We start from the raw sequence: 62,965 nt of genomic DNA on the forward strand, positions 1-62,965 counted from the left end.
GGTAGCAGGCAGGATGCCATTCACTTGAGGTTCTGGAGCAGGCAGAGAACAGGCTGCCAGGGCTGCAGGCAGGAGGGTTCCCCATGAGGGCACAGCACAAGGGAGCCCGTGTCAGAGTGTTCTAGCCTTCCTGTGGTGGTGCTCCTGTTACTCTGGGCACTTGTCAAAACTCACCCAAAGAGTGACTTGCACTGTCGTACTTTCGAAAATCAATACAACTTTTAAAAATCCTCTTCTTGACATAGCTTTTAAGATCCTCATTTCCAGTAAGGCTTTGAAGGGCAGCAACAGTATTCTAGAGTCACAGGGAACATTTTTATGCTAAGCTGCCATTTGTAATTCGGTCAAACTTTAATTACAAAAATGGAAAAGCATTGGATGCATCACTTCCCCCTAGATTTCCACCCCTCTCTAGTCACCTGCCCAGCCAGCACATCCAAGAGCATTGGTTAGCTTTTACATGAAATATGCTGTTTTCTGAGAACAAAGGTGGTCCAGCACACATTCCTCACAGGAAAACAGAGGAAGATGCAGCAGTAGTAACTGTCGTATTACAACCTCATGATTTTCTTTTTTTAAATATTCATTTTTTCTTGAATAAAGTTATTATTTCTACCATTAATGAAATGTTAAATATCTCTTACACAATAGAAGGTGTCTGTAAAATGAACATAATGAATATCAAACAGTTTAGTTAAACTGAATGTTTATAGAAACTTTATTCATAATTGCCAAAAAACTGCACCTGCACCTTTATTTTAAAAGTTTGGATTTTAAAAGATGAAATGCAAGTAATGACAAGTCTAATTATTCTGCCTAAAACAGAGTTCAAAAGCAGCTGCTCTGTGAAAGCACCCTTGCTTACAATCAGGCCTTAATGGTGGCTCTCAGATTTACGATGCATTAGCATCCCCCAACACTCTGGGCTGGTGCCACCCACCACCAGAACTTCTGACGCAGTGGACCCCGGTAGGGGTTCCAGAATCTGAGTTTTTTTGTAAATTCTAGGGTGTGGCTGCTGCAGCTGATCTGGGAACCCTGCTTGGAAAACCACTGCTCCAGGAACTGTGCAGCCATGAGGTGGTCCCAGTTTTTATCCTGGTTATCAGTAAATATGAGAAAACCAATTAATACTTTCCATTCTCAGAAACATTGAGCCATCTGGCCTTGGTAATGCTGGACACTCAGAATTAATTCCTAACCAAAGTGATGTAAGTCAGTTGGGGCTGCAGGGTTCATCTCTGGGCCTTCTGAATGGAGAAGTGGCCAAGTCCACAAGGTGATGGGGGTCACCTTCGTCCACTCAGACTCCCATCTAGGCAGGGACACTCAGAAACCCTTTCCTCGAGTTTTTCAAGTGCATCTTTGTAATGTTCAAACAATGTTCAGAGCGTTCTCCAGATGAGCTCACAGCCAGGTGGAGAGGGGAAGCAGGCCCTTGGCTGAGGGAGGCAGGAGCCTGGCTCCGGTCCAGCCAGCACCTTCTCTGCCTGCAAGAGGAAGCTGACGTCAGCCAGCCCACCTTCTAAGGGTGGACGCAGGGTGCCCTAATGAGCTAATCTGCAGAACTGCTGTGACCATGCCCGCAATCTCGCTGTTTGGAGACTTTGTCCAGAAAGCTCTTGAAACTCAAAAACAATGAGGACGTTCTCAAGGACAGGTGCATCAGCAGGAAACAGACGTGGTCTACAACCAGCACTCTTCTTCTGGATTAAATGACAACTCAGACCTCGCCTGCTTCTCTCTCCAGCCCCTGCACCCATATGGGGTTTCCCAATGCATGCCCCAGGGCAGAGTGTCAACCCTGCACTGTGCCAGCGCAGGACTGAGACCTGCACACAACCACAAAAAGGTGACTCTGCTTTAGCCACATACCAAATAACAGTCACCAGAATCATTAGTCGATAGGCTCATTGTACTTTTCTTTCCAAAATTTAGTACAATATTCAACTACCGATAAAATATTTTTAAACTCTTTTACATGCTAAAATCAATTTTCATACCATGAAGAGTAAATCTTAAGTTCTCATTGCATTCATTACAATAGACCTGCTTCCTGAGGAAATTCAAGAATAATACCTAGCAGTGACCAAGGTCACATATGAACCAAAGAAAAAGATGGCCCCAGGAGAAGAAACATAATCCAGTCATCACAGGCTTGTAAGGAAAAATTCACTGAGCTAAGATTCAATAACTATGTCCATTTGCACATTCACTTTTAAAGCATTTGACCCTTGCATTTTTTTGCACATTCTAACTGATAAATTATGGATGGATGGATGGATGAGGACGGATGAACTGATGGAGGGATCAATCAATCAATTGATTGGCAGATGGGTGGTTGGGTGGAAGGATGGATGGATGGAGAGATGGGTGGATGCTGGACAATGGAGCAGAGTCATCACTAGATGCAGAAGCAGATCAGCTGCCTCTCCTGTTCAGTAGCTGTATAAACTTGGTCAAGTCTCTTTAGCTCTCTGAGTTTCATTTCCACAATTTAATGAAATGATAGTTATTACTGCCCCACTGACTTTATAAGGTCTTTTTGAGGACCATGTTAAGTAATCAAAAAGCAAAGATTGTTATAATTACATTTATCCATTGGCTTCTTTTCTTTCTTATTACATTTGAAACCTGGACTAATGTGAACAAGCTTTGTCCAGTATTTGCAAGTGATCATTAGTACCCTATCTCAAGTCACTGGGTGACATGAAATTTTACAGAAAAGAGTCAGCCCTAAGGTAATAATAAGACCCCACAATTTATGAGGTGGTCTGAGGTGTCTGGCATTACTTCAAGTGCTTTGTTTGTAATCTCATTTAATCCACAAACAACCCTCTGAGGTAGGTACTACTATTGAACCCATTTTCCATGAATTAAGACAAGGCAAGACCCAGCAACTGGCCTGGGGTCATGCAGTTAGTAAGTGGCAGATTGAGGTGCCAGCCGAGCTGTCTGCCATTACAAGCCGGGAACTGTTACAAGCTCGCATTGGAGTCAAACACACCACAGGGGAGTTCTGCAAGCTCCAGACCTTACTGAGACTCACTAGCCTACTTTCTCATATGTAAAATGAGCATGGTTGATATTCCTATTTAAAACAATTTTAAGGATTAAATGAGATGACACATATAACCTGATTAGCATTTCACCTGGCACATAGAAAGAGCTAAAAAATATTCCAATTTGCTTTTGACACTTACCACTCTGGCTCTATTAAATTACAGAGCACAGACTAACCTGTAGGTATTAACATCCCCCAAGCCCAGCTGTTACCAAACAGAGCATGTAAATGTGAAAATATGTGCTGTGTGCTTGTGTAGGTGTGTATAAAATATGTGCACATGTATCTGTGCTGTGTGCTTGTGTATGTGTGTATAAATATGTGCACATGTATCTGTGTGTGCTTCTGTATGTGCATAGTGCATAAGTGTGTCTTTATGCTTGTGTATGTGTGCATGTTATAATTGTATGCATGTGTGCTGTGTGTACATGTATATAACTGTGTGCACGTGCACACATGTTGTGTATATTGATAGTCTGTGCATGTGTATAGGTATTTTTGCCTGTTGTGTATAAGCGTGTGCACAATCACATGTGTGCATATGTATGTGCTTATTTATGTGTATGAGTCTGTGCATGTGTATAAGTATGTATATGTGTGTAGGTGTTCACGTGTTTGCATACATATGTGCACATGTATACTTGTGCACATGCGTATGTGCAGGCTCACGCACTTTCCTTTGGCTGAGCTGCGATCATTATTAGCTGATCAAGAAGGAACTTTGAAGCAAAACCAAAAATGCTAATAAACTTGGGCAGCTGTGCTAGGAATTTAAATAAAATGTATTCCACATTCGGAAAACAGATTAAAAGCCTGTGGAATGTCCATTGAATGGCTAAGGAGGCGCTTTCTGAATCCTCCTCCAATTGCTGCTTTGTCAAACGCACCCAGGTCTTTGGTGATTTTACTGGAGACTAAATTTTCACAAATTAGCTGAGCTGCCTCTTCTTCCCCATTCTCTCAACAAGAACCAGTGGTTTCCCCACCAAGGCTAGGGAGCTAACATGCTCCTACCTGCTGTCCCTCCTCCTGACATCCTGACAGGCGGGGTACCTAATGAGACCGAGGAGACGCTTCCTGAACCCAGGTGGAAGCCAAGTACTCCACTGGTGTTTTAGTCATCTTTTTTGCTGCTGTGACTGAAAGACCCAACCACAACAAATATTTAAGGAAGAAAAGTTTATTTAAGAGCTCACAGTTTCAGAGGTCACAGCCCCTAGACAGCAGTCTCCATTCCCTAGGGCTCCAGGTGAGGCGGAACAACATGATAGAAGAGTATGGCAGAGGGAAGCAGTTCACATGATGGTCAGGAAGCAGAGAGAGAGGTCTCCACGCTCCAGATACAAAATATATACCCCCAAACCATGCCCCCAAGGCCCCACCTCCTCCAGCCACACCCCACGTGCCTCCAGTCACCGCTCAGTTGATCCCTATCAGGGGATAGGTCACTGACTGATTGGGTTAAGACTATAACCCAATCATTTCTGCTGACCCTTCTTGCATTGACACACGTGAGCTTTTGGAGAACACTTCACATCCAAACCATAACAACTGGCAACTTGGGCCAGCAGGGGAAGCCAAGCTTGCCTCTGACGGCAATGTGTGGGTGCCCCGACTGCAACCCCAGCTTCTCCCAACAGCCTGCACTTACACACTGGGTCCCCGTAGTTGTCAGAGCAAACGAGGTGACCAGCAGCCCAAAGCTGCACAGTCACTGTCACACCACTGTGTGGGTTGGCAGTGGAAGGTCTCAGGGAGCTAACCCACAGTGTCGCGGGCTGCCCTTGCCCTGGCCCTTCCCCCTGTTTTCCTGGGTTTGTGGGCCCCCCCTCCATCTGGACCCAGCAATGGAGGGCCAAGTCCTTCCCACAACACATCACTCTGTCCCTTCTTCCTTCCCCTTTTAGGGATCCCAGTGATGATGTGGGGCCACCTGGACGATCCAGGTCACTTTCCCTAGCATAAGGCCAGCTGAGCAGCACCTCCGCTCCCCTTCACCATGGCCAGACTTATTCACAGTTTCTGAGGATCAGGATGAGGACATTACTGTGGGCAGCAATTCACTCACCTCCTTCACGGAGGAAGAACTCTTCCTCCAGTAAGAACTCTGCTTGGGGGAAGCCTGACCCAGGGGAACCCACTCACAGGCAGGTGTTAATTGTTGCTTCACAGAGACACATAGGACCACTCCCATCATGGACACCTGGGCAAAGGTCAGCAAAAGGAATGGATCCCTAACTGTAGCCCTGAGGGTGGCAGAGCTACAGGAGGGAACATGCATCTTCAGGGGTGGGTGCTGGGAGTCCACAGCCTCTGCTGGCATCCCCCATCGCTGATTTGGTGACTCTCCTCTTGGGTACCGAGCACCAGGACAGGCAGCAGATGTCCTGTGTGCAGTGGAGCTCCCAGAGCTGCATTTGGTGTTATCCAAGGTCCCGAGGAATTAATGATGCAGCCCATGAGGACACAGGAAAGGCCACTGGGGGCTCTACAGTGCAGCGAGAGCCCTGCCCTTCCTCAGTGCCCTCCAGGGCCCAGCCACTGGGCAACTCTGCAGTACGCAGGTGAGGCCCACACCCTGTTTTAACTGCCATCTCCACCCCTTCCCTCCCACAGCCTTTACCATGGTGCCGGACATTCATGGAGAATCTTTATTCAATGTAGGCCTCAAAAAGGCCAAATGTTGCCAAGAATGGTCCAAAATGGGGCCATCTCAGCACAGAGGATCTCTGGGAAGGTGGGACCAGCACTTGCTTGCTGCTTCTGAGAGCAGCTCTCAGCAGCCTGGACCCTAAATGGAGATCATCACACCAGCCGGCTGGGTTGCTGTGAAGGTGGAGTTGAATGATATCAGATGTAAAGCAAGCACAGCCTAGTTGGTACCCCTTAAATGTTGGTTTTCTCTGCCTCCTGCAGTTACTCACAAATTATCAGCACTTGCTGAATCCTGAAATACTGAGAAGTTACTCAGAACCCACCATTCCAAACACTATGCTTGCTGGCTGAATCTTCCTCCAATTTGAGCAATCTCAAATAAAAACCATTTAGGGACGTGTGGATCTAAAGGAGGTGCCTGTGATCTGGCAGGCAGAGCCCCAGCACTGGGCCTGTTCCAACAGTGTGGGTTTCTCTCTCTCCAAAAGGGCCACAGTAGAAAGGAAGTCAGGTTTCCTTCTCTGTAACCCACCACACAAAGCAAAAATGATACAAAATAAACGCTAAACTCAGGGACCATAGGAAAGGCTCCCACACCCAAATAATAGATCATCAGAAACATAAACAAAGTGCTAGATTTGTGAAGGACACCCAGGGCCAGACAGAATGAGGGGCAGACTTACCTTACTGAGAAAATCTTAAATAACCTGGGAAGAAGCAGATGGCACAGAAGGGAGGAAGGCAGAGGTCCTGATGGGTGCTCAGGAGAAACAGTCAGCACCTAAGCATCCACCAGAGAGGATCCTAGACTGAGAGGACACAGGAGGGAAGCTACAGTGGGCCTCCCTCCGAGAGCTTCTCTGCAAGAGGCTCCAGGCCTGCCCTAGATTAGGAGCCCACGCAGGCAACACAGGGCCTCTCCTGGGACTGCCTCCTGCTATTCCTACCTAAACAGCAGGTCCAGATAGAGTGGCCCTGTTCAGAGCTGAACCGTACTCTGCAGTTCAAGTTCGTACACAGCTGTGCCTCAAGCAAGAAGCGGACGTACCCGGGAAAAGACCATCCAGAATGTGCCTTTGAAGAATTGCTCCAAAAAGCAGGAAAAAATTCATCAGGATAAAGACTTCTTAATATTCTCAATAAATTTAAAAGAAGACGGAATATACAAGTAACAGCTTTCAAAATAAAGATAAAATTAAACAACAGTAGAGGCTGAAATTGAAGATGAAGCCAAGCTGTTAGAGAAGTGAAAACTGAATGAGAGGAAGGAATTTGAGCCGACGGTGCCAAGAACACCAGAGAATGCAAGAGGACCACAGGAGAGGTGGTGGGGGTGAAGGAAAGACCCACGGTGCCAGCTGAAATTTGGTTGGCTCCAACAGACACGCTCATTTCTGTCATTCTCTCACCCATTCTTCCCAAAGTCCTTTGAATACCTGGCTTCTGACTCTGGGCAGACACGGGGCTCAGACTGTGGACCTCAGCCATAGGAGAGCCACCAGCTCCTAGGAAATTGGATCATGGCAGTGGGAGACAGGCTCAGAGCAAAGAAGTGAGCAGAGATACATCAGCTTTGGTGAAAAGGTTAAACCAGAGAAAGGAGAAATCAGGGGCCAGGAGACCTGCAGGAGAGGGGAACATGGAATAGAAAATCAATTCGATCAGAGCCCTGATGGAAGGTGGGCACAGCGGCCACATCAGTAGTTTCAGTCTCTCAGGAGACTGACACAGGAGGATCAAAAGTTTGAGGCCAACCTCAGCAACTTGGGCAAACTATGTGTTAAAATAAACGGGCCCTGCATGTACCTGGTAGAAAAAAATATAAAGTCCTGATGGAAGGAACACTTTCCTAAGGGAAAGGAAGTCCTGATCCCCAAAACCACTGGGGGAATGATACAGGGCTGTCAACAGCAAACTACATCCAGAGGAAATGACTGAATTTCAAAGTTAAAAAAAAATACCCTTAAGGACAGCAAAGCAGAAAGAGGAAATCAACTAACAAAGGGAAAATCCTGGCTGGCCAGAGATTCAGAGATTTCACACCACTGCTCAGCCCTAGAAGCCACAGCACAATCCAGCCCCACCCACCTTGGGCTTCAGGCACAGGGGCAGCCTGGGAAACCTCTTCGCACTGTGGAGTCCCTATAACCACAGGGCACTTCCATGTCCCTGGAGTCCCATGCCTGGCCAGGAATCTGCACTTAAAAAAGTATCAGAAAATAAGTGTCTGGAAAATCACCCTTTGAGAAACACGGGTACCCAGTGTTCTAGGGAGGAAGGACTCCATTCCAGCCCGATGCTTTGCTTCTGTAAGGGAACAGCATGGCAAGCTGAGCCCAGCCTAGGAACAGCCAAGCTAAGGCACTCTGGGGAAGCAAACAGAAGCCGGGAATGGGAACGGACTCACAGGGAGCTCAGGTATTTAAATACAGAATCCAGGGAGATCAGAGTTGTGGGATGAAAGCTGAAAGCAAGTGTTGGGTTTTTAAAAAAGAAACAATATTAAAAATATAACCAAAAAAATCCAGAGATCAGGAGAGAAGAGGGGAAAAGCTGCATATCCCCCCACCTTTCCCAGGTTGGGTGAATCAATACTATTCAGGGTTGATCAATCAAGAAATAGAAATGCAACTGATTTTCTAAAGTAAAAGCAACCACCATGAAAACTAGAGGAGCTTCAGTTTCTCCAAATACTGGGCATGCTCACTCTTTTCTCTCTTGCTTTCTCTTTGCTCTCTTCCCCCCACTTGAACACACACCAGATTGTGTACACAAAAGCTAGAAAGCAAAGGAGACACACACAAAATGCTACAGAAACAAATTCCAAAAAAAAAACAAAAAAAATGCATGATGATTTCTTAATTTACATGGGAAAGAATAGGTACAATTTCAATTGCCATTTTATAGACAATAATAAATAAATTGGACAAATTTATCTAAGAAAATATTTCATAGAAAAAATTAAAATTTGACCACTTGCTGGATGAAAAGGACATCTTTATTAAAGGACCCAGAAACGTTGAAAGTAAAGGAATGCCAAAAAAAAAAAAAAAAAGAATATCAGCAGTCAGCAAGGCGATGGGATGGAGAAGCCGGAAGCCTGCAGGCTAAGCTCCGCGGCCTGCACCCTCAGGATGCTTCCTGAGGCTCCACAGGCTCCCTGCCCTCCCTGCTGCATCTCCCTCCCGCCACCAGCCATCCAGCGTCCTGTGGGCTGGAGGTCTGCTCTCTGCCCTCATTCACACAGGAATGTCGGCCCACAAAGGGCAGATGTTTTCCTCTGCTCATGCCTATTGCCTAGCACCGCCCATGGCTGATTGCAGGAAATCACGTTTCCAAAAATGAATACAGAATAGGGACAACGTGAATCACAATTTTATAAAAGAGCCGACACAGGAAATCTATTAATGTAATTCACGTATTCATACATAAAAGAGAAAAATATGATGAATTACTTCAAAATAGAAAGTTTATAAAATCTAAAATTCTTTTCTGATTTTAAAAAGTAAACTTCAAGAAATGGACTGTGTTTGTTTTTAAACTGAGCACAGTTGTGTTTGCACATGCACGCACACACACCCGACAACAGCCATCTGATAGTGATGTTAGGAGGCACGGCCATACAAATAAAGAGAAGGCTCCCACCACCACTCATCTGTTTTTTAAGTCACCAATTAAGGCAACCCTTCAATTCAAGAAGTGACCAATCTTTAGCCCTTCCATCTTTCTAGAGGAGAATGGACATGTGCATTAAAAATTTTTAAGTAATTATTAAAATAACAGAAATAAAATGTTTACAAACCAATTGAGCATGGGAAATGAAATGAGGAATCAAGCAGAAGGCAAGAAATGAGAGAGAGAAAGCCAAAGGAAATTGCAATTGTGATTTACTATTATTTATTTATTACCACTTACTACTATTGTTATTATAAATTATGAAAATAAAATATTTACAACTGAACAATAAAGATGCATGTCTTACAGGACATAACCAAACCAACACTTAGGTAAAAGTAGAACCCTGGATGTGTAAGAAGAAAAACATAAAAGTATGATCCAAGCAGCCTGCTCAGGTAGGTGGACAGGAGCCAGAGAATGACCAGAGGCCGGATGGGAGAAGGACCTGACAGAGATGGTGCACAGGTGAGTAAAACAGAATAGGGCACATCTCAGGACACCAGCCTACTAGAAGTAGTGAAATATCAGTGAGCTTTGTCTATAGCATTGCTTTTCAAAAATCAATAGCCTGCCTGCAAGTAAGCAGATCAGCTGCATGCTGGCCAAGAACTTGCCATTCACAGAGCAAGAAACCACACCAGATTCAGGTTAGAGAAGCTGAGAAACAGGCAAACAGCTGAAGAACACGTAGTCAGCTGTGGACACAGGAGAGGGTCAGCACAGGTCACATGCCCGACATGGGACTGCAGCTGTCTAAAGATCAAAAAATCAAAATTGTTTAGAATTGGACAAAATTATTTTAAAATGTTCATATGGAAAGATGGTCAAGAAAAGTTTTTGGGAAATCTTTACTGACAGAGCACATTTTGAATCTACACAACTTAGAGCAATTGGGTGCACTACATAATGTGCTAAACTTCCAGAACACTGGCTGAAAAAAAAACAAAAAATCCTTTTGCAACATAGTAACTTAAAGAGTAATTTTTTGAAAAGGGCAACATGATGTAGACATGGGAATATTTAGGTGAGTAGGTGCAACACGATGGAGCCCAGAAGTCAGAAGCCACGCAGAACAGTGGGGGGAAAGAGGTCCCCAACCTGAGGGGGCAGAGGCAGCTCCACTCGCCACAGGAACCTCTCCCACCAGGGCAGGAGCATCCCAGCAGAAGCAAGAGTTTTCCTGGCAAATCCAGAGCATCTGAAAGGGCTTCATTGTGTAATAAATAAAGGAGAAGACTGAAAACTCTGGCTAATATTGGTAAATTCTGCAAAGTAAAAATTCCAAACACCAAATCAGTAGGAAATCACAGGGAAATGCAAATGACACCTAGGACAGGCCAGCGAGTTTCCAGAGGTGGGAAGTCCCCTCTGTTGGCTGTAACCTGATGAACCGAGGGGATGGCCAAGGAGGTCAGCAGGGTTCGAGGCAGGAACACAACACCCGTGAGCACTGGAAGTCCAGGCTGCAAAGTTGGCGCAGGTCTGCGCCCACCTGCTGCTCACCACAGCTTCTCCACGCAGGGAAGTCTGCAGAGGCACCGTCTGCCAGCCACTGCACGCTGGGCACAAGGAAGAGGGCACAGGGAGCGTTCCCCAAGAGGTAGGTGTTAGCCTGCAGCGCCATCTGGGACCCAGTCATCAAAGGGCCAGATCCCTGTCTTCTTCCACACCTCTCTCTCTCTCTCTCTCTCACACACACACACACACATCTACACACACCTACACAGATATCTACACATACCTACACCTATACACAGACACCCACTCACACCTACACACACCTAGAGACACACATATACCCCTACACACCTATATACACCTACCCACACACCTACACACAATAGACACATCTACACATACATCTACACAAACCTACAAACACCCACACACATACCTACACACACCTATGACACCCCTACATACACATCTACACACACCTATACACACCCACACATACCCTACCCCAAACACACCTATACACACACCTACACACACTCCCACTCAAACCTGTACACACACCTATACACAGCTACACACACTCACACACACACATACACACGAGTGTTTGCTCCAGATGACATGCAGAGAAGGCTCTCCCTGCACAAAGTCCTGGTGGTCACTCTTCCGCACGCCCTAGTTCTCCAGGTCAGTGAGGCACCGAGCCACAAAACAGCCACTGCTGGGGAGGGCAGGAGGCCCCTCCAGCAAGACTCCCTCCCTCCCTGCCCTCTTCCCTGAGCTAAGCTTGGACGCGCTCCTTCTGTTTGTAATACTGGGAAACAACTTCAACGTGTCTTCATGGAGGATAAGATAAATAAATTAGCTTCTGGATTAATTTTCAGCTGGTCAATTTTATGTATAAAGTCTCCAATAAAATGAAAGAAAATTCTAAGGAATGTGGACAGAAAGCCAGGTGGGGTGGTGTGTCAGTGCTACTCCTCAGGTGTGCGTGGGAGCAAGGTACAGGGGGCCAGCCCTGGTGAGCCTCGGGGACAAGTGGCCAGCCCCTGGAATCGGCTGGGGTGGGGCAGGGAAGGGGCAGAGCACTGAATCTAGTGCATTTTGTACTCTTTTATTTTTAATAATGAGCATGTCTGTCTTTTATGCTTTTTTTAAAAAAGGCTAATTTTGAAATCAAGAATAAACACTTCCTGGATACTTCCCCAGGATGTGAGTCTGTTCCAGGGGCACACCCGGGCCAGGAGGGCTGGCCGAGTGTGACAATACGCTTTCTAGACAGAGGAAAACAAGACTCCAAAATGGGCTGTTTCCTCATAACTAAGGCCACTCAGTGCGGCTCCTGGTTTGGGTACCCAAAGTCGCCCCCGATAACATTTTCCCCCTGGTTGTTACACAGAAGGGGTCTTAGGAAACCTTGCCCCATAAGGGCGTGGCCAGCAGCGCCTCTGTCTTTACAGGACTTCTTCCCCCATTGCTCATCTGTAGAACAACTGTCCAGGGTCCCAGGAACAGGGCCAGCACCCCTTTTCTCCACAGCGCAGGAGTATTTCACTTCCCATCCCGATCGCTCCCACCACGTGGGGGCTTCAAAGTGAAACTCCGAATTACAAGGGATAGTTCCCTGTGCTCAGCCACCCTTCACCCACCAGGAAGATTTTGAAAAGGCTTACACTTTAGGTTAAGTACCCAAACCAATCTACTGTGGCATTTTTACAAAAGAAATTAGAATTTCATCACCCGGGCTTGCAGAGCGCGAGCTGTATTCCGATACCCTTCCCTTACACAACATCAGCGGCGTGGTCATCTGCCTGTTGGTGAGTTTCCATTACTGGTAATTAAAAAACAAAACCCACTTCAGTTAGGGAAGACATACAACTCTTATCGGAGGACTGTGGATGTTCTTCTGAACAGTGAACAGACACGGAGATTAAATTTCAGAGAGAGATTTATTTTGTGCTATTGTCCCGTTATTCACCAGAGGATTGAGCAATGCGGGTAATCTGATCAGAATAATGCATAGGGACATATTTCAGAAAACCAATAATTGTGGCAGCGCTGAGCTCTGCAAGGTGCCAAAATAAAGTCCAGGATCACTCTCTCCCTTTTCCCCCCAATTCCTTAATCATGACTTGGTAACGCACCACAGTGCCGTCTGTTACAGCAGAAGCGGGTACAAATCACTATTGAGGTTCCAGGACTTGTTGTAATTTGAGATCCAAAGCACTTCTCTGGACCCAAAATCAAAATGATATGTCATAGATAAACCCTAGCAAGGTTTTACAGCTTTTATATCCCAAGGATTCTCTACTCTGGGCTAGGTCCTGCCAGTTGTTGTTGTTGTGTTTTTTTTTTTTTTAATGTTAAGTCAAACAATAGAAAAATTACCAAAACTGGCTATATTTAAATTCTGTTTACTTCTTTAACCTTTTGACTTACCTACATAAAAGGTAATCTTTCACAAACAAGTCCCAAACAGAATCACTGCCTATTTGCTTCCCCCAAGTCCTTATGGAATAAACAGAATCTGTAACAAGATCCCTTTAACCATTTTTTATTCTGCTCGTATTTGCAATGATTTTATAACGGACGGCTGGGTTGCCTCTCACATTATCACAATCAGTGCATCCTGGGATTAAAAACCATTTAGGGCCCAAGCCTTAAACAAACTCCCCACACAGCAGTATAATGAACATTATGCATTGTTTCTTTTTATTGTTGCTAGCTTTATTGGTTCGGCCAAGAAGCTGGGGAGTCGGGTCCTCATTTCTAAGCAGAGGAGAGACTGGCTTACCAACGAGCAAAGTGGCATCAAGCAAGATTGCACGGGGGCAGGGAAGGAAATGCATGAGGCCTTGATGGCCTCCTCCCCGTTCCATCATGAAATGGTCACACTAGAGACCTCTCCAGAGACGTTCCTGGAAATATTTCCTTTACAAACATGGACTAGTGTCTAAATTGCTCAAGAACAAATATGTTGAGTTGTTGAAAAATTGCATTAAGAAGAGCAAAGCAATCTAACAAGTGCCCAAGAAGTCTCCTGGTGGTGGAAGTTGACGGCAACTCTGGGGAAGTCTGTCCAGCAGACTGCAGAGAGATGGGCCAGGAAAAGTGCTGCTTCTCCCACCTGCAGTGTGTGGCCCCCAGCAGGCAGGGTGCCCCTACTCCACACAGGGAGAAGGCAGGGGATTCGACCGTGCTCAACTAAGAGTTCCACGGCCAGGTCAAAGATAGCAGCTGCCCTGCAGGGGTCAACTACTAGAGGTGACAAGTCACTCTTTGTGTTGTTATCCAAAGATGATTGGGCTTGGAATCAGATGAATCTGAATCTGGACAGTAAGACAGAGAAGATTTTAATAAGCATGTAGGGCCCCTGCCTTGCTCTTGTACACTAGCCTGCAAGTCTTCCTTGGTGAACAGTTTGCACAAGGAGAAAGCCCACACAGGAGCCAGCACTGATCTTCAGTTTATCCATGAAAACGAGAAAGGGGAGGTTCTGGGGGAAATCCTTCTGGAAATCCATGGGTTCTGGGGGAGCCCATGTCATTCAGGTTAATCCAGTCGGCCCACTTTCCAAGTAGAGGGTTCCTGTTATTTCATTATTTCCACTTCTCCACTCTGTGAACCAGGTCGACATTCTCATCATTCTCATTTTAGGTGACAAAAGTGGAGCTATGTGAAAATGTTGGCTGTGCTTCCGTTTTAACCAGGTAGAAGGAAAGGGTATCTGTTGTCACTGTGACTGCTTAACATTGAAAGGTCGTCTTGGTGTAGGAATATGTGAAGCATAAAAAAGAACCACCATAAATGACAAAATCATTGCCTTCAAGTTATATGACCACTAACATGGAAGCTCTCCGAATCAGTAGGAGCATTAAGTAGCCAAGACACTCAAATATCAAAAGAATCTGCTTATTAGAAGATATAATGGGAGAAGATTACCTTCATAAGAACAAATACGGACATAAAACACAAGCAAAAATTGTAACAAGGATTGTACAAAATTTGCAACAGGAAAACCACAAGTATTTCCTGAGCAGCACTGAAAATTTTTATAGAAATGTGCTGTTGTCATCAATGGGAAGACTGAATAGAGAAAGATGAATAGTTTTCCAGACTAATCTAAGAGACCAATGGAAGCACAGTCTCACCCCAGTGGGTATTGTTATGGCACCTAACAGAGTCATTCTGAAATTTATATCAAAATAAACAACAAAGAACTGGGGACACAAGAGCAGTCAGGGGGAACTTTCCCTGTCAAAAAGTCTCATTTAACTAATGACTTTTCCTTTAAAAGGGAGAATCACAAAACCACAGAAAGGATTCTAGGTACAAATATTCATATTTAATAAATACTGTTTAGAAAAATGCCTGTAAATAATGTAATGTCTGTAAATAACCAGATAGGTTATCGTCACGTGATATAACAAAATGAATTCCAGATGATGAAGATAATCCAGTAAGTAAATAAAAAAATAAATGTGTATGTTTTTAAAAATAAGACCTTAAAAATATCTTTAGGTTGTAAATTTTATCAGAGGAAATAAGATCTATTTTTTTACTCCAATGAATGTTGTAGAATGAATGAATTTGAAAATCCCAAAATAATGAAAAAAAAAATCACAAAGAAAGTATGAATTAATATGATAATTTTAAACATCTTTGGAAGTAACAGGCAACTAAATCTGCAAAGATTGCAAATAAGACTACCTAAGATCAATATTTTTAATACACAGGGATGGTATCAGTAAGACAAAGACTACTTGAGAAAAGCAGAGAGCACTGCATGTGAGGTTCGGGAGAGTTGTTCAGCTGCGGATGGAGGCACACCCAGGACTGTCGTGCAGGAGTGGACGACCAGCCCTCCTCTGCAGGGTCAGGTCTCCCCCAGCCACTCAGACACAGGGAGCATTGATCTGAATGCGTTTCAACATTCGGACACCACGGCTAGGGATGCTCTGCCTTCCCAAGCAGGATGTGCTGAGCCAAGCTTCGGCAAAACTGGCTTTGCAAACAGCCACGGTGCCAGGCTGCCTGGCTCACAATAGCCAAATATGTCTTTTTGCTTTTCTGAGAGGTCATCTATTTATCTTACATATAAATAAAAAATTGTTTTGAAGAAAGCATGATAAAATTTACTGTATTATCAATTTTATGATTAAGCTCTTCTGTCTCAAGAGCCTCCAGAACACACACACACAAACACACACGCACACAATCTAGCTCTTCAAATCTCTGATGGTGATGCAGGAGCTCTCATCATCCTTGCCTTCCAGCATAAGGAGGGAGGAGAGAACCACGGGAGGTGGGAAGCTGAGGAGTAAAGTAGTCAGAAAACCAAAAACAAATTACACTGTCCCATTTCCAGACAGCTGGGAAAGAACAAAAATACTTGAGGAAATAGGTACAAATGCAAAAGTAGATAAGAATGCAAAAACCGAAATGGTTTCCTTTAATAAGAGAAAACGACATAATAACACTAATTGCAGGGGAAGCCGAGTTTTAGATTTTGGGTTTGTATGTCTGGTTGCTAAAGGAATAGATCATCTTTTTTTAAAAATTGGAAAACAGGGTTCTTATTATTTTGCCTGAATTTTAACTGAATATGTTTCTCTCATCACTCTCCAAATCCTATTGAAATAAGTAAAGAAGCATATATTTTTAAATCCATTACAATATCGAGAGAAAAGAAGTACTGTCAATAGATCCAAACAAAAAGCATTCTAAAAAATACAGGGCATATAGAAATTGATCAGTGGTAAATTTCAAGAAACCAAGGTTGAAGCAATTCTAAATAAATAAATAAAGCATCTTCACGAAAGTGTTTTCCCAGCAGAACCTCAAAGACCACAAGATCAGAGGCGAAAAACAGTTCAGGTTACAAAAGGGCAACCCCAGAAATAACTCAAAGTTTACTCTCCAGAGTTGGCCCAAGGAGCCACATCTCCCTGTACTCACTCCCTCATCCCATCTGGGGGGCCTGTGACTCATGCTAAATGGTAGGAAGCAGGACAAAGTCCAGCTCCTCTGATGAAGAGATCACCTAGAGGGACCAAGGGTGCAGAAGCTAACTGCAGAGGAAGAAGCCCTGAGATTGCACGAGAGAATCCCAGCCATCCCAAGCCCAGCCCTGCCAAGCCCTGGGCACATGAGTGATCCACCCCACTGAGACCCCAGACAACGGCCGACTAGGCCACATCCCAGCCAGCAGAACTGCCCGGCTGAGCCTAGCATCCTGAGATCATGGAACAGGTAACGTGGCTCTCCTCAGTGGAACTCTGATGAGGAGATCCTCAGAGTGGGGTCTGTGGCCATCAATGCTGAGAGCTGCCCTCAAGGCACTCCGAGTGAGGGTTGCCAGCCCCAGCTGCTCGCATTCCCTGGAGGAAGCCTCACTGGCCATCCACGCGACTGCCCTGCCCATCATCAGGTCAGGGCCTCTGGTCAGAATTGGCATGCACTTCCAAGGTGGCCCAGGGCCAGCCCCAATACCGCATGACTGACAGCTGTCACAGTGGAGGAAAGCGGCATGGAAGAAAACTATCAATCACAGAGGGCGAGGGACAGGAATGATGGAAACAGAAGAAGACGCTACCAGAGTGACAGCAAAGTGCTCAGAAAATAAGATAGGAAGCCGATAGGGTGATTGTGAAGTTTCTAACAAAATTTATGAATGTAAAAATCAGGTTCCCAGGATAAAAATTTCAATAAAAAAGAAAAGCAAAGCTGGACATCAAATTAGGAAAGTGGAAAACCTGGAAGTCTCCCAAATCAACCCAAAAGGACAAAGGCAAAAAGGGTGAGAGAATTTTAGAGATAAGTTCTGAGGTGATCCAGGAGCTCTGCCACCATGACCAGAGCTTCCAGGGGACACAAGGGCTCAGGAAGGACTTCTCCCTGGTGAAAACGGCCTGAGCTCTGTTTTGTGTTGTCTTTTCTTATTGGAAGGGTTTGTCTGGGCTGCACAGGAAGAATGAAGAGTGACTCGGTCCCACATGCACCCAAAACCACCCAGGAAGGAAAGGGCAGACCACCTGCAGGGAGCTCTGTCCCTGGGCCTCCATGCCCGGTCTGCAAAGCCTAGTCCTGGGTGGTGGTGCAACAGGACAAGGACAGCTGCTTCTAGAATTTCACTCCTAGCCCAGTTCCCAGTCAGCCAGGCAGAAAAGGAAATTTACAGACATTCAGTGACTCAGAAACTTCACCAGCTATTCCAAAGAGTAACAGTGGCACGTTTTGGAAAATGAATACAATAAAGAAAATGATGGTGAGTATAAAAAATAATGGTGAGAAAAAATAGCCAAAATATACAATTTTAACAAGTAGACTTATTCTTATAACAGAGCCATAGTTGGTACGATTTCTAAAAGGTAGAAGTGCAATGCAAAGAATTAAAATAGAGAACTGAAACTATTCTTTCGACAAAGTATGTAAGATGGAGGGCTAGAAATCATGAACATGTCTTTTTACATCTGGGAAAGCTGAGATAGGTGTGGTGGTGCACGCCTATAATCCCAGTGTCTGGGGGAGCTAAGGCAGGAGGATTGCAAGTTCAAAGCCAGCCTCAACAACTTAGTGAGACCCTGTCTCTAAATAAAGTATAAGAAAGGCTGGGAGTGTGGCTCAGTAGTTAAGAGTCCCTGGGTTCAATCCACAGTACCAAACAAATAGATAGATAGATAGATAGATAGATAGATAGATAGATAGATAGATTTGAGACAAAAAGGATATTTAAGAAATTATATTTTATATCAAAGACCTTGATCAATAGTATAAGTGCATACTGATCAATAAAATATCAAAATATATAAAACAAAGTACATAAAACAGAATAATAGTATAATGTATAGTAAAGTATTTTATAAAACAGAACATATTTTTTAAAAAACAAGCAGAAGAAACTTTTCCATACAATGGGGTGAGATTTCAAGGTGCTCTTAAAAATGACAGAGTGAAACACAGGAGGAGAAGAAGACCAGGACACCACGTGAACTGAGGGAAAGGTACGGAGAGCTTCGTCCACAGCAAATGGAGAGTCTGTGTGTTCTTCAAACACTTGTGAAATATTTATTTGAAAACATGCCCATGTTTTTAGTGCATGAAGAAAACTCAGGAGATTCTGCAAAACCAGAAAGCACAGAGACCACATTTTACGAACCCACAGCAGTGAAACTAGAAATGAACAACCAAAGGCTGGCCCCAAAATGTCAACCTACTCAGAAATGTGGGACAGAACCTTTAAATAACTTATGAATGCAAGAGAAAATAAAAACTGAAATTAAAAATGCTTAATAATGAGAGTATTCCATGTTAAAACCCAGGGGCATGGGCAAAGCATTCCTCAGAGGAAAATTTTGAGCTTTGAATGCACTTTCAGAAAATAAGAAAAAGACAAAGTAAATTAAGCATTCAATCCAAGAAGTTTGAAAAATAACTCAAAAAATCTCAAGTAAAAGGAAGTAATTAATACTGTCAAGAACAGAGGCTCACATTTCTCCTATCACATTTTAGGTTTGGGGACCATCCCTTCCACCGAGAACAACTAAAAGCGATGATAACTTTTAATCACTTTAGCGACCTTCACTGGATGAAAAGATCACTGACACAGCGAGCAAATGCCGGGCAGACTCTGAGGAAAGCCAGCGCTCCGAGGGAAGGTGAGTCCCGGGTCCCCAGAATTGCTTAACCTAAGAAGTTGATGAGCTTGGAGTCCAAGGTTAAAGGGACAGAGTCAGGGTCCCTCCATGGTGGGCGAGTATCTGAAAACAAACTTAGCCTGTTACTTAGTGAATTCAAATACAAACAACGCCCGTCCAGGGGGCACAGTCTTAGGTATACACCCTGGAGCACCTCTGCAACCAAACTCCAGGAAAGGAACAATGGGCACAGCTGTGCTATATGTAGTAACAAAAAAAGTGAAGCAGCCCCAAAGTCCATCAAGGAGAGAAGGAATAAGTTGGAATTTGACAGCAAAGGAGTTCTTTGGGGACTGAGCCCAGCATAGCTGTACCCCCAACAGGGGCGCAGTCCACACACACACACACACACACACACACACACACACACACACACGTGGCTGAGCAGAAGAAGGGAGGACAAAGGCAGGCGTGGGTTGGGGGTGGGGCACCCCAAGGTTCACAGAGAAGGCTTGGCTGTGGAGGGAGCAGAGGCTGAGTTCTGGAGGAGGGCCGAGGAAACTGCTGGTTAGCAGCGCTGCTGGAGCACGCCTGTGCACGTGAGAGTGTGAGGGTGAATGTGTGTGAGCCTGTGTGTGCATCTGTGTCACAAGCAGTTATTATTGACTCAGTCTCAGGCAGAGTTAGAATCAATCAATCCTATATTATTGATGTTCATCACACTCCAGACACACATCCTAATTCTTAAGTCCTAATTGAGTCTATACCCAAGTCCGAGTCACTGGAACTCCATCAGGGTCGGAGGAGTCTGGTGCAGGGGGGACAACAGCTTACGGAGGTCTCCATCTCTCTGTCCAGTTCTTGTTATTCCCATCGCCCCCCAGAAGTCTGGGTTTTGAGTCCTAGTTCAGTTGTGCTTACAGCTGATAACTGGGTGAGGTCTGGGGTGTACACCCCGGGTGTAGATGCTTACATCACTAACTTAAGTCTTTCTAAGTTCTGCAGTTTATCTAAGTTTTGCAGTTCACATTACAACTTGGGCACATTGCTTATAGTCTTTTATCCAAACACAGACACTAATTAATATAATCAACAGCCAATAATCCTATAATATTTCTGGTGCTCATATCAGTCTGTTCGCACTTCTCTGTGTGTGATTTTCACAACACAAAGAAGGGGAAAGTTAAGAAATAATTGAGAAAGTATAAAAATACACCAACACTGAAAGATTTGAGCACCCGAGAAAAAGCGTTCCCAGTAAAGATGGATAACAGCCAAGACATTTTAAGTTAGCTCTGGTAAAACGAAAGGAGGCAGAGAACCGTGAAATCACACACAGCGTTGGCAATGCCCACCCTTGGAAACAACAAGATGTGCAACTTTGCACCCATTTTTTTACATTTTAAACATAATGTCTTTATTCATTGTGTTTAGTTACCTGGTTTTCTTCCAGGGTTTTGAGCTGTATGTGATTTGTTTACCTCCACTTCTGGTGGTATAGGTGCATGGTGTATAATTTCCCTCTTCTGTGGTTTAGTTTAGCTGCTTCCCACAAATTCTGGAACCCTAGGTTTTCCTTAGTATAATTTTAGAAATTTGGCAATTTTATTTATTTCCCCTTTGACCCAGCAGTTGTTTAATAGATGGTTTTCCTTTCCCAGGTAGAAGAGCGTATTTGTCTACCTTCTCATTAATCCCTACTTTTATCACACTTGGTGAGGGTGGTTTGCATTACTAACATTGTGTATTTTCTTATTAATTCCTCATTTTACTGCATTTAGTCAGTGAGGGAGGTTTGTCTTACTTACAATTTTGGAATTTATTGAGGTTTTCTTTGTGGTCTGATTGATGGCCATTTTCTGTGAACGTGTTCTTGAAAAGAGACCATGCTCTCTGTTATTCTCTATTAGATGGCTTTTCATTGCTGTGACCAAAATAGCCAATGAGAACAGCTCAGAAGAGGAACATTTTATTTGGGCTCACAGTTTCAAAGGTCTCAGTCTACGGTCAGCCCACTCCAATCCTCTGGGCCCAGGTGGCCAGGAAGCAGAGGGTAGGAGAGAGGATCCAGGGACAATGTACACCCAAGTCATGCCCAGCCAGGCAAGCAGGCCCTGGTCTCCATGTCCAGCCTCTGGGGAACATGGTGGTGACAGGTAGGCTTCAAAGGGCTCGGGCCGTCCTGCCCTATGGTCTGTGGTCGCAACCCACATGGCCTCTCAGCTTCCTAGTTGGGCTGAACTGCTTCCCTCCATTGTGCCTTCCCCCATGATGTTCTGCCTCACCTGGAGCCTGGAGCAATGGAGTCGGCTGGCCATGGACTCCTCTGAAACTGTGAGCCCAAAATAAACTTTCCTCCCAGAGGTGTTCTTGCTGGGGCATTTTGGTCACAGACAAATACTAACACAGAGGAGTAAAGAGTTTGAAATGCAGCAGTCTTCTTTCCTGCATCCTTCAGTCCCCTACCTAGTGAAGGTGGCAGACCAGGGTGTCCATATGTCTAGGCCTGGGAGAGGGAGTTGCCTGACTGTGTCTGCCTGTCTGCTTCTTCTCTTCCTCTGGTCTGTTCATTCCTTCCTCCCCTCCATGATGTTTTTTTTCTAGGTAAGGGTTGCTTCTGAATAAACTAATGTATGGATATTAATAACTATAATGTAATCACTGGAAATTGTGACCTTAAGTATTATAAAATGTCCTCTTTTCCCTTCATTTAATGCTTTTTGATTTGAATATGACCTTTTCTTTTATAAAAATAGCTTTCTTTCTACTAGTGTTTGCACCTTCACCCAGAGTCTTATCTGTTTTTCTCAGTTACTTGGCATTAGGCATAGCTTTAGGACAGAGCTCTGAGTTGTGATTTGCTCATTAGGCAATCAAACATCATTTTTAAAGTCAGTGAGTTGGGGCTAGGGATATGGCTCAGTGGTAGAGCCTTTGCCTAGCACGTGGGAGGTCCGTGTTCAATCCCTATCCCTGGGGAAAACAAAAGTAAAATAAAGCACTGAGTCAAACATTTTTATATTTTTGATATGAATAAATCAGTTTTACATCAGTTCCTCATATAGTTTCACGTAATGTTAGACACATATGCTTACCTGCAGGTGAGCAGGTGTATATGTATGCTACCATACAGACACATGCCTATACACAGGTATTCTCAGGGGTCCTTTTCTTTTTCTATTCTAGTATTTATTTTGGTATTAAGGAAGGCTTAGATTTTTCTTCTAGTGTTTCTTTTGTTATTAGTATCTTTTCGGATGCCCTGGTCTCCTCTTTCATTAGATTCACCAGCAATCTCAACTTGGATTTTGCAAGAGAATTTGGCCCTCAGTTATCAATAAAAAACAAAATATCTTTTCTAAAGCATCTAAGCTTGTATGAGGCTAGTACCATCCTCCAGAGAAAGGAAAAAAAAAATCACAACGTTTTCACTGTGGCTGAATTTCTTTCAGTATCCTGGCTGTGAATGGTCCTGTGTCATGAAAGCAGACATAAAATAGTGACTTTGCCCCTCTCCTGACCCTTTGTCCACCGTGGAATCATCAGACTCCTGGTTTTTCTTTTTTTTTTTTTTGTGACTCCTAATGGTCACAGAATTCTCCTACTTGACTTACCCACTGCACCAGTACTGTTCCACTTTCAGCTGGTACCCAGCGGGCAGCCTGGTACTTTCTTCTTACTCCTTCCTCCTTGCACTTTTTTTACACCACCTCTACCTTGTCAGAGCAGAGGACACACCCTCTGGTCCCTCCTTCCTGTCTGTACTCTGACTTCTGCAGCTGAATACCCCCAGTGACTTCGACACTTCCTGGCCCAGCTTCTCTCATCGTGGCACGATCCTCTCAAGTTCATTTTCTGAGTAATCCCTGGGAACATTTGCCCTGGAGCTCTGGAATGTTCCTTGCATTTATTCACGAATTTCGTACTTGAAGGAAAGCAGGCCTGGATATGAAACCAGTCACCTTCTCTTTACTTGATAAGTTTAAAATGGTGCTTTTTTGCATAAGACGTTTCTGTTGAAAAGATTGTTGCTGGTCTCATTTTCTTTCCCTTATAAGTTATTTACACATTTTGCCTGGATTCTCAAAAGCTGTTTGCCTTATCTTTGAAGTCCATTGCCTTTACTAGGATACATCTAGGGGTTTTCATTCTGGGTCAGTTTGCTCATGTACTGAGTGTCCTTTTCAATATGTAAAGACTTCTTTTATCTCAGGAAGTTTTATTAAATCAGAATTTGCATTTTGTTTTGTTCTCTTGCTTTGGCTTCATCTTTGGAGACTCCAGTTAAGTGTATTTTGGATCTCCTTTGTTTGGTTTCTGTATTTATCATTTCCTTTTCGATACTTTATCTGTTTCAATTTCTACTATGCCGTCTTCACATTTTCCCCTTTTCTATACTCTGTTCCCTTTCTAAGCCCTCCAGGTCTTCATTCGTTATTGCATGTCTTCCAGTTATGTCTGTATTGCTGAGATTCTTTCTTTTGTCCTCCTAAATCCTTCCTGAGATCTCCATTTCTTATCTTCCATCTTCTCTTTGTTTTCCTGTCTTGCTTCTCAGATCTAGTAATACCGTTTAATGCTGTTCTCTCGAGTTTCCAGTCATTATCTTAATTAAGCTTAGCTAATCTTGAATGGTGTGAAGACTGTGTGCCTGTGATCATATTTTTCTGGTGTGTCACCATGGTGTGTCATAATACTACTGAGCGTATTTTCATGTCTCTTGTAAGAGTTCAATCACGCCCCTTTAGGTTGCCCCTGGCTAAACTGCTTACCCAGTGGTGTCTTCTACCCTATTAGGAGCAGGCTGCCCTGGGTGGGACTCGAGTAGGCAGTTGGCAGGTTTGCTGTGCCTGCGTCAGGGCTGTCCTTATTGTCAGTGGCTCAGAATGTGGTGTTTGGGTATCTGCCTCTCTGTCTGGGAGCCAAACCCTGTGTGAAGAGGTCTTTGCAGGCCTAGTTTTCAGGGTACCACTGGCCCTGAGAGGTTGTATTTGGCTGTGAGGATGCTCACCGGGTGAGACTCCCTGCTGCACAGCCACCCTCTCTCCCTCTGCCCCTGGCCTACTCAATGGCCTCTGTGGCCCACCCCACAGCATGGTGGCTCTATCTATCTGGGTGTGATGCTGGTCCCTCTGAGTTCCCATGGGCTGGAGGGTCGCAGCACTCTGGGGCTGCAGTGCCCACATGTGTACCATTTCTGTGCTCACTCGTAGCTCTGAGTCCCGGAGGACCCTGGCCTGGCCCCGTGTGGCTGCCAGCCCGCATCCAGGGAGCCATTTCCTTAGGGACATTTGCAGCTTCCCCAGGTCCCAGGGCAGGCAGGCAGTCCCTCCCACACTCCTCACAGGCCCCTGACCTCTGCCTCTGCCTCTGCAAAGGGCATTTTGGCCACAGCCGCCGCGCTTGCCAGGGTCAGCCGTGCCTTCTCTGCCTCTGGTTTCTGTAGTCTGTACCATTCTTGTCCTTTGCTACCTTCTTCTGTTGATTTGGGTTTCAGAAAGCATCTCGGGGAGATCAAGATCCGCAATGAGGCCACGACTCCTACTCTATGGTCTGATAAATCTTTAAATGCGAACTGAATAAATAGATCACATATTCAAGTTCTTTTTTTTTTAACATTTCACAGTATTCTTAAGAAAATGCAGAAAATTGTCTGTAATTATCACAACATAGAGTCTGCCCACCCAGAGCAAATTTTTTTTCTCTTTCATCGTTCAAATCTTATTTTTATCTTTCTTGGCGATTTTTGTCATTTTCTTCTTTGGGTTTTCTATTATTCTTCATAATATTTTTCCTAGATACATCCTCTATTTTCTGTATTGTTTTGTAAATACAATTTCTTTTCTACTAATTGTGCTGATTATGGCTGATATGCAAGATTACTATTGATTTTTATATATTTATTTAGATCATCACATTTTTATTATGTATTTCCTTGGTTTGAGAAAATAAAAAGGAAAATAGATTTTTGGCAAAAAGATAAAAATCAAACATATTCATTTATTAAAATGAAATATCAATGGGGAATTTAGAGTAGCTGATTTTAACAATCGATTTTTAAATCAAAAGATCCTTTCTGTCTTATGGTTCATGTTCACCTTCAGGTGAATCACAACTGATTTAATCAGCAAACTTAATCAGGATAATTATGTAAGAATTTGATCCAGTGGTCTAAAATATCTTTGAAAATGATATAATTCTTTGTAAGAACAAGTGACTCTTTGAGTGAGATCTTGTAAATGGCCCCTTTGGAGATGTTCTGAAGAATTGTCTCTGTTTATATTCTGTTACTGGAATATGAATAAAAGTTTGCACATTAAAAAAAGAAATTCTTTGGGAAATTCAGCCAGCAGAGTTTTGATTATAATAATCTTGGACTTAAATAGTGAAAACACACTGCAGGCCATAGGAGCAGGCATCACCCACCCAGCTAGAAAAGCCCCTGGGCGTGGGTGTGCCCCCCCCCATGCAGGGTTGGCACCAGCGGCCCGAGACTTCGGCAGAGGCACCAGAGCTGCTGCCCGGCAGGCTGGCCGTTGTGAAGGGTGGGCAGCCTCAAAGGGCAGAGCCAGGCAGAGATGAAGTGGAAAGGGAGGTCCACCCGAGCAGAGGGTGGGAGAGGGGCGACGTGGGGCAACAGGGCCATGCCACTCTGCGCACAAATCCAGGGGTGAATCCAGCCAGATGGGAAGGAACCACATCTCCAGGAGGAACCAGGCAGCCAGCAGGACCAGGTGGACAGGGCCTGAAATAGCAGCTGTCAGCAAGTCACTCAAGGTTTGGCTTTCAGGTTCCTCTCAAACTCAGAAGCAATTCCAAACGGCCCTGTTGGAACCCGTGCATCCTCAGACCCGGCACCACCTTCTCTTGGATCCCAGGATGCACCAACCCTCAGGAATCAGAGGTGCAGAGCCAGAGAGTCCCCTCAGCTGTAAAATGAGACATTCAGAGGGGACCAGCTCTCCCGGCTCACTTCTGACCTGGCATCCTAGAAGCCTCCAAGATGCAAACTGGAATTTAGCTACTCACATTTATTCATCTTTTTAGAACTTTATTTAAATTTATTTTTAATATTTATTTTTTAGTTTTCGGTGGACACAACATTGTTATTTTATTTTTATGTGGCACTGAGGATCGAACCCAGCGCCCCACGCAAGCCAGGCGAGCGTGTTACCACTTGAGCCACATCCCCAGCCCTAAATTTATTTTTTAACTAAATCATAACAGTTGTACAAAAATTGTGGTGTTTCAATACATCTATACTCTGTGTAGTTTTCAAATTATGTTAAACACCTGTCCATCAGATATCTCTCATTTCTTATGGTGAAAGTATTCAAAATCCTCCCTTCTAGTTTTGGAAATGGCCAATACATCCTTATCTCCATCGCCCACTGTGCAACAGTGCAGCAGAACCTCTTGCTCCTACCTAGCTGGAATTCAGCACCTGTCAACGAAAGCCTTTTGCCACCCTGTCATCTCCCCCTCCTAGCCCCCTGGGATCCACCATTCTGCCCTCAGCTTCCGTAAGGTCAACCTTTTGGGATTCACAAAGGAGTGAGCTTGTGCAGCATCGTCTCCCTCTCTGGAGTGTTCTGTGTCCTTGACCACCTCCAGTTCCACCCACGGCGCTGCAGAAGATGGATGTTCACCCTTCTTTGCGGCTGAACAGTGTTCTGTTATGCGTATGCACAGGTTCCCTAATGCCCTTCCCCATCGCTGTGACTTAGCTGGTTCATTTCTACACTGCGGGGACAAATGTGGCTGTAGTCATGGGAGTACAGGGGTCTTCTTCCACATGTTGGTTCTTTTATCTGACAATTGTGCGTTGAGACTGAACTGTCACCAAGGCACTGGGCAAGCAGTCTTCAGACATGCACCTGAACAGGGTGGACTTGGTGTGTGTGAGTCACAGCTCACAAAAGCCACTCTTTCAGAAGAGTAAGCACAACAGCAGGCCTTGCTCGCTCTGTGATGCTCTCGGGATGAATGGGAAGGGAGGGCACAGTGTGGTGCTGATGCTGACAGAGGGTGGACCCGCCCCCTGGGCATCGTGAAGCCCTGCATGGCTGATAGTGTCCCTCTTAGCCACCCTGGGTCCTCTGTCAGGCCCACGAGGACCCTGGCTGGTAAAGGAAAAGGCAGCCCTCTCTGGGCTTCTCCAGCCTGGCAAGCGTCCAGCCCACTGCGAGAGCCAATTCCTTTCCCCCGCGTCTCTGTCACGTCCCCCAGGAAAACCGTTCCAGGAAGGCAAGCCACAGGGGGGTGGAGGGTGGGCGCAGTGACAGCATGAGAACCCTAAAATGGCCGCTTGTTACAACGCTTGCAATTATTTCAAATTTTGATTTTCATAATAACTTTTCATGGTTGTGTTGACCAGAGGGAAATTTTATTCCCAAATGTGCCCGTGTCAAATTTGCCATTATCTTCTAGAGGAAAAAAAATTCAAATGAAAAGGCTTTTAAAAGAGATAAAGTTTACTCATTGGAAATTAGAAATGAATATTTATTGTCAGATCTCGGTCTAGATTAAAACCTTTTATTTAACACCAGTTGCAAGTGTAAATTATTCACATGTTTACATTTCAATGACTTCTGTTCTCTAATGATTCCATTTTCTGGAGTGTATTAGTGGTGAGATAATGAAACGCCTCATCAGCTTGGGGTATTAAGCAAACAACTAACCTCAACTTTTTAAACAGTGACAAAAGCACAAAGTGGTCCCAACAATTTATTTTGTCAATTTCATGCAACACTCAGATAACTTCCCAAAACAGCAGCGCAGAGCAGGCTGCCAACGGGCGAGGCCAGTGTGCTCCAGTCTCCGGCCGGCAGGGACCACGGCCCATGCACGGCTCACACACAAATCACAGCTCTTGGCAAGATTAGGCTTTCCCAGCGGCAGAGTTAGGGAAGAAAAGATAAAAAAGAAAGAAAGAAAAAAAATCAAGACTAAGCACAAGGGTCCACTTCTCCAGAAGAGAGTAGTTCTTGCTCTTCAAATAACATTACATAAGGGCCCACCCCATTCTTCCCTCTCAGGCGATTGCTTAATGTTAAGAAACTTTATTGTTAACAGCCATAAATTCCCTCTGTGTATGTGTTCCAGGTTTGCAAAACCTTCACACTACATCATCCCATTCGGAGATGTACTCTTCCTGGAGTCTGGGTGTATCTGTGCACATTTAGAGATAAATGAATTTGTGCACTGAACTTTAAGGAAAAATTTGTAATTCCACGTGGGTACTTTACAAGTCCTCCAACAGCACCATGCTGCCCACACACTTCAGCTGCCCACCCTAGGACGTTTCACACGCCCTCTGCTGACAGATCCCCACTTGGATGGAAATGATGCTTCGTGCGCTTGCTTTTGTTACCGCAAGCTTCTCTGCTGGTCTCAAGTAAGCCGCAGAAATGCTCTCTTCAGAAATCGTAACAGGCATGTGGCCAAGGAGTTAAGACATAAAGTCTATCTTCAAAATATCCCTGATCCAGCAGGGAAAACAACATGTTCTAGAAATACAGGCTGAGGAAAGTCAGCAGGAGGGGGACTGACCAAGAGGGGGACAGGGAGGCTCTAGAAGCATCTTCTGAAGCAGAGATGGGCGTGGGGAGCTGGAGAGCTCCTTGTGGACTATCTCAAGAGTCCTTTAGGACAAGGAACCTCACCTCAGGGGCTGGAGGCCAGGAGGGACGCTGGGGAGGGGCAGATGCCAGAAGGAAATGCCCATGGTCTCCTCGACGTGGGCCACGTGTTTTGAGCCAAGGGGGTAATAGAGAAAAAGGCAAAGCATAGATTGGGCCAGATTCTAATCTTAAAGCTGGTCAGAATCAAAGGAGAGGAAGCTTAACCTTTTAAAGAGATTTTCTGGTAGTGTTCCTCCAAAAATAATGTGTGACATGAATTGAATGAGAAGGAACTTTGGTTAGGGATGCCAACTGGAATGGCCTTCTAACCACATCAAGGAAAAGTGACAGAGACCTCAGTTGGGGGTGGCAGGGACACAGGGGAGAGACAGCTATGGGGCTCCAGGAAGCTGGCGGAGGCTGGCTCCTAGCGGGTGCCGCCACATAGGAGGCTGCGGAGAGAGGGTGCACAGTGGACTCCAGACCCCACCTGGGCTGCTGGGAGCCCTGTGCTGCGTGGCCACAGGGAGGTGAGGGCTTGGCCCTGGCAGAGCCAAAGGTCAGTCTAACTCTGGGAGGAGACTGCAACAGTCCTAGCACACAGAGCAGAGCTCAGGAGAAGTCGGGCAGGCACATTGTTGCTGAACCTTCTGCACAGAAGTGACAATTGAGACCACAGGAGTGAGTGGGAAGCCCACCGGGGAAGGTATAGAGAAGGAGCTCCAGGGACCCAAGGATAGGGTGATCCAGGGGTGGGGGACCCAGGCAAGCTGCACTGGCGTAGCTGGCTGCAGCAGCAGAAGCCACTTCCAGACCTCGTGTCAGAGAAACGAAGAGACACCACTCCACTTGCATAAGTTCCAGGCACAGGCAGCAGACATTGATTCCACTTTTTAGTCCCCAAACTGACCTGGTGAACTTTTAAATCAAATGGGACCTAGGGTATGGAATACTGTTCACCAGATTCAAGTAACCTCTGCCCTCTCCTTGCGCGTGAACACGCAGCTTTTTAGCCAGCGCAAGGATCCACAAAAGCGCTTCCTCCAGGATGGAACTCTGGCATGCTCAGCAAGAGCAGCCCCCTGCTCCAGCCCCCACCCGCCCTGCCACAACATCAGAATTCTCTTCAGCTGGCCAGGAGTGCAGACCATTTCCAATTTACTTGCACATTTCTCTGACTCCACCTCTTCAAGTGTCTCTGAAGAACACATGACCCCAGGTCCCCCTGCAGCTTTGTCTCAGAAAACCCTCAGTGTGTAGTATCCAGTGCTGTCACAGGGCCCAACTCCATGCGCCTCCAGAGCCACGGCTGTGGTCTTGTTCACACACAAGGCTCTGTGTCACTTTATGGAGAAGGATCCTGCAGCAGAGTTAGACCAGACACAGGGTTAGCGAGTGGGAACAGGACTCTAACACCTGCTGCAAGGCTCTTCCCTGGCCTTATTCTCTCGTGTGGGGTGGCCGGGATGTTACCTGAACATTGCTGTAAGGCAATTCAGAAATTCTCACAAGGAAGTCACGAAGCAGGAACCTCTTGGTGTACAATTCACAGAGAAGGAATTCGTTATTTTTGGACAAGAGCAAACTCTAAAGATATAACTGGGTCCATGGGGAATGGTCATCCTTTTCCTTACAGTGACCCTTTAAATTAAGATTGGGGTCGCCCATGACAGCTAGCTTGGGAAAAAGACCCTGGATGGTTTTCCATGGCTCTTCCCTCCAGATCACCATCACAGTTCACTCTTCCTCTCCGGTCTTGACTGCTGGTTGCTTCTCCCCGAACTGAACTTCCCTCAGCACCTCTTCCTCCTCAGAGAGACCCTGCGTCCTGATTTTCCCAGGGCCGTCTTGGTTTCCACCTATTGCTCCAGAACAGAGACTTCTGTCACTTTCAAAAGAGCCCATAATAAATGAGGACACTGGCTGAAGTCATGCAAGCCGGCGTTAAGTGTGCCTTTGACTAGCCAGCCAGGAGGCTCATCAGGGGACATTTTCCTTCTGCCACCTGTGCCCACTTCTCAGGAAGCTGCATGTCTGTGTCCAAGGCCCGCACACTCCCACACGGGGTCACAACTGGAGCTCGGCTGTGCACTGGAGCCAATAGAAGCCTTTGTCCATGGAGCCGGCCAACGCCACTCACCAGTAGGAGAATCCTCGCAACAGGAAGTGTACTCCTCGTCGTCGTTCGGCTCTGACGGTTGTGTTTGTGCTTACACAGATCTACGATTTCACACTATGACTTTTGTTAGGCTGCTGTTCATACATAGAACTTGAATTTTTGTTCTTAATTTTGCATTTAAATTGCTTCCTATGTTTCCCATGGCCTACCTTCAATAAAAATATATGCTTGACAAATAGGTGCATGCATCCATTTAACAAATGTGTGTGAACTGAACTCTCTGTAAATATTGGCTGTGCAATAATGGATGAGATGGGCAGGGTCTCTCTTGTGTGTGGAGTAAGCTGAGAAGGGAAATCTGATGCAAATAATTCCTTAACTACAAATGTGACCTGGAAGCTGTGCAGGAGGAAGCCTTCCCAGGGACAGTAGTGCACAACTGAAATCCCAGCAGCTGAGGCAGGGGGATCCCAAGTTCAAAGCCAGCCTCAGTAACATAGTGAGGCTCTAAGCAACTCAGTGAGACTCTGTCTCTAGATAATATATAGAATAGGGCTGAGGATGTGGCTCAGCTGGAAGAAGAAGATGATGATGAAGAAGAAGGAGGAAGAGAAGGAGGAGGTTGCATACCTCAGCTTTGGTGGGAGAAGAGGTTAGAATCGAAAGGTCCTGAGGTGTAGTGAGTGGGATGAAGTCTGCCAGGAACAAACCTGGTGTGATATCCTGAAAGACAAATGTAACAGCTAATCCAGAGATGGGAACAAATAAGGACATCAGGGACACCACCAGAGGAGCAGTGTGTGGCCAACCCAGTCCCCGAATCTCGCCAAGTTCAGATTCTATCCTAAGAGTAGAAGGGTTTGATCGGAGCAGTGATCCTCACACCTGCTCTCCTCCACGGTCTCTGCTGCAGGGGTGGACAGAGCTCGGGGGGCACACCCTTGGACAGCAGACATGCTGTTCGGGGTGGCCCCAGGGGACCAGATCCCAGTGACAGTGGGGATGTAGAACAGGGTACGCCAGACACTGCTGGACAGGGGCCAGGTGCTAGCATTCACTCTTTACACCAGCTCACTGCCTGGCTGGCCCCACTGTGAAGCAGAGTGACCCTGGGTGGGAGGTGAACTGGCCCTGAAATGGTCCCCTGGGAGAAAAGGAGTTTGGCTTGGATGTCTCTGGCCTCAAGTGCCGTGACTTGCTGACACATCAGTCTAGGTCTTGGACTCAGGGTGAACTGGGTGCACTGCCTTGTAGACACCAGAGCCATGGGCTTCACGGGGTCCTCCTGGGCCATGCAGGGAAAAGAGCAGCTGGCCTGAGCACTTCCCCCCAACTGGCCCCATCAGGGAGAGGAGGAGGGTGCAGGGAGGAGAAGGAAGACAGAGGTGAAGTATGGCCACCATGGCGCGGCTACTGGAGTCCTCAGAGAGAGGACCTGCCCAGACACCTGGGGACAGTGGAGGTGGGAATCATCCTGGAGTGTATGGGGGCTGGGATGGCTGCCACAGGACGGCATGGGCCCTCGGATGGGCATGCGGGCCCGGAGGGGCGGGCTGTTTGCTGTACTGGATCTGCTGTGGGGGGAGGAAATAATGTGCTTCTGTCCTGCAAGGACCCAGCAGAGGACTGAAAGAACAGAGAGAAGAGAATAACAGGTGCTGCTCCTGAGAAGCCAGGGCCACGGAGGGAGGGGCCTCAGAACCTGTTCCGGGTTGCCTGACCAGTGGGTGGTACAGCGGGCCCAGCGCTGGTGCACCGTGGAGGTCAAAGGTTGCCCCGCACACGCCCCATCTATGGCTTCAGCCTGCAGCTTGGGAAGGGAAGGCTCTTCCCCATCCTGCCATCCTCCACAGCATGGGCTCCTCCTCTGCTTAGTTGTGCAGGACACTCCAACCACAGCATGCGGTTCTTGTCCTTATTCCACTGAATGCTCAAGCCTTTGCATACTTCATTGCTACCTACCCCAAGAGAAGACGAATCGATGCCTTTGCTATTGGGCGAGTGCTGTGAGTCTGATGTAGAGGGTCTTTAAGAGAAGGTTTTACTTGTTCTCAAACTGCTCAGATACTTGGAGTAAATTCATGCTGACCAAGGCTGTCCTCATTGCTTCATTGTTATTTGTATCATACTTTTAAATACATCATTTCTGTGGGTAACAGTAACTCAAGAAATGCTGAGAGCCACGGCCGAGTCTGTATGGCCCCTGGCATTTTGCCAACAGTATTGATTGACAGGCGAGGCATTACTATCCGCCTCTGCCGCAACTTTTGAGTTCTCGCACTATTTTGGAGTTCTCATGGGGATTTCCGGGGATTCCCCGAGAGTTCCCATTGGTTGGGGAAGTGCAGGAGGAGGGATTTCCGGGAGAGATATTTCCGGCTGGGGGTTCCTGGACAAGCCTCCTGGCGCGGGAGGATTCCCCGGGAGCTGTGTGAAGTGTTTTCCTGCAGTTTAAAAATAAAGTTTGTTCCTGCTTCAGTGGCTCGTGATTTGTGCCCAGCCAGACTGCGGCATTTGGCGGCCCGTTCGGGGAACGTCTGAAGCTTCAGGGTAAGTGAAATTGCTTGCCCCTAAGGGAAGGCGAGAGAATGGGCGACCATTTTAAAAAACAATGTGTTCTTGTTTTGATTTGTTTTGTGTTTGTTTCAAGCTGCCTATCCCTAGAATTTTCTCAGGCAGATTGGGAAAAATGGTTGGCTCAAGGTTTGAAGTTGTTCGCCCCTGAGGAAGAGATAGAAATAGACCACAAATGCACATGTCAAGAAAATAGGAAAATTGATACAACAATTTTTTGTTCCGTTTTTGTTTCATCCTGTTTCGGTTTTGTTTTGTGTTATCTTACTGGATTGCGTTATCTTTATAACAGATTAGAAATTAGTAAAAAACAAACTGAAAGAGTGTTAAGTAAATTGTTAGAGGTTCAGACCATGGAGAAAGACATTTTAGATCAAGCAAAAGAGAAGGTCTCTCAAGCTAGTCAGACAGAGGAAGAAAATTTAAAGGAAGAAAGCTTAGAGGAGAAACAGCTATTAGGGAAAAAGCTACAACAGGAGGCTGCTACTAACACCGTTCTATCACCAGAGGGCGTAATTCAACCAACAGCTCCCCCTATGGAGATAGCTGAGTGGCCCTCAAACCCCGTAGTTGATAGATGGGATCCTGAGACAGGACCTCAAAGATTAGCATGCCCTGTACTTGAGCAGGCAGGAGGGCAGCGAATTCACCGTGCTTTAGATTTCAAAACAGTGAAGCAGTTAAAGGAGGCTGTAACAACCTATGGTCCTCAAGCACCGTTCACTGTAAGCATGGTCGAATCCATTACCAACTTGGACATGACGCCAGCAGATTGGGCTAGTATGTGTAAATCTGTGCTAAATGGAGGACAATATTTGTTATGGAAGGTTGCCAATGAGGAATTTTGCAGGGAGACAGCTAGACGAAATGCAGCAGCCGGTTACCCTCAAAGAAATCTAGATATGTTGTTAGGAAAAGGGCCTTATGAGGGTCAACGGCAACAAATTGAATATGATCCTGGCGTATACGCACAAATTGCTGTAGATGCGGTTAGGGCATGGAAAACTTTACAGGGGCATGGAGGTTTACAAGGTCAATTATCTAAGGTAATACAAGGAACTAATGAACCTTACGCTGAATTTGTAGATAGGCTTATTCAAGCAGCTTCCAGAATTTTTGGGGATACAGAACAGGCAATGCCATTTATAAAACAACTGGCTTATGACCAAGCAAATCGTTGTTGCAGAGAGGTCATTAGACCATGGAGACATGAAGATTTAAACACATATATTAAATTATGTAGAGACATTAATGAACAAGGGCAAGTCTTAGCAGCAGTACAACAGGCTTTAGATGCCAGGCCAAAAACATGCTATAATTGTGATCAAACAGGACATTTTAAAAGGAGTTGCCCCATAGGAGGAGGGTTTAACAAAGCTAGATATCAAACGAATAGAATACCGGGTATTTGCCCACGATGCCGTAGAGGGAAACATTGGGCTAATGAATGCCGTTCTCAAACCACCATAGAGGGTATTCCGTTATCAAAAAACAGACAAGGACCAAGTGTTTACCCACGATATCGTGGAGAAAGGCATCGAGCTCCATTGCCAAAAAACGGACAGGGGGGCCCAATGCTCCGGGGCCCACGACCACAAATGTACGGGGCACTGGAGGAACCCAGAAACACCATGGAGGAACCCAGCAACACCATCAGGGTAGTGCCCAGGACACATTATCCATCAGATCTCTCATCAGACGAACCAGAGGAAGCGCAGGGTTGGACATCTGCGCCTCCGCCAGAGCAGTACTAACTCCAGAGATGGGAGTTCAAATCATTCCCACAGGAGTAAAAGGACCTCTTCCCCAAGGAACAGTAGGCTTATTGTTAGGACGCAGTTCTTCTACGCTAAAAGGACTTATGATAAGTCCCGGGGTAATTGATCCCGATTATGAAGGTGAAATAAAAATTATAGCTAGCTCTCCAAAGGGTATATCAGTAATTTCACCAGGAGATAGAATAGCACAGTTATTAATAATACCCAGCCTACATGATAAATTTTCCAGTAGTACTATAGAAAGAGGTTCCAGGGGATTAGGCTCCACAGGTGTAGATTGGGCTATGCTGTCTTTAAATTTAGATTCTCGTCCCATGCTAAAACTAAATATTCAAGGACATGAATTTAATGGACTACTGGATACAGGTGCAGACCTTAGCATCATATCTCGTCAAGAATGGCCAAAACATTGGCCGTTACAACAAGCCACTCAAACGCTTCGAGGCCTAGGAGTGGCGACTAATCCCCATAGAAGTGCAATGGTATTAGATTGGAAGGATCCTGAAGGATGTGAAGGAACTATACAGCCATATGTATTGGATCATCTTCCTATAAATTTATGGGGACGAGATGTCCTAGATCAATTAGGTTTGACATTAACAAATAACATCAATCCAAATGCGCCCACTATTAGGGCTAGACAAGGTTTCAGGAAAGAAAAAAGATTAGGAGAACAAGGCATAGCAGCACCAATTCAGATAGATCAGGGAATAAATAGACATGGACTGGGTTTTCAGAAGGGGTCACTGAGGCAATAAAAATTACTTGGAAATCAGATAGACCAGTATGGGTTCCTCAGTGGCCCCTGACTAAAGAAAAGATACAAGCAGCCCATGACCTGGTCAAACAACAATTAGCGGAGGGACATATACAACCTTCCGTATCTCCTTACAATACTCCCATTTTTGTCATTAAAAAGAAATCTGGTAAATGGAGATTATTGCAAGATTTAAGAGCCATTAATAATGAGATGGTTATTATGGGACCTGCTCAATCAGGGATTCCTCAATTGTCTGCTTTGCCAAAAACCTGGTACGTTTTAGCTATAGATATTAAAGATTGTTTTTTTTCAATTCCAATTCATCCTGAGGATAGTCCACATTTTGCATTTACTATCCCTGCACTGAATCATGAAGGTCCTGATCAGAGATATGAATGGAAAGTACTCCCTCAAGGGATGGCTAACAGCCCAACTATGTGTCAAATTTATGTTAACAAAGCAATCCAGCCACTTAGAAATCAAAATCCTAAACTACAAATATTTCACTATATGGATGATGTATTGTTAGCACACAAAGATAAAAACACATTGCTAGAATGTTATGCCACACTTACAAATTTATTAAAAAATTATAATCTAGAGATAGCAATAGATAAAGTACAATTAAATTTTCCAATTAATTATTTAGGAGTTCTATTATCCTCAACCATGGTCCGTCCACCAAAAATTCAAATACGAGTAGATCAACTCAAATCACTTAACGACTTTCAAAAGTTATTAGGAGACATAAATTGGATAAGGCCTTATCTAGGCATACCAACAGGAGAGTTGGGACCTTTATTTGATATCCTAAAAGGTCCATCAGATCCAAATTCACCCCGCATGTTAACGCCTGAAGCAAGAAAGGCATTAAAAATTATTGAAACATATATGGAAAATATGCATTTGGATAGAATTGATATAACTTTGCCTTTATTATTTATTGTAATACCAACAAAAAATATTCCTACAGGAGTATTTTGGCAAGAAGGTCCATTATTGTGGATACATTTATCTTATTCTCCTAACACTATTCTTACTAGGTATCCTGAGGCTGTAGGACAATTAATACTCAAAGGAATAAAAGCAGCAAAGGGAGTGTTTGGAATTTCTCCCAATAAAATTATTACTCCATATACTATGGATCAAATTGATGAGTTAGCTAATGAGTTAAATACTTGGGCAATAATCATGTGTAAATCTAATGTTTCATTTGATAATCACTTACCATCTAATCCTTTGTTGTCTTTTTGGTCTTCGCATCCTGTAGTTTTTCCAAAAATGACAAGAAAAACCCCTATCATGAATGCTCCAAATGTATTCACTGATGGGTCACATAATGGTACAGCAGCAGTAGTTACCCCTGATCAAACTTTTACATTTTTAGTACCCAAACAATCAGCTCAAAAGGTAGAGCTTAATGCAGTTTTACAAGCTTTTGTGATGTTTAAAGATTCTGTATTTAATTTATTCTCTGATAGTCAGTATGTAGTTAATGCTATAGTATCCCTTGAAGATGCTGGCAGGATTTCCCCTTCCTCTACTGTTTTCTCTTTGTTTTCTGCTATACAAAGTGTAATCTGGGACAGAAAAGATCCATTCTTTATAGGACATATCAGAGCACATACAGGATTGCCTGGAGCCCTTAGTTTGGGCAACGATTTAGCAGATAAAACTACACATGACATACATATTTTCTCTACACTAGAAGAAGCTACACATTTTCATAAAAGGTTCCATGTCAATGCTAATACTTTACAAAAGCGTTTTAAAATAACTAAGGAACAAGCTAGACAAATAATAAAACAATGTCAAAATTGTGTGACCTTTTTACCACAAGTTAATCTTGGAGTCAATCCTAGAGGACTGATACCTAACCATATTTGGCAGATGGACGTCACACACTTGCCACAATTTGGAAAATTAAAATATTTGCATGTTACAGTTGATACTTCTTCCGGATTTTTGATGGGCTCCCTTCATTCCGGAGAAAAAACTAAAGATGTTATAGCTCATTGCTTACAAAATTTTGCCACTGTGGGCGTTCCAAAACAGTTAAAAACAGATAATGGTCCTGGTTATATTTCTACCTCTTTTAAACAATTTTGCTCATCATTTGGCATTACTCATATAACAGGAATTCCATACAATCCACAGGGACAAGGCATAGTTGAAAGAGCTCATCAAACTATTAAAATGTACTTACTAAAGCAAAAAGAGGGAATTGGAAAGGGGTATATGTCACCCAAAGATAAACTTAAAATAACCCTTTTTACTCTAAACTTTTTAAATTTGGATTCCTCAGGGCTTAGTGCTGCGGAAAGGCATATGTGTCCAAAAAATGTACATAAGCCTAAGGTACTTTGGAAGGATATTCTAACAGGACAATGGAAAGGTCCTGACCCAGTGATTGTCTGGAGTCGGGGTTCTGTTTGTGTTTTTCCACAGGGAGAACAGCAGCCGATTTGGATTCCAGAGAGATTAACTAAAACAATTTCTACAGGCCAAAAGGAAGATGATTTGACTCAAATCCATAACAGCTGATATCCAGAACTCCAGTTTGGCTATTCTTACATCTGCGACGGTGATTAACCAGGATGTTTTTTTCAATATTTATTTTATTATTTGCCTTTTCCCACATCATAAAGTTCTATTTTATTTTTGAGCTCATACAGACCTAGGTTAATGTTTTTCTGATCAGTTTTATTTTTTGACTGTGGAGTTTTTAAGCATTGCAATGGAGATTTCACCTAGGTAAAGCTACAAGGCCTTTACTATTGTCTTATGTGTTGTATGTTATGTGTGCACACTTCTGTTTTGTGTTGTATGTCTGTATGTGTGTATGTCCATATATCATATATGAGGAGCGCTCATGAATAAATGGATCCGAATTTTTTTATTCATGTGATTTTAATGGTTTAATTTAGATTGGGTAAACAGCTGTTGAAAATTGTTTTAATATGTGAACAAATAAGGAGGTTAACAGATCTGTTTGTTTACTTTCACCTTTCCTTCTCATTATATTTAATAATTCTGTTCAGGATAATGTAAATTGTTCAAAAAATTGTTTTCTTAGTGCCTGTTGGAATGTTACATAATTTTTTTCTTAGCATCATTGCCAGAATTCCTATCTTCATCCCAGTGCCGGTGAAGACAAAGATAAAACCAAACTACAGCTTCTTCGATAGTTATCACAACAAACTGTAAAAACTGATGCATCAATGAATAATAACTCAACAAGTAATGCTCAATTAAGGAGTTGATTTACTTTGGGAGGAAATGGACATATTGACAGATTCCTCTGCTTTGAATTGCTTGCAGACCTTGCCTGGACTATGTATCATTTGTATGTATTGTGAACTATCTGTTGGTACAGCGAATTGTGGTAGTGCTGGAGTATTTTTGCTGATGGTGTCACCGGTGGTACAATTTTTCAAAGGAGCCCTCAATTGGCTTAGTGTCATGGCATTTTGCATCCTCCTCCCTTCTACTAGTGATGGTCTAAAATTTGGGGGCCAACAGAGGTGAGGCAAAGAACCTCACCCCCCACTGGTGCAAAGGCCTATCCACAAGTATGGCTGTATGCTGGACCGGTAGTCAGTGACGGGTATGATCCAATTGCAGTGGTACCAACCTAAGACAGGAGGCTGACGCCTAGAGGTCAGTTCATCCGATGACGGGTAAGGACCATATGTTGAATTGGACTGCCTAACAGGCACGGTCCCTAAGCCACATTGCTTGTTGTTTAATTAAACAAAAAGGGGGAGATGCTGAGAGCCACGGCCGAGTCTGTATGGCCCCTGGCATTTTGCCAACAGTATTGATTGACAGGCAAGGCATTACTATCCGCCTCTGCCGCAACTTTTGAGTTCTCGCACTATTTTGGAGTTCTCATGGGGATTTCCGGGGATTCCCCGAGAGTTCCCATTGGTTGGGGAAGTGCAGGAGGAGGGATTTCCGGGAGAGATATTTCCGGCTGGGGGTTCCTGGACAAGCCTCCTGGCGCGGGAGGATTCCCCGGGAGCTGTGTGAAGTGTTTTCCTGCAGTTTAAAAATAAAGTTTGTTCCTGCTTCAGTGGCTCGTGATTTGTGCCCAGCCAGACTGCGGCAAAGAAAAACATCCTAGGCTTCTCCACTGCCTCCACCTGCCCTACATCTATAGCCTAAGGGCTCAGACTCACCTGCCCCAGGTCGGGATCCAGGCAGGGAACACGACAGTGGTCCTGCGGTCTTCCGCACATTGAAAACTTGGTTTTCCTCCACACATTTCATTCCAGTGTGATAGAGATTCTTACCACATGTAAATAAATAAATAAAGTGCAGTGATTAGGAGAGTAGCCATATCAGATAAACAAGGGGGAATTCTGTTACCAAGGGACAATCAGTCATTGTGGTTGGGCCATCAGCTCAGTCTTGGGAAGGGCACGAGGGATTTTGACTTTGCTGTAAGCACTTGTGGTTGCAAAACCCTTCTCCGCGTCCAAGGATCTGTCACGACTGCCACAGTTGAACAGAACAAAAGTTTGGATTTTTTTTTTCATTCTGTCCAACACTTTAGAAAACTATGTATATGACATTTTTTTTAGATCCAATGCAGTATGGATATTTAATTCAAATCTGTATTACGAGTATAAAAATATTCCAATCAGTAAATTCAATGCAGAAAGATAAATATATTGTTACATGTTTGTACAAAACCCCTTTTTACATTTGCTTTGGTACTGAAGATTGGATGAATCCAGGGGTGCTTAATCACTGAGACACATCTCCAACCCTTTTTATTTCTTGTTATTTTGAGACAGTGCCTAGATGAGTTGCTGAAGATGATCTTGAACTTGTGGTTCCTCCTGCCTCAGTCTCTCAAGTCACTGGAATTACAGGCATGCACCACTATGCCTGGCTGTTTATAACACTTCTTTCGTTGAACAAGTTTATCTGAGAGAAAACAGCTCTTCAAGTTTTCAACGCGTGTCTTCATGTTTCTGCACAAATGCTCGTGCTTTTGATCCTGACCATCAGCAAAGCTGCAAAGTACCTGGAGCATCCTTAATTGATAAGTCATTTTACTTTGTTGTCATTGCAAGTGTTTTGTCTCCTTGTTTTTGTGGATGAAGTAGGAGGTTTTGGCTGTGTTCAGTCAACTGATAGAATTTAGTGTAAAATTGATTAAATGCAGCTCCAAATTACCAGACTTTTATGTGTGTGTGACTTTTTATTCAACAGAGACAGGGACTTGCTTAGGAGCAAAGCAGACTCCAGCCCTTCAGAGCCAGAACCCCTTGGCCGAGCCCTGGCCTCTTTGCACCACCCTCACTCCTCTCTTCCTGGAAATAAGCACATTTACTGTGCACAACGACTAACCCAACATTTACCCTCTCACATGCGCACTAGCATTTTAATTTAGAAGAGTCTTGAAAAACACGAAGCAGCGGGATTTTGGCATGCTCTTCAGAATGCACAGAAATAAATCTTTTCCAGCAAATCTCCAAGGGTTTTAGGCAAAACTTTGTTCATGCCAGAGCAGAAAGCTAAAAACAATTTCGGGTTTGTTTGTTGAGCCAAAAAAGTGGACATCGTGTCCAAAGTACAATTTAAAGCATTATTTTTTGTATTAAGGAATTTAGTAATGTGCATTTCCAGCTCAAGAATTTATCTGCAGAGTTTCCCAGGCATGTTCTGCTCCTCCCACTTCTAAACTCTCAACAGAGAAAGCCAAACAGAAAGAACTGCGGTGGATGCCGTGTCTCTACAGGGGCCTCACAGACTGGAGCAGTGAATCAGTACTCCCTGAGCCCTCAGTTTTCCTCTGAATTGATTCAAAACCATGAAGACAACTGCTATGTGCACAGTTCTGTCTTTTCCCAAAATCCTCCTGAGCTGTTTTTTCTTGTTGACAGAGACAACCATCCCCCCTGTAGCACAGTACCTGGCACATAATACATGCTCAAGAAATACTTGTTGAACTAGAAATGAGAAAAAGTAGGAATGCAGAATTGTGCTTGCCTTTTGTCATTTACCCACTTTTCTTATTTGTTAAAAAAAAAGTGCATATACATTTTAAAAAGAATGTTTAAATGTGAAAAGAAAAAGGCTCCCTCCAGCCCTAACAGGCCTGTCCCCACCCTGCCACCCATGTCTACCTCGCCTCCCTTGCACTCTCCAGCTGCCCAACCAGCCTCAGCTGTCTCCTGTGCACTCCCTCTTGCTCCACCTAGTCACACTCCCCTTATCATCCTTCACTACTAACAGCAAGATACCAGGTGCCACGGCTACACTGGAAGGCACTCAGCGAATAGTCCCATTATCCTAATATTCCAGTGTCCCAACTAATGCTGTAGGTGGAGATTCACAAACACCCAGCACTGGCACTTAAACTCCTCCTGACAGAGCCTCCTGGAAGATGAAGGTACATATGCAGAAGCTGGGAAGTCCCACCTGTCATCCCTAACGCCACGGAGGGTTCCGTAGTGTGTGTGCACAGCACGCATGGTTTGCGTTGTCCACACAGGTCTGTGCTGGAACGTCTGGTCTGCCGAGAGCCCCAGGGCTCAAGGGAAGCCTCCTAGAAGCCTGCCACACCTGATATTCTCTAATTACCTGTGTTTCCCTCAAACAGAAGTAAAATTGACTGTAAGAAAACTGGCAATGGCTCATTTTGTGAATTGCCTTGATCATTCATTTTAACCCAACTCCATCAGTTCTACTTACTTACATCAAAGACAGCCTTGATGATTTAAAGAGAAACACGTCACACAACCAAGAGATGGGGTGCATTTCTAGTGCTCCACTGTCAGAGGAACCTCGATGGCAGCTCGAGAGCCCAGCACAGTCCCCACGCTGCCCTCTTTCCTTGTGCCCTGCATGCTCTCTGTGTTCTGGCCACACCAATACCCACTCAGGCCATCAGTGTGCCACACTGCCTTTCCACAGAGCTTCTCACATCCGGCTTCCCTGCCTGAACCCTCCCCTCCATTCACACACTTCCCCAGCTCAACCCACTCGGACTTCAGGTCCCAACTCCAGGGCCAGTGGTGGTGACACTCTATTCCTTGCACCTACCTCACACCTACCCAAGGTCAAGGTGATACTTGACCCTGGAGGAATCGGTCCTTTCTATTGTTCTGCAGCCCTGTTCTAGTGCATTATTGTAACACTAGTGTCACAATGATTGTTTGACCCAGATCTGTCAACAACAAGAGACTCAGGGCTCTGGGACAAGAGCAGTGCTTCCTTTTTTTCCACAAGGGAACTCTCACATTGGTGTTGAATTAAGCCATGATGAAGGGATCAATGATGGTCAGCCAGGATCCCTCACAACCTACCTCAATTTCTAGGGGGCTCACTCCCTGACTCACCTCAATCTCATGCAATCATGACACCTCTCTCTCCTCGGTGGCCCCACTGTGTGGTTTCTGGAGCATGCAGAACAGAAACCCACGCTCTGCCATCTTCCCAACAACAATCATGTAAAGCAACATGTTTGCTCCCATCTTGTCCTCAAAACTGACGGAATAGGCAGAAAAAAGCAAAACAAGAGACCTAAATGCAACCACATACTGTTTACATTGGGTGTAAATGGGTGAAAAACTCCAGCTAAACAGTGTCTCTGCAAGACCTACGTCCATCATGTCGAGAACAGTCACACAACGCAAAACACTAAGAGTTGATCATAAAAGGCAAAACAGAAGCTGTACAAAGAGTCACTGTAAGCAGGAGGAACTGACAAGGCAAAACATCCTTGGCTACGTGTGCCTTAGAACAAAACTGACTGTAAGAAAAATTGCCTTGCCAGAGATTAAAAAAACACAATGTCGTGAGGACACAGCAATCATCAGCGTGTGTGCTCCCAATCATAGTGCTCCCCAGCACAGGAAAAGAAAACCGGGAGAAACGGCCAATCAACCATCCCCTCTCAGGGAGCAGCAGGTGGTGTCCGGACGGCCGAGCTCACATGTCCAGCAGTGAGCTGACGGGTACCAAAGAAGACAGTCGGTACCAGCAGCTCCTTTCCACCTGCATCAAGGGGACACCACAAAGAAGCCACGTGCTGGCGATGAGCACATCTCCATACACAGGAAGTGACTGGGATCCACGTCGGAGGCATTTTAACCACAGTGAATCAAAGCCAAAACATAGAACAAAAAGTTACCTTTCAAATACCTCAATAATTTGGAGGTGGAAGAGTATGCCTGTGCATAGACTATGGATTGAGGAAAAAGTTAAAAAGGGAATTATAAATATTTCAAACTAAATAATAATAAACATACAAGATATCCAGTTGCATTTAGCAGCCAAATCAGACATAGAGAAGAAACTTACAGCTTTAAACACTGATACTAGAAAGAGTCTTCAAAGGCTCCAAGTCAGGAATCCATGTGGCTGTATTAAAAAGCTAGAAAAAAATCAAGTAATCTGAAATTAAAGTAAGCTAAAAGAAGACAATTCTCAAAGTAAGAGCAAAATTTAACAAAATGGATTATAGATAATTGTAGAAAATAAAGTAAAAAAAATAGCCCTTTAACAAAATTGATAAACTCATCAAAAGATTGATTGAGGGAGAAAAAGAAAAACGACTTACTCATATTGGAATAAATAGATGACATGACCAAAATCCTACAGCATTAGGGAATGAGGAAATGACATAAGCAATTTTTTGCAAATACCAAACTGACATGGGACGGAAGAGGACTCTAAGAGCCTATTCCAGCCAAGTGAATTGGATTCGCACAAGTAAAGCTCCCTGAAAAGGAACCAGCCGAAGACTGCAAACTACATGAACTAGGGACCAATATCCCTCATTAATAAATATGCAAAAACTTTTAACAAAATTTTTGCAAGTTGAATATAAAATTACATAAATGAATAATACATTATGGCCTAATGGGGCTTAGCCCAGAAAGGGAAGGTTGGTTTAACATTTGGAAATCAATCAAATGTAATTTATCATATTCATAGACTAAGAAGAAAAATTAAGATCATCTCAAGGTCGTAGAATGAAATCTGACAGACATTGTTGATAAAAACACTCCGCAAAAAAGGAACTGAGAACTTTCTCCTGCACCCTGCCTGAGAAAGGAGCCCACCCAGCACCTAACTTCAGCCAATGATGAAGACCAGACGACCCCCATGACCAGGAGGCTCCAGAGAACCTCCTTGATCAGCGCCATTCAGGATTCTCTAACCAGTGAAATCATGCAGGAAAAAGAGGATCAAAGCCTGCAGATTGGAAAGGAAGAAATGAAAACCAGGTTTATTTTAGGTGACACCATTGTTTATATGGAAGACCCCATAAAATCTACCAATTATTTTTAAAAGATACCAGTATCCAAGATCAATATAAGAAAATCAGTTTCATTCTATATACCAGTAACAAACAACTGTAAATTGGGCAAAACAGTTTAACAATCACATCACAAAGGAAGATATATGGAAGGCAGTTAGGCAGTTACACACATTAAAAGATACTCAGCATCATTTGGCATTAGGGAAATGTAAATTAAAACCACAGTGATTTACTGCTGCGAGCACTGAAGGACTGAGCGTGTCAAATGTTGGCAAGTTTGTGGGAGTTAGAGGCCCCCTTGATGCCGTGGGCATGAAAATGGCACAACCCAGGAGCACAGGTGGGTGACTTCTTAAGTAGTAAATGTCCCCTGTCAGATGGCCAGGTCACCCCACCTGTCAATATCTACCCAGGAGAAATGAAAATACATGCCCATGTGGATCCCCCTGAATACAGGTGGGTAACAGCTTATCTGTGGTGACCCCACAGTGCAGATGACCCAACATCCAAATGTCTATCAAGAGGTGAGTGGATGAGCAAAACCTTGGTGGATCTGAAACACAGGGAGCAATTCAGCAATGCCAGGGGATAAACCAGCACTACAACAGCAATCCTGAAAGCAACTGCTCCACGGAAGAGAAGTCAGAAAAAGGAACAGCACACAGGATTTCACAGATGCACACTTGTAGGAAATGCAGGCTGGTGCACAGGGTGGAGAGCAGATCAGTGGTTTCTGAGGAGGACAGGGGTTGGGGAGAAAGAGCAAGAGAATATGACCAAGGGTTCATCAAGACATCTGGGAACCATTCTAAGTTTGTTATCCTAACTTTGTGATGGGTTGACAGGGGTACATATGTCAAAAGTTCCCAAATTTCAACATAGACAGTTTGTTTTACATCAGTGATACCTTTATAAGATCTTCTTTCAATCAATGACTACATTTTAGCAGCAACAAATACGGACTGAAAATAAAAAATACAATTTCATTCGTAATAATTTCAAAAACATAGTACATAGGAGTAAGTTCAACAAAAGACAGGAAGAAACTATAATTACAACCAAATTTTGCTGTGAAAAATTTTTTAAAGATGCAGATAGCTAGAAACAATGTTCACGGATTAGGAGGCTCCATCTTGGGAAGACATGTCCTCTGGAAGTCACTTATTCATCCCATGCCACCCTTCCCAGGGGTCTCACAGCCTTTTTCACATAAATTGACAAGTTGACTATAAATTAATTTAAATGGAAATGAAAAGAGCCCCCTAAACACCAAACTGAGCAAAGTGAGCTGAGGACCACACAGCCCAACTGCACAGCCTGCTGCGAAGCTGTGACCACGAAGACCGGTGGATCGTCACAGGTAGGAAAGCAGATCCAGGAGCACACCTGTTACCCCTGCAACTCAGGAGGAAAGCAAGTTCGAGGCCAGCCTCAGCAACTTACCAAGACCCTAAGCAACTAAGGGAGACCCTATCTCAAAAGAAAAAGTAAAAAAGTGCTGGGGATGGAGCTCAGCGGTTGACCACATCAGGGTTCAATCCCCAGTGCCAAAAAAAAAAAAAAAAAACCATAAAAACAGATCCAGGGAACAGGGACTAGGAAGTCAATACAGAACAATACTCACATGGTCAGGAGATTTTTAACAAAAACGCCAATTAATTCAGAAAGGCAATTAAATCCAACAACTTCTACTGGAACAGCTGAAATCCACACGGGAAAAGAAAGTTATCTTGCATCCCTAGGACATCTCACATCATAAAAAAATCACCACAAGAAGGATCATAGACTACATGCAGAAGCTAAGTCTACAAAAGGAGGCTATTGTTGCAACCTAGACACAGGCGAAGACCTACTAGAAGACAGAAAGGAGCAGCCACCAAGAAAACATGGGACTACACTTCCCGAAACTAAAGACCAAGGCTCATCAAAAGACGCCGTGATAACTTGGCAAACCACAAGTATTCACAAGACATTTGTATGACAAGAGATTTACTTCTAAAACACAGAACGACTTCTGCAGCTCAGTAACAGGAAGACAACAGCCCAACTAAATTAAAATGTGGGCAAAATGTTGAAAAGACTTTTCTCCCATGACGTGAACGATAACCTCACAAACTGGCATCGGGCAGCACTGGTCCCCAGGGAAATGTGAATTGGTAATCACCGTGAGCCATCACTCGAGAATGGCGGTGGCGAGACTGTCCACCAAATGTCAGCATAGAGCCGACCCCAGAAGTTAAGATGGAAAAGGGCTGTCCATTCCATGTAGCTGACCATCCCCACCCCTAGATGCTCACCCAGGAGAAATCAAAATGTATGTCCAAGGTCAGTGCTCGAGAATGTCCATGGCAGCTCCTTCACTGTGGATGAAACTGGAAGGCCCGCTGTCTGTGCAGCAAACACGAGGTAGCAGAAGAAAAGAGCATTAATAAGTAGATTTGCATCTGAGCTGGACCCGATGTCTGGGGCTCCTGGAGCAGGATGCAGGCTCTAGTCCTGGCTCTGGCCTGGGCTTTGGGCAAGTTGGCTGTGCGTCCCAGCGTCCACCACACACGATGGCCATGAAAATTGCAAGCGATGATGTATGTAAAACAATTGCAGTATGAAGTGAAGCATCGAGGTTGTTAATTAGGGAGTACAATTTTTTTTTTTTATCAAGATCACCTGAGGGCACAGTTGACAGTCAAATGAAAGAGAAACCTGGAGGGTGAAGATCACGCTGCTTCTTCTTTGGAGGCATTGGGTCCTTTGTGGAATCGTGTCGAATGGACACAGATCCTGCTTGCCACAAGCAAAGCTCTGAGCTTAAGGAGGAAAAGGGCGAGTATTGGCACATTAGTGCTGGAAAGAAGTAAGGCAGGTTTTACCTGTGCTGTGAATATGCAGATGGGGACAAGAGTTAATTTTATTGTTAAAATTCCTGTAGAAAAAAAAATAATCATGTTATTGGGAGCCCAAAACTAGCCCCCAACTTTTTTTCCCTATTGAAATATTTATGCCTGTTTGTGGATTTTCATAAACACAGCTTTTTGGAAGATGAAATCATTCTACCCTGAGAGGAGAATACGTTTAAAACAAAGCAACACAGACGCAGTGCACTGGAGAGAGCAGCCCCATCCCCTGGTGATACCGCACGTCTTGACTGGAAGGAGAGTAAACCAGGACATACAGCTGTACCCAGAACCCAGGGGTCCACCACTAGGACAGGTGCGCAATGATCTGTGCACTCCACAGGCGTGGTCCCGTGCTTCTAAGCTTCCCTGTGCCCCCACACTCACCACACTGACAGACGGTTCCCCAGAGCCGGGAGGGACGCAAGTTTAGGATTAGCTGGAGCTTGTGCTTATGGCCTTACCTGTCCCCGCAAAAGCTGGCAGAAATACGATGGGTGCCAGTGCCTGCCTGGGAGAAAGGTGTTCGGGATTCCAAAAGCTGGGGGCCCTCCTCCCTGATGGACAGGGACTGGACCAGACGCTCTGCAATTAAGCTGGCTGAGCACTGGCCCTCAGGCTGTGAGCCAGGAAGGCTTGTCTAGAAATTCACTTTTCCAATCTAGCTTTAACAAGTAAAGAAATTTATAAATGGAGATGTCAAAACAATTGTAAAGGAAAATGTCAAATGGAAATTCAGATAATTCTGCTCATTTGGTGGGAGTTCTAAAGCTACAGGTAACAGGACCAAAGCAAAGGGATAGGCGCCCAGTAGCCGCGGCCACCAGGAGTCATTACCGCAATTCCATATCCACCACTCACCTGTGATGGCTCGTCACAGAAGAGATGGACGACTCGCAGCAGGGCCCTCGGGGTCTACACGGCCGTGCCCAGCAACGCGCACAGAGGTCTGAACCATCAGAATGTCCGCACATGCCAGGACAGATGGCACGTGCTGTGATCAAAGGTATGGCGGAGAGAAACGAGCGGAGCAGGCAGGGAAGCCAGCCTCTGAGAAGGACCGATGGCAGTCACCTCCTAATGAGGAGGTCCACATGACTGCAATGACATGCCAAAAATAGCCGTCCAGAGAGAGCCCCGAAATGCAGTCACAGCCGGGGTGGCTGCGGGAGGACAAATTGGGGGTTTCTAATTTTCCTAGTGTGTCAGGCATCAGCTGATAACCACCAAGAGCACAGGTGCCTCACCTGTCCCTGTGACTGCTCCCGGGGCCACTGCCATCCCCGGGGTCCATGGTGGACACTCTTGTGTCTTGGCCAGTCACTGTAAATGAGAAGTTCAACACCAAGCATAGGTCAGACAACTGTGCCATGTACACAAGCAGCAGTGGACACGACAGCAGCCCAGGTGTGCGGATCACAAAAGCCTCAGCATGAAAACAACACTAAGATGCACAAACAAAGGGTAAGTAAGGTCAAGTTCACACGTCTCCTTGGTTCTCTGTCACTGCTGACTGCAAAGCACTGGTCAGTCGACTTATGGGACTGGCCCTGTAGCTCCTCTGAGAGCCACACCATGGACACCTGAGGGAGGCGTGCACCCAGGGCCCAAGTGACACTTCCACTTCTCTCTTGATGAGCAGGCACTGTGCCAGGTCCTGGGGGTTGGGGACACAGACAGAACAAGGGGACATTGTATCAGTCTCCAAGAATCTGACCGCCCAACTGGGGGAACAGATGGCAATAAGTATAACAAAGAAAGAAAAAGAACCCAAATACAATGGAGATACAAAATACCCAGGAAACACAAAGCCAAGAGAGATGAATTCCATCTGGACCACAGGGGACAGCCTCGGGAGGGGGAGGCCTGCAGGCTGACGGCTACTGGGAGGGAAGGAACCAGACCCTCAGCAGGGCCCGAGCAGTAACAGGGAGCAGGGGGAGTGGACCCAGGATGCCCTGAACAGACGGGCCAGCAGGCCGCAGTGCAGAAGCCACACTGACCGCCTCCTGTCCCGAGGCAGGCGCTTCCCAGCTCAGACAGGCAGATCCAGCCTTCACCAAAGGGCAGACCTGATTCACAGTTTACTTCAATAGTTTTTATATAAACACACCTAGTGATTAAAAATATGTATAAGTATATAACTGTTCTGAAAAGTTAAGATAAATTGATAAAACTTAAACAACCTTCTAAGAATGTGTGTTTTTATCAGAATATAATATCTGAGACTGGAATAGTGCACAAAGGGAAAATTAATTGATGACTGTCAGTGATTACCTAGTAAATCATCCAATAAATGATGCTCTAAAAAATATTTGAATTATTTTATAGTAAAGGGAACATCTAAATCTGAAGAAAGGGAACACCTGATGAGACAGTGATAAGATTAAATGTAAAGTCCACTCACTCCGAGTAACAAGCAGAAAACAGCCCAAAAAACTAAAGCTACGTGGTTGCCCTAAGCAAATGCACTGCACATGTCCCTTAAGGACGCCTGGCCATGGGCAAGACAGGGCAAGGAGTGTCATCAGGAGCCACGCTTGGAGACAGACACATACTGTAGACATTCCACAGTGGGCCCCGAATTCCAGAAAGGGCTAATATCTCCATTTCTCCTTCATATAAATGAGGGCATTGTGTGGAGAGGACTAAAGAAACACATCTGTGACCTCTTGAAATAGAGCCTGGCCCAAGGGACAGGAGCCAAAGGAAAAGCACCTCTCATGCCCCAAGAAGTAGAGGCCACCCCTTGGTGAGATGTCTGTGCCCGTGTTCACTGCAGCCTTAGACCTGACAGCTGAGAGGAGGGAAGGGCCTGTGTTCAGAGGTGGAGGGACACATAGAGGAAGTGTAGTGTGTGCGTGTGTGTGTGTGTGTGTGTGTGTGTGTGTGGTGATTCGGCCTTAAGAAGGGAGGGAATCCTGCCATTTGCAATAATAGGCACGAACCTGTCAGAGAACATTACATTAAGCAGCCACAGACAGAAGGACCAAGCGGCGTGATCTCATTTGCGTGGGGAGTTCTTCAGAAGACGGACTCTTAGAACAGAGTGGCGGTGGTGACTGAGGCTAGAGAGTGAGGCCAGTGGAGAGGAGAGCCAAGGGCTCCGGCCACCAGTGGCCAGTGAGGCAGTACTGCAGACCCTGAGGAACAGGCTGTGCTGCAAACTGGGAATGTGCTGAGGGTCCCTCTGAAGTGCTCTTACCACACAGAAGACAAGAGTGCCCGTGTGAGGCCAGAGACGTGTCCAGGCTGATGCGGTGACTGTTTCAAAATGTTGACATCCTCACGTGCACTTAAATACACATGGCTGTTATTGTTGACTACACTTCAGTAAAGTTGAGGAAGGAAGAAAGCTCCGGATTCTAGACAGACCAGTGATCTGTCTAGAGGCCCTGGAGATCCCTGCTGGCCACAGCGGAATATCGGGTTCCAGTATTTTTCTCATTTCCTAGGGGAGGAGGGAAAATGACTCCCTGACAACAGCTGAGGAAAGGCCCCTGGTGCTTTGAAACCTGTGACATATTTCTGAACGAGATTTCAGTGGGACTTGAAGCAGAGGGCTGAACCCTCCCAGCCCATCATTCCAGAGACAGTCGATGAGTCAAAAGCGCCAGCTGACCCTTCTGCTTCCTGGAGGTTCCGAGTACAGTCCCCACGGAGAGCTTCACAGCGCCTTGTTAAGGTGGTAACCACCTTTCATCTTAAAGCTCTCCTCTGCTAAAGTCTGTGCTGGGCACTTTACATGTCCCTCGGTCTATCCCTACAACCTGTGAAGTGGCTGCTAGCATCTTTACTACAGGTGAAAAGCCAGGCACAGCACTTAGCTCACCGCCCTGAACACAATTATTGCTTAAAACGCAGCTAGTATTATTAGCTACTACTGCCAAACCTGCACAATTAGTACAAACAGACTTGGGATCTGGCCCCAAGACCACTTGGATACAAACGCATTAATGAACTGAACTAACAAGTAAGGAGTAGGGGTGATACACCTGGAGTTGTCCTGTAATAAAAAGACAAGGAAATAAAGGAAAGCCAGGAGAACCATAACATCCAGAGGGGCAGGACACAGGCTCAGTGTCTTGCCTGTGCCCAGCATTGCACCTGGGCCTGGGGAGTACCTGGAGAAAGTGCGGTTTCTCCCGCCGTGGGACAGAGGTAGACTGGAATGTCACACACTGCGCGCGGCTCATCTTCAGGACAAGGAGAACTGCAGTCTTCACTGCACACATGTTATGCCCACCAGCAGGGTCCTGCCCTTTGCTGGGAGCACTCCAGCAACCCAGGGTCCAGGACCTGAATGAAGACCTGGAGCGCCCACTGGAGCACTGAATCCACACCTCGGGCAGGAAAGAGTGAGCCCGGGCTGTTTTCTTTAAAGGGGAGTTTTGGAGAGATTAGACTTTATTCTGTTTGGAATTTTATAATGACCTCCAAACCTCCAGTCCACCCACCTGAGATTCCACCATCAGATAGTCACTCCTCCTCCATTTCCCAGGAGCTCTCATGGAGGGAAGGCAGGAGCGCCCCAGGCACGTGGAACCCCTCTCCATGGCCTGGAGAAGAGAGCCTGCCTTTTCAAGATGGCAGATGTCAGTTCAAGGTCAGATCTTTGACTTGTCTCTAGACGACACTGTGAGTTTGAGCCTGTGCTGCTGGCGACCTGAACAATAAGTGAGTGTCCCAGGCAGGCCTGGAAAGCAGTGCGCCACTGAGCGGGTCCATCAAAGCCTCAGCCAGCCTCCCTCTTGCCTGTGAGACCCAGAGCACCAGGAGCTGCCTGAGGAAGTCTGCTGCCAGCACGGGGAGGAGAAGGTTTTATCTCCAGGTGGGACACCAGGTCCTCGCTTTCCAACCACTTCTTCCCACCTGGCTGTCAGGTGATTCTGGAACCCACAACAGCAGTGCAGCCACAGTAGCACCCTGGGAATGGAGGACAGAAAGAGGAAGGTCCGTGCTTCTTTATGGTCTTGGACAAAAGCAAGAAATGTAAAATTGTCCTGAAACACTCCATGGTTGTGAGGCCAATGACTTTCTTGAGTGTCACTCAGGTGATTGCCAAAAATTTTGGAAAGAAAACCATAAGCTTAAAGAAGAGAGAGCTAATAGTCAATGACTAGAATTCCAGAAGAAAATCATTTAGAGTATATTCTTTCACTATAAAAGAAATAATTTAGAAATAAATAACAAAAATATAACCAGAAAAATCCTGAAAATTTTTGGAAATTCAGCAATATGCTTACAAATAACCCATGCAGCAAAGGACAAATTTTAATGGAAATTAGCCAGGATTTTGTATTGAAGGATGACAAATAATAACACAACAGAAATTATGGGAGACAACTAAAGCCATGCGTAGAGGAAAATTAGTAGCCTTAATGTTTACACAAGGGAATTAAAAGACTTCAAATCAATTATATAAATATCATCTCAGGAAGTTAAAGAAGAGCAAATGAAACTCAAATCAATCAAGAAAAATATTTTAAAATGTAAAACAAATCAACAAGACAGAAAAGGAAAGTCAACAGCGGCTCTTCTATTAAAATTTAAGTAAATTGACAACTTCAGAAAGAGAAGATAAAAGAGGCTACAGATTATTAGAATGAAGCATTAAAAATGGGACCTCACCACAGAAGCTACAGGCATTAAGAAAGTAATGAGAGATGTTCTAAATAATTTCTTGAAGTTTAAATTGGGAAATACTAGAAAAATTCCTACAAAAGCCCAAACTAAAAAGCCCATAAAAGAACTATAAATGTCAATAGTCTCACATTTATTAAATGAATTCTATTTGTCATTCAAATTCCTCAAGCCTTTCCCCCTTTTCCCACCATACACAAAATCTCCAGCTCCAGATGATTTCATTAATTTCTTCTTCTAAATATTTTTGGAGAAAATTACACAAATCTTACAGGTGCCTTTCCAGGGACTATAAGAAGATGAAACACTTCCCAACTCACTTTATGAGATAACTTTAATTGAACCTCAGAAAGAAGGACATGGATGGGGAAGAAAAGCTACAAGCCCTCTGTCCCTATGAGCATAGACACAAAAAACTAAACAAAATTCCAGCACAAATAATCCAACCAAAGGCCAACGGGAGCAAGCACTAAGCCCAATGGGGTTCCCTTCAAGAATGCATGGGTCTAACACCAGCCAGTGTGAGTCAGCTTCCCTCCCTTCTCTTCCTTAAAACTCGGATCCATGGCTACTTGACGAACAAGGAAGGCATCCGTGACGCCAAGTGACCTGAGGAAATGGAAAAACATATTCAGGGTAACACCAGCCATGGTTTTCTCAGGGCTGGAGAGGAGAGTTAGAGATATGGAAATGGAGAAAGTGAAGAGGACATGGTGCTGGACGAGAATGAGACCTAAGATTAGAATAGATAGAATAGATGTATAGACCAACACAGATACTCAGTTGAAATAAATAGAGATGCCAGTGAACCATGGACATATACTTGTGTACCTATGCATATAGAAGTGCGTTCATGTTTGTGTTTAGATGGTGTTTGACTAGCTAGCCTTCAGTCTGCATGCATTGCCTAGCTTGGCCAGAGAGGTGCTGGGGCAGCAATACCCCAACAGTACTAAGCACACCTAGCTCCAAACCTTAGTTTCTAAACACCACTTTCCACCAAAAGAAATGAGGGGTCCGTAGGAAAACAGTATATTCCAGTGTGCTGCAGGAAGAACAGGAGATGAACCTGCAACTCTTACTCCAGACAGCAGGAAGGTGCTCGGGAAGAAGGGACCCTGCCGACGGACACCCAGCCAGCTGGGACGGGCTCCCACGGGGCAGACGGGGCAATCTGAGCACTGGGGTGAGTAATGGGAACAACAGATTGTGCCCCACTGAGAGGAGGAGGAAACCATGAGTCCTTCCAGAAACTAATTAAGTAATCCGTTTAAAACTAAATGAGGAACAAGGTACAGAGTGTCAAAGTGCCTCCCCACAAAAGGCTCACTGATTACCAAGGAGCAGTGAACATGCAGACACCACCTTAATCAAGGAGTCAAAGTAAACATCATTAAGAATGACACATGCAGCTCTTCGTGGCCTTGCAGGACCTGACAGGAGGCAGCGGAGCAGGGCGAGAGCCGCCCTCCAACCCCATGAAGGCATCAGGCCAGGCCAGATTGGGGGACACGCCACAAAACAAATGGCCTGTGATCTTCAAAATCAGGAGGCACGGAAGGACAGAGGAGCTCAAGGTGAAAGGAAATAAAGGGACCCACCAGGAAACAGCACGGGTTCCCAGAGGATCCTCCACCCACGCAGGCTGAATCAGTCGGGAAGCCCGAGAGGGCCTGAGGCCTGGATGTGCAACGCACACGTCAGTGCCCTGATTTGGTGGTTGTCTAGAAGCGTGGTCCAGCCGTGGAAAGTCCCTTGAAGTGCTGAGGAGCGGCGGAGGAGCCCTTCAGCAGCAGACACTCAAATGTCTTTGCAAAGCAAGTTCTGCCTGTATTTCCGTTAAGTCTGCTTTTATTACAAAATTGTTCCAAGTTTTTAAATAGATAAAAATACATGTGAACACTGGGTATTTATACACATAATTCACCACACAGACAAGATGATGGACACAGGATCATGATAACACGATCATCTCAAGAGATGCAGGAAAAGTACTCGACGTGATTTTACATGTTTCATTTGGGAGACCCTGGGATTAAGCCCAGCACCACACAAAAAGAAGAGCAGGGGGGAGAGGGAGAGAGGAAGGAAGGAGGAAACTTTCACATATATTCATAATTAAAAAAAAAAAAAAAACTTTTGTCAGACTTGCAGCTTCCACCTGGAGAAGCACAGCTCTCACCTCTTCAGCAAAACAGAACCCAATTAACATCACACCCACCCATCAGAGAGCAAAGGTCACTGGACAACTAACTGAGCCAAAAGTTAAGGCAAGATGTCTGCAGAGAGAAGGGTGCCAGCCAGGACCCACCTGGGCAGAGGCAACAGACACGATCAAGAAGCATGAGCTAGAACAGGGGACAATGGGAGAAGCTCCTTGCGCTCATTGGTGGAGAGGTCCCTCCACTGGAGGACTGCAGCTTCAGGTGGTGTGCATATCTTCTCACAGGCCTTAGCCCCCAAAGTTCCCACAAGCTCTGAAGAATGGCCACTGTGTGCACACCTGGGTCAAGAGGAAGTGTGAAGGGATCTCCCTCTTCTCTTTGCACAAGAAACACAAGTTTTAATTTGGGGATGAGGCACCAACTGTCCTCATGACATTGGTGGAAACTGCACCAAGCAGAAGGGACCAGAGGAATCCCTGTTCCTGAGGAGACTCGGGGTCACACTGGGCAGCCACATCTCCTTGGAGAACCAAGCAAGGCACATCCTGAGACCCAAGGACATGGCTCATGTCTCAGATTGAGCTTTAACTGAGATTGCAACTGACATAACTAATCCACCATAGAATCATTTTAATATATGCAGATAAAGCATTCAAAAAAGAAATTCAACAGACGTTTCTGGCAAACACTCTCAGCAAAATAGGTAGGAGAAACTAAGTCGGGGGTGGGGGGACTTCCTTAAACTAATAAATAGCATCTGGAAAAAAAAAAAAAACACAACTACAGCTAATGTGACAAAGGACTGAACGCTCTCTGCCAAGGTTGGAACTGGGGGAGGATGTCATCTCCATCCCTCCTACTCAGCTGTCCTGGAACACAGTGCAGTGAGCTAGGAGAAGGAAATAAAAGAAATACATAAAATGGAATAAAATCTCCTATGTTATGATTGTCTACTAAAAAATCACAAAGAGTCTCCAAAAATCACCTAGAATTAATGAGATCAGCAGTTTGCAGGACATGGCATTAACATACAAAGTCTAACTATTTCTCTAGATATTAGTGGACAATTGGATACTAAATTTTTTAAATATCATTCACAATAGCACCACAAAAATGAAATGCTTAGGTATAAATCTAACAAATCATCTTCATGTTCCGTATGTTGAAAATTACCAGAGATTGATAAAATACAGCAAAAAAGATCTAAATCAATGGAAAGTAAAACCACGTTCAAGGACTGACAGACTCATACTGTTCAAATATCAGCTCTCTGCACTTCAGCCTGTAGATTCAATGTGATAAGAATCAAAATCTCAACAGGATTATTGTAGACCATCCTTTCAGTTAAAAAAAGAAACAGCAATACCAACTTTTTATGCTTTAGATAGGAGGCACCTCCCTAGAGCTCGTGTGTAAGTCAATGCAAGAAAGTCTAAAGGTGAGCTGATTGGGTTAGGAGAGCCCAAATCTAATCAGTTCATTAAACTGCAGGTATGGATTAACTGGATGGAGACAGTAGGCACATAGGGTGTGGCAGGTGGGTCACTGGAGATGTGCCTTTTGGGTATTTGTCCCTGATTAGCCAAGCTGAGTCCCTCTGTCCCGTGGGTGGCATGCCCTGGGCTGCTTTTCTCCACCACACCCTTCTGCCTTGATGTTTTGCATCAAATGGGCCATCTATGGACTGAGACCTCTGAAACTGTGAGCTCCAAATAAACTTTTCCTCCTCTAAGATTGTTCTTGTTAGGTGTTTCTGTCACATCAGTGAAAAGGTTGACTGAAACATGAGTGTTGGAGAAAATACAGAGCAACTAGAATTCTCCCATGCTGTTGGAAATGAAAATTGGAATAGCTACTTTGGAAACCTTGACTTCTTGGAGAAGTAGTTGTCCCAGGGCCTGAACTGGAAAAATCCTAGATGGACCTGAAGCATTTTGTGATGCCAGCCAGCAAGGAAGTGCTTAAGGGACTGTGGAGGGTGCAGAGAGAGGGGAAGGGGGCATACCAAAAGGGCACTAGTGCCAACCTCAAATACTCTCCAAGGCCAAACTTGGAGCAACTGTAGGAATAAGTAATGATAGAACTGAGCTATAAGTCAAACAAGAAAACACACATCCATGTGTCACCTGGGATCATCAAGATAGGGCCTTCAGCACTTCCATTTGATGGGGCACTGAATGTCCTGGTGAGCAAAAAGTGACAAAGAAAACTCAAATACAAAAACTGGAAGAGAAAAATAAAGCATTATTTCACATGACATGATTTCAAACTTAATCCAAAAAATCTGTAAACAAACTATTAGTACTAACAACAGATTGAGCTAGGCCAACACAGGAGACTGAGTCATGAAGCCTAAAGGTTGGGGCTGAGTACTGGTGATGTCACATGCTCCTGCCAACAGCAGTCACATGCAGCTCAATGCTCTTAGGAAACAATGACAGAGCAAACACTTAAAAGAGAGTGACAATAGCATTGGAGAATATAAAAACACTAAGGAATGAGTCTAACAAAGCATGTGTAAGATCTCTGCACTAACAATTACAAATATTGGTTGAGAGAAATTTGTAAAAGCCTATATAAATTGGCTGTAACTTGGACTATTCAGTATAACCTCTCTCCACTTCTCTCCCTTTCCTTCTTCCCACCACCCTCTCCTTAATCCACTGGTTGGGGTCCCAGTACTGTATTTCATGTAAGTGGTAAGGGTGGGCATTCTTCCCTGTCTTAGAGGGAAAATCATTATCTCTTTCATCACTAACTATGATATGAGCTGTGGGCTTTTCATAGTAATCAATTTCCCCCAAACTGACCTAGAGATTTAATGTGTTCTCAGTCAAAATCCAAACGTTTTGTATGGAAATTGACAAGCTGATTCTAATATCTGTTCAGGAAGTCTAAAGGCCAAGGAGAACCAAGATGGTCCTGTGCAAATACAACAGTGCTGGCAGAGTCTTCTGCCACCTGTGAAGGCTTTTATGAGCTTCCTAACATGGTACAGTGTGGTATTGGCTCCTGAATGGACAAGCATATCCAAGTGCAGAAACAGAAACACAGGCTAGTGGTCCCTGGCTTTATGACAGAGAGAACATTGCGGTCAAGAGGAAAGGGCCATCAATTCTGTAGACCACATAGACACGGAAAAAATAAGTCCTGACCAATACCTCGTACCTCACACCATACAGGAAAGCATTCCTTGATGGCTCGTAGACCTGTATACAAAAGGTAAAACAATCACGTTTCTAGGAGACATGGAAGAGTATCTTCATGGTTCGAAGATAGGGAAATACTTACATAGACACAAAACTCTAAGAATTAAAAGTTTAGTGGGATAGAGATGGGGAATTCATCAACAGATAAGGAAATTTTTTTATGAGGCACATCAACAGATATAATTGTGTTTAATTAACAAAATGAAAATTTTGTTCAGCAGAAAGACAACAGTGGCCCACTATGAACAGCCCACAGCTGATATCATAATTAGTGATGAAAGAGATAATAATTTCCCTCCAAGATAGGGAAGAATGTCCAGCCTTACTACTTACATTAAATATAGTACTGGGACCCCAACCAGTGAATTAAGGACTGGGTGGTGGGAAGAGAAAAGGGAGAGAAGTAGAGAGAGGTCATACTGAAAAGAGGGAGTTGGAAGAGCCTAAGGAACAAACATATTGGTAAGGTCACAAGACACAAGGCAGTCATGCAAGAATTACCTGCATTTCTATAAACTAGCAATAAGTAACTAAACGCTTAAATTTTAAAACACTATTCATAACAGCATCAAAAAACATGTATTTAAGGTTAAATTAAATTTAAGGGTAAATTTAACCAATCATTGGAAACCATATATTTCTGGTAACATGAATTCAAGAAAACCTGCATAGATTGGAGCAATATGGCACCTGCTCACAGGCTGAAAGGCTTATTATTAAAATGGCAATTTCCCCCAACTATTAACTATAGGTTAACTATGAACTCAGTGCAGTACCAGTCAAGATCCCAGAGAGACATTTTTGCAGAAATTGGCAAAAACTTCCTCTAAAATTTATAGAAAAATGCAGAAGATCTAGAATAGTCAAAATGAGTTTTTTAAAGAAGAAAAAACATTTGAAGACGTATAGTGTCTGGTATTAAGAACATGGTGGGGCGATGGCATAAGGAGGGGTAGGTAAAAACTGAAAGAGAACAGAGCAGAGAAATGCAGGCGTGTTTAGGGCCAGTGTTCAGCAGAGGGCAAAAATGATTCAATGGAGAACACTCTTTACAATCAATGAGGCAAGAATAAACAGACCTCCAAATGGGAAAAAAATGATCCCGGCTCATTTAATAATGCTATATATGAAACTGGCTTAACATAAAATTCATCAAACCTAGGCAAAAAATTTATAGACAAAGCACAGAAAGCACAAAAAACATCAGATAAAATGCTGATAACTTAGATTAAACAAAAGATGCCATTAACAAAATGAAAAGGCAAGCCAATAACAGAAAGTATTTGCACAGCATGTATTTACTAAAAAATAAAATAAAATGAAACAAAAATTATATCCCAAACATATAAAGAGCTCTTAAAACTCAATAATAAAAAGTCTTCCTTAAATGTTTGGATAGAATCAATAGAGAAATTTTGTAAAATGTGCAATTACTAAGTATATCACTTATTAAACTTAGAGAAAAATATATTTGAAGACATTCTCCAGCCAGCTGAAAGATAAGTTAAAATATAGAATGAGAGAATTCTAAAATCAAATTATAAAAGTACTCAGATAAACAATAAAACCAACCAGAAAAACCCAGAAGGTAATATTTGTTTAAAAATGCAGCTGTGAAGATGTGAAAACATCAATAGTTCAGTGATAAACTGGTTCTACAAATCTCACGGTACAAAACAACAGGAAGTGAATTGGGAAGGACAGAGATAAGGAGTGCTGATTTCCTCGCCTCTTCTGAAGCACAGGCAGATGTAATAGGGCAACTTGATAAATACACCAAGGACCGGACATTCTTCTCTCAATGGCCACCCGTTTTACATGTAGGAATTTGTCTTACGGAAATAGCTCTACAAAAATAGCTACACAGATGTATGATTTATGGCTGACAGAAGTTGGAAGGGTTCTGAAGGCCCCACAGTATGGGATTAGCAGAAGAAGTACGGTATCTTCACCCTCGGAAGCACTCTTCATTCACAAACAGTAGGTGGACAGAGATCACCTGATTATTTATTTTTCCTGATGCCAGTCTATTTAATGCTAAGATTTTTCCACGTCAGTCACGACTCTTTATCATCGGGAGTTATTTGACATTGTCCCTAACCATTTCCTATTGCTTTGCCTAACAGCTTTGATGCCTCTTGGAACATTTTCATGTGGAATAGTTCATTTTAACTATTTATCCCTCTCCCACAAATGCTATTTCATGCTTTAAATACTGGTGAGTTTTTGCTTCCTAAAATGACAGTAGTCCCGATTTACTTCTAAAAGGAAAAAAATAGCAATCACATCATTTAGAAGTGAGTTGCTTTATGACACTAGTGCAAATAAATTCAGTGCTGAGTTCCAAAAATGAGACCACAGCTACATTAAGTTCCAAGAATCTATGGTTTTGACAGATTTGAATGCAACACTAATTGCGATAACAAAGTAGAACTAAAATTTTATTTTTAACCCATCTCCAGTAATACATATTTCTAAAAGTAAACAAATACACATTAGTAAATCAATTCAACAGGATCTCAACATGTATATTTTGTGAAAGAAACTGATCTAGCAATAAAATTTTCTTTACCACAAATGTGAGCCAAACCCATATTTCACTTATTTCAAATACTGGAATACTCCAATGTCTGGCTTGCAGTCAAGTCCCTTAGAAATCCTTTGCAGGAACTCAGAGATAAAAAGTCCTCTCCTAGCAGTGCCTGGGAGTAAACTTCTCCCATAAGCCACGTACCCGCAGGGCTCCTACCCCAACCCCTCAACCCCAGGAGAGCTGAGGCACACAGCCCACAGGCTCCTGGCTGCCGAGAGGGAATGGAGGTGCTCTGGGGCCTGCAGAAGGCTCCTCCATCCACTGGCCCCAGAGACGCTTTTCCCTGGCTTCATCCTATGGCCTCTAATCACCTCCTCATCCTGCGTTGGACTCTTGGAGCCAGCAAACAACAACCAGATCTCCCCTCTGGAAGCTCCCCACTCAGACAGGTTCGCATGTGGTCTGCACGACTAAATTGGATGTCATAAAATATCTAAAAACTTTCTGAAGGAGGTCCCTGCCCTTCAAGACGCTGCTCAGCGGGCACGCAGGCACGTCACCACCACGCATCAGGATCACCGTGCTCCCACAGGGCTCAGCTCTAAGGTGGTCCACACGACTCTCCAGCCTGCGGCCCATGATCTTCCTGAGTCCTCATCAGAAACTGCATAAGAGACCTACATTTCTAGGCGGCATCGTTACTGTCCCCTACATGTGATGAACTCTGTGATTATTAACTAATCAAGACAAATACCCTTGCCCTTAAAATTCAGAGGTCAAGACACCTGGGACCCTAGGCACAGATGCACTGACTGTCCACACGTCACTGCCCACTCCTGACCCACCTCCTTCAGCTGTTCTTCAGATTCTTCAGGCAAAGCCCCCATTGGCCACAT

General features: G+C 44.5%; 1 long non-coding RNA gene across 1 annotated transcript; it reads left to right on the forward strand.

Annotated features, from left to right (window-relative positions):
- The first annotated feature begins 32,524 nt into the window (after positions 1–32,524).
- LOC124095651 (uncharacterized) lies at positions 32,525–41,536 on the forward strand. The gene is made up of 2 exons (XR_009227136.1): positions 32,525–33,239; positions 41,148–41,536. It is a non-coding gene; the product is annotated as an uncharacterized LOC124095651 (long non-coding RNA).
- The last annotated feature ends 21,429 nt before the right edge of the window (positions 41,537–62,965 follow it).

The sequence above is a fragment of the Marmota monax genome, unplaced genomic scaffold (assembly GCF_021218885.2).
Source record: "Marmota monax isolate L192 unplaced genomic scaffold, Marmota_monax_Labrador192_F-V1.1 WCK01_AAM20220418_F8-fsc00076, whole genome shotgun sequence".
NCBI classification, from domain to species: domain Eukaryota; kingdom Metazoa; phylum Chordata; class Mammalia; order Rodentia; family Sciuridae; genus Marmota; species Marmota monax.